The sequence below is a fragment of the Pelodiscus sinensis genome, chromosome 4, assembly GCF_049634645.1.
Source record: "Pelodiscus sinensis isolate JC-2024 chromosome 4, ASM4963464v1, whole genome shotgun sequence".
In the NCBI taxonomy this organism is placed as follows: domain Eukaryota; kingdom Metazoa; phylum Chordata; order Testudines; family Trionychidae; genus Pelodiscus; species Pelodiscus sinensis.
In genome coordinates, this window is record NC_134714.1 from 124,383,467 (window position 1) to 124,454,018 (window position 70,552).

Below are 70,552 nucleotides of genomic sequence, written 5' to 3' on the forward strand. Positions count from 1 at the left end.
GAGGCATAAATGTCAGAATTGGTTAAAAAAAAAGGTAAATAGAACTCATGCTAAACTTAATAAACTAAATTAATTCAAAGCAAAGGCTCACTCCTCATATGTTTCAACAGTCTTATTGGTTGAATTTCTTTGTCAGATTGCTTACCCAGTCTAATGCTGCTTCCTTTGTTTTTCATGTGTTGTTGTTGCCATGAGTAGAGAGAAAGGGTGGAATAGAAAGGGGTGTTTGTTCTCCCTTCCTATAGTTCTTTCTATTCTTGGCGAACCATCACCAGCTGAGGTTCAGGAACTAGAAAGTCTGTGTAGACAGGAACACCAACATCCTTGTTTGTCAAGATGTACATTTTCACCCACATCCTCTTTCCTGCTGAAGAGTGGCCATTTAACGAGGTGATGATACATTTGATTTCATTGGCATCTGACTGAAGCATCAGCTTCCTTTGGTCTTCAAGGAACTTGTTTGTGGTTCTTTCTAGGTCTTGGAACTGACGTTAGTAATACCCTACAAAGGAATTTTATAACTTTATATGATATGTTGCCACACATATTATATCAGGACAAATTGTGAGTTTTCAAATTATATCGCACAAGGCATACTTTGTACAAAATGTATCATATTTCAGCAAAGGAGTGAATACAAGGATACAGACTGTCACAGACTCTCAGTGTCTGAGAGGAAAAAGAGCCCTGAATTTGTACAAGAGAGAGGATGGCTCACTTCTTAGGGAGGTTCTGTAAGAGAATCTGAGATATTTTGGAGTCTCCGGTATTTTTGTAAATGGGTGAACATCAGGGTAACAGAAGGCTATGTCTACACTGGCATGATTTTCCGGAAATGCTTAAAATGGAACAGTTTTCCGTTATAAGTATTTCCGGAAAAGCACTTTTTCCGGAAAAGCGTCCGTGCCAATGTCGACGTGCTTTTCCGCAATAAAGCCCCGATCGTCATTTTCGCGATCGGGGCTTTTTTGCGGAAAAGAAATCTGTGCTGTCTACACTGGCCCTTTTCCGGAACAGTTTTCCGGAAAAGGACTTTTGCCTGAATGGGAGCAGCATAGTTTTTCCGGAAAATCACTGATGATTTTACAGTAGATCGTCAGTGCTTTTCCGGAAATTTAAGGGGCCAGTGTAGACAGCTGGCAAGTTATTCCGGAAAAGCGGCTGATTTTCCAGAATAAGTGGCCAGTGTAGACACAGCCTATGAGTCTAAGAAAGTAACACTTAAAAAGTTAATTAAGAAAGCTTAGACATTGTAGAATCTAAGTATTTGATGCAGCAACAGAAATACATCATATGGGCCAGATGTTTGACACCGTGCTTTAAAGGAAAATCAATACACACTTAACTCCTCTTACACTATTAAGGCTCCTTTCAGAGTGTCAAAAACTGCTTCTAGATCAGTTAATCTCCCATAAGCCTTGCATTTCAGGCTCTTAAATATTTTATATATCTGAATAGAGAATATGTAGCAATGCTTAATGGCAGAATGAGTCCAACCTCCCAGTGTACCACAAAAACATACCACGTACATTCTGAAATCCCAGTCCATACTCTGGAGATGAGTTTATGGCACTGAGATACAAGCAATGCAATGCAATGATAAATCTAGACTGGCTGGACATGCATTGACAACTCAGGAGGAAGAATCCCCTCTCCCAGAGACTCCTCAGAGAGGCATGTACCCCATGGGAGCTGTGTAACCCCTGCCTCACACATCAAAGATCTTCCCAACATCTGGAGAGAAAGTATAAATGTAGGTCAATGACGTCACCTCTTGGTGACCACAGGACCTGGAGGGGTTTGCGGCTTATTGCTAGCACAGCATTATAAGAGATAGAGCAGGCTGAAGAGTTTAAGGGGACTCAGTGATCCTACAGTTCCAGACTGTGCCCCAGGGATGTTACACTCCCATCTATAGGATCCTGCTTCCGCCTCTCTTCCCCATTCCATCCACGATAACGATCAGCAGTGCAATAGTTCTAAATCCCAGGGGTGACACTTCAATGTTAACATGAACTAACCCAACCCCCGAGAGATTAATGTAGGGGCAGCATTAGCAGAAGTGTCACTCTTCCCAGAGTCTTCATCCAGATAGCACTGGAGAAGTGATGCTCATTTCACAGACATGAAAGCCTTGATCTCATAGGTATAAAGAAAAGGCTACTTTTAAAAGTCAATAAAGAAAAACTGAATTTGAGTATGTGATGCAGCAACAAAAAGTGCATCATACACAGGATCAGGTGTTTGAAACCCCAGCTTAGGAAATCAATTCCCCCTTAAATACCTCTTACACCAACAAATTCCTTTAAGAGAGTCAGAAATTGCCACAAGATTTATTGATACCTCATACAGCTTTTCATTTCAGACACAAATATATAATAGCCAGTGAAGGCAATAAGTAGCAATGCTTAACATCAGCACAAGTCCGATGCCCCAATAGTGCATCACAAAAATGTTCCACATCATGTCTGTACTTCGAGTTGTTAGTCTGCAGATGGATGCATGGCACTGAGACAGAAGACATGCCATCCTCCTTGTTTCTGTACCTGGGTTCTGAGAGATGGATCCTGGATAATGCACAATCAACAAGCCAGGTTTTATTTTCTGCACTGTGTCCAGCTCTGTGGCTGTTCTTTCGTCAATGTGGCTTTCAGATAAGCTGTAAAAACAAAAATGAACCATGACAAAAACCAATGAACCTAGTGCCAAATTTGTAAATATTTATCAGTGACTTTGTGGAAATGAAGCTTAAGACAGAATTGCAATTTTAAAACCACAGATGACAGGAAAGTCAATGTTACAAGAAGAAAATTACACTGAGTACATTTACAGTGCATAACTATTTTGGGATACCAGAGGTATCCCAAAATAGCTACCTTATGTCTACACAAGCCACCCGTTATTTCAAAATATTTTTCGAAATGATGCATCCCAGTCTCTTCCTGTTACTGAGCTCTGCAGTGCAGGCCCATCTTGGAAGGTATATACTGGGTCACTGCTGACCCACAACGGGGAGGAAGAGGGACCCAAACTACCATTCCCATGAGCCACTGTGGCAGTTCAAGCAGACAGAATGATTGATGTTGACCTACCCTAAAATTAAATATTGTCATTTGATTTCCCTAATTTCCCCCCCCCCCCAAATTGAAAAAATTGATAGAGCTTTGGGAAAAAATGCCACTTCCCCATACAAAATATAAATTCTAAAGAAATCATAATTTTCTATTGAAAATATATATCAGTGGGAAATTCTAGACCAGCTCCACAAACTTCTAGACAAACACTTGGGAAGTCCCAGTTCCTGCCCTGAAAATCTTGCATCTCATGAAAAACACACACGGGGGGGGGGGGGGGGGGGAGGGACGGACAATGTTTCCTCTAATTTATTACATCCATGCACAGAATAAATTGTAGGTGCACATAGGAACATGCAGATGTGCACCACCAATAGAAACCCATGCTGCTGGCTGTGGGTGCTCTGCTAAACAGCTGGATGGCATCTGAATCTACCCTGGGTGGCTGCCCAAATGCTCAGCTTACAGGGAACAGTGATGGGGGACAATTCTCCTTCCTTCTGTAGCCCTTGTACACTGATGCTCCTGCATACAGGGCAGTAACAGCCCCTAGCTGATGGGAGAGGAGGGAATTCCTTCAGTGCATGGGTGTCTGGTAGCTCAAATAGGGGGAGGCTTTGCCTTCCCAAACTGCCAGGCATGGCCCCGCCCACACTCTGCTCTTGGAACTCCTGTTTTAGGAGTTCTGGGGGCAAAGTATTGATGCCCCCACCCCCATTCCCTATTCTCCTGGAGCTAGGAAGGCTGGGACATGCTCTTGCTCCCTTCCATCTCTTCCCCTCCCTGTGGTGGTGGTGAGGGGGCACACATACTTGATACACTGCCCACCTCCACCCTCCCCAGAGTGGTAGCAGGGCCTCAGAAGGGGCAGGGGCTGGGGTCCTGTAGGTGGGGCTGGGGTCTTGCCTCCCCTATCCCCAGCCGTACCAACTGCCCAAGCCTCAGTGCTAGCATTGTTCCAGATGGTCACAGGCTGCTTTGTGCAGTCTGTGGTGTAGGAGTTCGGGAGGAGGCAGGGTACCTAAATGACATGGTTTCAGGTCCTTTCCAACCTGAAGTTAGAATTATGCAAAGGTGACTTAAAGCTGCTTTCACCCTCTCCCCTGGGTTGCCCTTGTGTGTGCAAAGCAGCTGGTTTTCAAACTATGGGTTGTGACCCAATACTGGGTCATGGAATGTCAGGGTCTGGGTCTCATTGCTGCAGGGGAATTAGTGGGAGTACTAAGGCAGCACCTTTCAGGCTGAGCTGTGCCCTAGAAGCAGCTAGTAACAGGCCCAGCTCCTAGGTGAGGGTGAAGGGCAGAAGAGTGCACAGGGCTTTACAATCTGCCCCTGCCCTGAGCACTAGCTCTGCACTTCCATTGGCTGAGAACCTGCTGCTGGCTGCTACTGGGGCTCAGCACAGTCTGTGGTGCCAGGACAGGCAGGAAGCTGCCTTATTATCCTTGTTGCACTGCTGACTGGGAGCTGCTCAAAGTAAGCCCCCTCCTTCTCCAGCCCTGACCCACTCTCAAAGCTGAAGCTCTCATCCTCAACTCCACTCCTGAACTCACACTTTAGTAGAAATATGTTGGGTCGTGGGCACCAACAATTTTCTTCAGCTGGGTCACGAGAACAAAAGTTTAAAAACCCCTGTCCTAGATACATGGAATGAACAGCCGCCCTCAACGTATACATCTCAGCCCAACTCCCATCATTGGTTCATGCAGCCCAGACACAGCCCGGTGGCCGGAAGCCTGGCACACACTGCGACGGATTCCTTGGATACAGAAAAGCAACAGTCACTTACTCCAGCTTCTCTAACTTGCAGTTTTGGTGTCTGAGTCCTTCACACAGAAGCGTCACTCCTGAGCCAGTCAGGTTATTACTGCTCAGGTTCAGCTCTCTCAGGGATGGGTTGGTGCTGAGCAGACAGGAGAGATCTCCGCAGCAAGCATCAGTGAGACGGCAATCCCAAACCCTGCAGAGACGGAGATGGGCAGAGTGAACAGAGAGCAGAGTAAGTAAAGGTCCTGATTTTCTAGGGACAGTCCCGCAGAAAATGGTTTTTCATGCGGCTATTCTGAACTTATGTACAACCATAAGACCGAACGTACAAAACCCACATTTACCTGCCCAAATGTCTGCACTTACAAATCAATAACTGTAGATCCATTTGCTCCTGCAAATGTAGGTGATTTCGTAAGTGAAAATAGGACTTCAAAATATTGCCAATGCAAAATCAGAGAGCACCTTTGAAAAGGCTAGTTTAATAAGGAAAGTCTCGAGGAACCCAGCAATGACTTACACTAGTTTCTGCAGTTTACATGTGGCATGTTTCAGTCCTTCACACAGAAGTTTGATTCCTGAATCTCCCAGTTTATTCCCACTCAGCTCCAGCTCCATCAGGGACTGGTTTGTCTCAAGGGCAGTGGAGAGATCCCCACAACAAGCAGCTGTGAGACTGCACTGCCACAATCTGCAAAGGGAACAGAGAGAAGAATAACCATCTCCTTCCAGAAAGGTGTCAGTATTCACTTCACTTAGTGGTTCAGTGTCTCTAAAATCTCTATGCCTGTCAACCAATGCATTTTAATTATTATAATTAATCATAGCGGTGCCAATTTAGCCAGAATTATAGACAAGCTCAAAACCTCCTTTGAAAAAGCAGTCTCAAGTTATTCAACCTCTGCCATGAGAAAAAATATAGAAAATAGGGAAACAGACCCTTTAATGCTTATCTTGGTGCACTGGAAAGAATTAACAGGGAGCATCGGATAGGTCAACCTGTAACTGAATTTTAAACATCTGTCTATAACTGGGGTGGGGAACATTTTTCAGGATTGGGGGCCACTAACCTCCAGGTAAGAAAATGTTGTGGGGTTCAACCCCACGGTGGGAGAGCAGGGGGGCTGGAAGAACAGCTCCCCAATACCAGCACTGGATCCAGGCAAGTCAGGGACTGCAGGTTCCCCACCCCTGGTCTATAATGTTACACCATGTTCCACACAGCAGAGACCACGGACAGAGAAGATGCACATTACAGTGTACAGTGGCATGGTTAACACGCTGAATTCTCCAAGAGCTTTGGTCATTTATTAGACTAGTGTAATGCTCTACCAGTTCCCCTGCGGGTTTTTTGCCGACACCCATGATTCCTGATTCACTCTTATTTTTAAATGAAGGCACATTAACTGATATTTTTAAAAAACTGACACGCACAAAGCCATTGCCTTTTGGAAATAAATGAAGTTTAAATGATTCAAAAAATGCACCATGTTTCTTTCAGGTGTTTCAACAAGTTTCACTACTTGTTCTGCCCCACCCCCGCCCCCGCACCTGCACCCGCACAACCTGGGTCAAAGGGGGAAGTGGGCTTTACCCTGCTTAGCTGCATCAGTGGCTACCCTGACTCAGCTGAGAGCTGTGGCAAGTGCATGAAAGCTATAAGTATCAAACTGAGACCTAAAACACCTCAGCTGGGCCAGTTACTAGAGATTGTGAGTAAACAGAAAAGAGCAGAGAATAAGAACCTGCCAGTCTTCTTCCTTCTGTGCTCACAAACCTCATTGTCATATAGAATCCCTCACATAATGGGTCATTTTCACTCCATACAAACCTGAATGTGAATTTTTAGTAGCCTTTTCCCCAAAATGGTATCTCCCTCCCAACCAGAATTAGCTGGGATCAGGGGCTGCTAACTAGGAAGTTACTTTGTTCACACACCTGGGTTTCTTTAGATAGAAGAGCAGAGCCCAACAGTTTTGGGAGGGAAAGAATCCTGGTGGTGGGAAATGGGGTAGATCAGTGGTTCCCATCCCTTTCGAGCAATTATTTAATGGACTCAAATCAGATATTTGAAAAGGCAATACACAAAAACCTGTTGGAGAACACTTTAATCTTCTTGGACACTCATTAATGGATCTCCAACTCACCGTTTTGTTTCAGGCCAATTCCACAAGCCAAATACAGAGAGAAGGGTTGGAACTTAACTTCATTCGCAATTTTAATTCTTATGCAAGTGGTATGAACTGAGATATGTGCTGTCTCACACACTATCTTCCATATCCTAATGACTTAACCAACCAACCTAACAATGGGGGTGCTAATTGTTCTTATCAGCCTCTTGTAACTATTTGAACTGTTTCTCACTATCTCCTTTGTCCTCCCCTCCTTTTTTCTAGTTTTTTCTCCTTTTTACTTCTCCTCCCCTTCCCTTATTTATTCTTGGGTCTGGACTTCTAATACTCCAATCATCTGAAGAAGTGGGCTGTGCCCACGAAAGCTCACGATACCATCTGCATGTTTTGCTAGTCTTTAAGGTGCTGCTAGACTAGTGGCGTGGGCTGGGACACCACTTCCCACAGTTCCCCTTGGCTGCAAAGGATGAAACAGAGCCAGTGGGAGCTGCGAGGCTCCATGGCCGCGGCGCCAGTAAATAAACAAACTGGGGCAGCCAGTTAATGTGTTTCTGAAAATCATTCCGCAGAGCACTTTCATGAACACTGTACTAGACTATTTGTTAGTTTTAAAGTTTTTCCTGTTACAGACTAGCTTGGCTACTCCTCTGATGCGTCTTTACATTTAAATCTTTCCACTGACCCCCTGCAGTACCACCGCAGACCACTGGGGGTCCGCTGACCGCAGGTTGGGAACCACTAGGGTAGACTGAAGGGATGGAGGAGAACAGCAAAGCAGATCTCAGGCTTGGTCTATATACAGTTTTTATCCTGATGTCACTATATCATTGAGAGGGTGTATTAAGTTTATTCTGGTACAATGTCTATCCTGAAATAAAGGTGCCTTATAGTCATGTAGCTGACTGACTTCCCATACAGGAATAAGCTATATTGCTATCAAACACATTGACACCTGTATGGCTTCTTGGTAGAATGGGGAGTGACTGGGGACTGAAAAGGAGAGAGAAGAGGCAGGTCAGACTGGGTTTTAAGAAAGGGTTACAAGATGTCTAAATTGTGGTTATGGGATTCAGTGAGAGCGGGGAGCTGCAGCTGCTTGGCTAATACACTGGCCCTTTTCCGGAACAGTTTTCCGGAAAAAGACTTTTGCCTGAATGGGAGCAGCATAGTTTTTCAGGAAAAGCATTGATGATTTTACATTAGATCGTCAGTGCTTTTCCGGAAATTCAAGCGGCCAGTGTAGACAGCTGGCAAGTTTTTCCGGAAAAGCGGCTGATTTTCTGGAATAACTTGCCAGTGTAGACACAGCCATACAGAATGAGGAATGACTGTCGAGGAAGGAGTACCACAGACAGGAATCTAGAAGTCATAGTGGACCACAAGCTAAATAGGAGTCAACAGTGACACACAGCTGGGGGAAAAAAAAAAAGCAAACATGATTCTGGGATGCATTAACAGGAGTGTTGTGAGCAAGACACGAGAAGTCATCCTTCAGCTCTACTCTGCATTGATTAGGCCTCAGTTGGAGTATTGTGTCCAGTTCTGGGCACCACATTTCAAGAAAGATGTGGAGAAATTGGAGAAGATCCAGACCAGACCAAGAAAAATGATTAAAGGTCTAGAAAACATGAGCTATGAGGGAAGACTGAAAGAATTGGTCTTGTTTAGTTTAGAAAAGAGAAGACTGTGAGGGGACATGATAGCAGTTTTCAGGGATATAAAAGGGTGTTACAACGAGGAGGGAGAAAAATTGTTCTCCTTTGCCTCTGACGATAGGACAAGAAGCAATGGGCTTAAATTGCAGCAAGGGGAGTTACAGTTAGACATTAGGAAAAAACTTCCTAACTATTAGGGGGGTTAAATGCTGGAATAAATTGCCTAGGGAGGTTGTAGAATCTCCATCACTGGAGATACGTCAGATCAGGTTGGATAGACATCTATCAGGGATAGATGGTGCTTGGTCCTGCTGTGAGGGCAGGGGACTGGACTTGATGAACTCTTGAGGTCCCTTCCAGTTCTAGTTCTCTGTTGGCTGTGTCTAAACTACATTCCTTTCTCAAAAAAGGGATGTAAATTAGACACTTCGAAATGGCAAATGAAGCCGGGATTTAAATTTCCCACGCTTCATTTACATAATGGCAGCCGCCTTTTTTTTTAAACAGGGCTTTTCAAAAGAAAAACAGCCATTTAGATGGGGATCAATCGAAAATAAAACCCTCGTTTCTTGAGAAGCACAGGATCTTTCAAAAAATGGTTTTATTTTCAATCGATCCCCATCAAAACAGCTGCTTTTCTTTCGAAAAGCCCCATTTTGAAAAAAAATGTGGCCGCCATTATGAAACGAAGCACAGGAAATTTAAATCCCCGCTTCATTTGCAATTTCAAAGTGTCTAATTTACATCCCTATTTCGAGAAAGGGATGTAGTTTAGACACAGCCTATGATTCTATGTGACATCTTCCTTTACATTATGCATTAATCTATTATCAAGTAGATGCCCCATTCACCATTCTCCCATTCACAGTCAGCGATCCCATACACAAGATAGAGAGAAGCTTTCCCCAGTCTGGGAAACTCTTGATAAAGCTAAGCCTGTGTGGAAAGCATTTATAGAATGTGGCTGGGAGGAGGCAGTGATACGGCTGTAATCTGCATTCTGGGAAGTAGATGGGGAACCCTGTATTAAAGGTATGAAATAGGAAGGCTTAAAGAGTTTGATCACTTTTAATTTCAGGGGACACAAAGATATCTCCAGGAAATAAGTAGCAGACCATTGTATGGGGGTAACTCCCATGTAGCTATTACATACCTTTTGCAGATAATGCCAATGTTTTTTCATGTGGATGAAAATCTGAAAGGAAAGTTACATTTAAATAACATTGACATAAATTAATGCATTTCAATGCAAGTTCATTTCTATTCTGTGTAGAACCATCTCGCGATGAAATGTTGCATTTTCATCCTACACTAAACTAATCCCTGAAGAAAATATTCCTACCAGCTGCCATTTTTATGAGTGCCATTTGTGAAATACCATAATGATAGTTGTGTTTGTTTGACCTCTCTCTGTTTCTGTTCATGATTCACCTGTGCTTCTATGCATTTTACATGATAACCAGGCTAGATCATTAGACAAACACAGACCAACATGCACTGGGGCAGAGTTAATTTGGGAGCTCTTGTAAGGAGAGGTGTTCCAGAGCAAAGCTGATTAAACAGTGAAAAGGTTTATAAAGAAGACAGCCCTGCCCTAGTGCAAGGGATGGCCTAGATAGCCCAGGAGTTCTTAGGGATCTAAGATAAACACTGATGAGTGACAGAGGGAAATTTGTATTTGGAACAATTATAACCAAGGAGGCAGCACTGGGGGTGGATTAAGGAGGCCTTTCCCTAATTCTGAACTTGTTACTATATTCAATATTTCCTTACTTTTGCCAATCATCTCTTAATGATTCAGTTAGGGGATCTAAGTACCCTCTGCCCACATCTCAAAGATCAAGACCTACAAGTTTCATTGTCTGTGTGTTGGGAAGAGCAAAAGTCCCCTTGTGCACAACAAAAAGACTCTTCCTGCCTGAAAGATCTCACAGCCTAAACAAAGGCTCCTTGCTTTGCGCTCTGGATGCTGCTAAACACACGCGCTAGTGCAGGGCTCCCCAACTGGGGGCTGCAGCCCAAAGCTGGGTTGTGACACAATCCCGGATGATGCACTGGCTGTGACAGAGATTGACCCAAACTGATTGTGGAGGAGCAAGCTGGCAGATTGGTGTCTGACAATGGCTCCCACCCAGGTCTGGAGGAGCCCAGCGCTCCTGCAAGCAGAGCTGGAGAGCAAGGAGAAGGGACCAACCCCAAGAAGCAGCAGTGCCTAAGGCCCCAGATTATGATTCAGTGTTCCTCACAAGAGTGGTGGGTGCAGGAGGCTGGAGGACTGACTGGCTTTATGGCCCAACTGCCTAGGGTGCAACATCGCAGCAGTGGTGGCTTCTTTGGCTCCCCAGGGTGCAATGCAGCTGATGGGGTCCAAAGTGAGGAGTGGCAGATGTGGGCTGCATTGACGGGCCTGGCTGCAGGGGCTTCAGGAGGTGCATTGCTGAGAAGCTGCTGAGAGGCTCCGTGTTTCAGCTGCTCCTTCTGCCGTCACAACTGCTGCCACGTGCTCACTCTGTCCGCAAGAACCTGCAGGTGGCTGCACATCCCTGCTCCCTCCTCAGGACTTGCTGCCTCCCTCACCCCGACCGTGGGCAGGAGCCACAAAACCCAGAGCCCAAAGCAGCAGGCATCCCCTGCCCTGCCCCACTGCTCCAACCCATCTGAGAGCTGAGTCAAGACCTGGGCTCCCAGGAGATCTTCTGCTGTGACTTCCCCCAGAGAATTGGTCCCAGGCTTGTTCCTGTGCCTGCTGACCTACAGGATGGTTAGGGTAGGGGTAGGACAGAGCAGGAGCATGGGAGGGAAGGAGGAAGGAGAGAACCCCATTAAGGAGCTAGCTCTGTCCCAAACTTGAGTAAAGTGGCCCTACAAACTGTTAAGGTCTTCCCCCATGGGGAAGCTGAAACTGCCCACCTGCCTCTTCTGTGGGATGGAGGTAGGGGCTGCTGGGACGATGGAGACTGGGAAAACCTTGGCAGGTGAAGCTGGCAGAAGAACACCCAAATACAAGTTCTCCCAGGGAAACATTTTCCTTTTCTGGCCCCAGTTCCTTGCTGAGATGAGGGACTGTATATGCCCCACAACATCCTTCTCCTTTATGGGCCCCTGTCAACAGTGGGCCACATTGCTTACTGCATCTGCACAGGAGGGTCTCTGGGGGAAAACGTTTGTATGGACTCATAGAATCATAGGGCTAGAAGAGACCTCAGGAGGCCATCAAGTTCAACCCCCTTCCCAAAGCATGACAAACCCCAACTAAACCATCCCAACCAGGACTTTGTCAAGCTGGGAGTTATAAACCTCTAGGGATAGAGAGTCTACCACCCCTGCCATGGAATAAGGGCTCTGGCACAAAAGGTTTTTTTCCAGCAAATGGCCCCATCTACACGGGGCTTTTTATCGCAAAAACCTCTTCCGCAAAAATAATTGAAAGAAGATATGCAAATGAGAGTGTGAAATTTGCAAATGAGCACCCATTTGCATTTTCTCTTCCACAAAATACCCACAGTGTAGACGTAGCCTCAGTTGGAATAAAGTGCCCTCTCTCCCATCTCAAATATAAAGACAGGAAAATTGTTGCTTTTTTGTACAGCACTGAATGTGTTTTGTTTATGAAATCAGCCTCAATGAACAAATTCTTGCCTGGAAACCCAGAAAGATCTCATTGGGCCAGACAGCTGTCTATTGGTAATCTACTGCATCAGACTCTCTGCTGTAATCAGCTTCTAGTTATAGATCCTTGGGTCTCTGTCCCAGCCCTAGCGGCCTGGGGGCTGTTTTAACTTGTTCCGGCTGCTACTTGTTCCCATCAAACTGTGCTGCAGCTGGGAATGCACCCCAGTTACTTCTCCACCGCTGCTCTCTGAGACACTTGCTCTGCACTGCTGTGTTGGCTCTACAGCACTGAGGACTCCCTCACACTGGGAATGATGGAGAGTTACTGGCTGTCTTTTCTGCCCTTGTGCCAGCTGAGTGGTTGAAACAGGAGTGGAACATTTCAGAGACTCTGGCCTACTCTGGGCATCTCTACTTTGTGTCCCCTGGCTTCCTGATGGAACTCAGAACTTGTCATTCCTACCATCAGCCTTTTTCTCCTTCTGCTCCTCCCAGCTTCTCTAGCAACTTTATGTTTCTTACCTTTCTCTCGCTCTTTTCTGAGTTTTGCGGCAGAATCTGCGAGATTGATCTGAGTGAAAGCATCTATGGCTACATCTACTGCAGCTCCACTGTAGAATTCCATCATGATGTTCTTAGTTTGTATCTTGTCGGCGTTCTCCAGCCGACCGATGGGGATGGAACCCTTCCCCTTAAAGGCACAGTGTGATAGTTTGTCTTTAAACTTTTTGAATTCTTCCTCATGAAGGTTGTCAAGGGCCCTAAAAAGCTGATCGCTGATTCTGCTTCGGGTTTCCATCACCAGGTATCAGAAAGCAAAACTAAAACATAATGTAAATTGCTGTAAATAATAATTAATATGGAATAATCACAATATTTCACATGTAGAGGAAAGAAATATTACACTGGGGGTTCATAACACCACAGTGCTTTGCCTCACAAAGGACTCACAGGAGTGAATGTCTGCAAAGGCTGTTGAGGATCTATTCCAGGAGGAATGGGAATATGACAGGGCATCTGCACTGCACTGGCCCCTTAAGGGCAAAACCCCCACTCTGAGTGAGGGCTGGGTGAAGCCGCACCTGAGACAGGCATTGATAATTAGGGCCCAGCAAGGGGCTATATAAAGAAGCCTGGCAGGAGATGGGAGAACTTATTCTTGCTCTGGCTGGAAAGCAGAAGCAACCAGGCTGCTTGGGAAGCAGGAGGCTTCTTGGAGGAAGAGCAGTGCTGGGAAAGGCAGGCAGATCTGGGGAAGCTTTGGCCAGGCAGGTTCCCAGGCTGCAACAAGCAAAGCAAGGCCTGAGGCTAGTAGGGCTGCAGAGAGGCAACCAGGATAGGCAAAGGCAGCAGGTCCACATCCCCTTGCCAATGATGAGTGGCCATTTCAGACGGCAGTTTGCCCCTGAGGCAGGGGCTAGATGAAGACTGGCAGTAGGTCACTTTATCAATGAAAAAGAGAATATAGCCACTAATTGCTTCCCTGAGATAACAATTATTTATACTGGGCTTGCTGGTAAACAAAAGAGAGTTTATTAAGTACAAACAGCAGGATTTAAGTGGTTGCAAGTGGAAACAGACAGATCAAAGTAAATTACAAAATTAAAAGAAAAAGAAAATGCATAGCCAGCTCTACTACACTAAAACTATTGTAGGCAGATTCTAAACTATGGCTAGGACAAGAATAGCTCCTTAATCTTCAGATTAGAGAGTCTTTTTGTGACCTGGCCAGCCAAAGACAAAGAATCTGATAGCTTCCCATTGTTTTTTGATAAATTCCACTTTGGGTGGGAAAATTTGTTTTTCTCCATCCCACCTTCCGTGGAAAATTACCTGATCAAACTGGTATTCCCCTAACAGCTGTCTTCCTAAGACCAACTACTGCTTAGACTTAAAGGGCAAACAAGGTTGTTCTCAAGTTAAGTTGATCACCTGGTGAGTAAGGCTTGGGGGGGTGGGGAACACCACTGAGGGCTTACTTTTGCACATTTAAACCCCATAAATCATTTCATTCCTCATTTCTAACTTTACATACACATAAAACATCAACGAGTAGTCCTGTAGCGTCTTAGAAACCAGTATGTATGCAAAACCCACTTCTTCAGCTGAGCAGAGTGGAGAAAAAATGGGGAACCTCAATTTATAACAGAAAAAAAGGCAGAGGGGGAAAGTGCCTATTGGTGCTAATGAGCCAACACACAACTCATACGTCCCTTCGCACTTTCCCATACCCCCTTTGGAATGTCTGCCCCATAATTCAAGAACCACTGCACAAGAGAGCTGCACCTTCCCCACATTCTTCACTCCTCACAGGAGACAGGAGAGTCCTTTAAAAAAGCAAAACCCAAATCTGACCTGCCAGTAGCCAAGTAAAACATTCTCTGTTAAAGTTACCATGCAGCACTGAAGGGAGTTCATTTAATCTGAATCATGATACATTTCTCTTCATCTCAGAATGAGTGAACATGCACAAGGGTGGCAAAATTCACTTTCTAAAAGCTTATCAGTTCCTGTATATCTTTCAGTACTGAATTCACCTAGTTTCTCCTCCCATTTTCTGAGTAAAGAAAATACCGTGTTCCCATTCCACTCATCACACAGCACAGTACAATAAAAGACATAGCAGCCATAAAACAGATAAAGGAATGCCTAGTATATGCCCAAGAATATATGACTTCAGTAGCAATATTGATGGACACATTTTAAGGAGATCAACTAGTTCTGCAGTGATTAATAAAATGCTCTAATCTGCTCCAGTCACATTTATCATCCTCATGTACTTCAACCTAAGTGTTCAAAGTTGGATGCTAGAGTTTGTCTAGAAGGTAAGCTAGTATGGGGTGTAAATCTACCTGGTGCTAGCCTGCCATGCACTAACCATCCATTGGGACCTTGCCACTGCGTACTGAAAGACAAGCACAGGCTGGTGGGACAGCATGTTAGGCAGCTAAGACAAAAAACAGGACTATGTAGCACTTTAAAGACTAACAAGATGGTTTATTAGGTGATGAGCTTTCGTGGGCCAGACCCACTTCCTCAGATCAAATAGTGGAAGAAAATTGTCACAACCATATATACCAAAGGATACCATTAAAAAAAATTAACACATATGAAAAGGACAAATCAAATTTCAGAACAGAAGGGGAATGGGGGGGGGGAGGTAAATGTCTGTGACCTAATGATATTAGAGGTGATAATTGGGGAAGCTATCTTTGTAATGGGTAAGGTAATTAGATTCTTTATTCAAACTCAGGCATAAAGTTTCGAATTTAAGCATGAATGACAGTTCAGAGGATTCTCTTTCAAGTGCAGTCTTAAAAGGCCTTTGAAGCAGGTAATCAAGTCGTTGATACAATGTCCCAACCATCCCTCTTCTGTTCCGAAATTTGATTTGTCCTTTTCATATGTGTCCATTTTTTTAATTGTATCCTTTGGTATATATGGTTGTGTCTATTTTCTTCCACTATTTGATCTGAGGAAGTGGGTCTGGCCCACGAAAGCTCATCATCTAATAAACCATCTTGTTAGTCTTTAAAGTGCTACATAGTCCTGTTTTTTGATTCAGCTACACCAGACTAACACGGCTACATTTCTATCAGGTAGCTATGAGACATTTAGCAGTAGCTGCAAAACTTTTCCATGTGTAAGGTCACTTTCATGAAAGTTTGCAAATTGCTTTTCCCTACCCTGAAGCTCAGCAATGCCAGAATGAGACCCAATCTGACCATTGAGAAGGAAGTGGCAATAGCCCGGTGGAAGCTTGTAATCTCAGACAGCTACCCATGAGTTGGGAATCAGTTTGGGTGGCGAAATCTACAGTGGGGACTACTGTGATCCAACAGACAAAGGTAATTGTGATGGACAGGAGGAATGCTGGCCTTTTCTGAACATCCCAGCATTCGGTAACCAAATGGTTAAACTCGGGAAGCAAGAAAGTGTTGGCAGGAAGCCAGGAGAACCAATAAGAAGAAAATATGAGATTTGAATTTAAGGGATACCTGTCTGCTGTTTTTCTTGGTTGTGTCTACACTGGGCCACTTATTCCAGAAAAGCAGCCGCTTTTTGGGAAAACTTGCCACCTGTCTACACTGGCCGCTTACTTTTCCAGAAAAGCAATGACGATCTACTGTAAAATTGTCAGTATTTTTCCAGAAAAACTATGCTGCTTCCGTTCGGGCAAAAGTCCTTTTCCGGAAAAAGTATTCCGGAAAAGGGCCAGTGTAGACAGCACAGTAGCCTTTTCCGCAAAAATGCCCCGATCGCGAAAATGACAATCGGGGCTTTTTTCTGGAAAAGCGTCCGTGGCCAATGTAGATGCGCTTTTTCCGGAAATACTTATAACGGACCCCTCCTCTGCATGACACCTCGGGGCAACTGTCCACTCTCGCTATTCCACTGGTGAAACATGCCTGAGAACTCCCCTAGCTCTGGAAATTGGGAGAATTCTTGTGCCTTACCACAAACTCTAAAGTGCAGCATTATGTCTTGATACATGATGCTGACACAAATGTAACCCCCTCTTTCCTCCCTGGGTTACTCAGGAGCAGGCCATACACAACAGTGTGCTTGGATGCCTGATGGTTTTATCGTGAATAATTAAAGGTTGGAGAGGGATACAGAAAAAACAGTCTTTGTAGCTGTGGAATTGTGTAACATGACCAGAAACCCAAATTCAAAAACATGTAAACAATGAGAAAACATATAACAGACAGTGACGGAGCGATTGGAACAGAATGGCAATTCCCCACTAGATGCCTGAGTGCCTTGAATGGACCCCCTTTTCCCCCCTCCTGCCCTATGAAACTGAAAATCAAAGTTACAAGACCACTGCATTCCATAATCCCATCACTCTCCCTTTCCTGGGCCATGACCCCCTCTCCACCCCTGCCACACACAAAAAAAGACTCCAACAATTCCCCCACCTCCATGTTCAGACCAAGCACAGTGCAAACCTGTCTCTTACTCTTGGCTCTCTCCCACTCAAGATGGTCCCCGTCCAAGAGCTCACAATCCCAGCTGCCTGCCAGAGTCCATGGGATCTGTCTTACTGTCACTGCCCTTCCTGCTAATCCCACGGCCAGTAAATACAAACCCCTGGAAGAGAGCAAGCATTTTCCCCTCCTTTTTCCCAAAAGATCATGGGAGTTATAGTCTCTAGGGCTATATTGCAGCATAAAGGACCCTCCCAGTAAAAGTCAGAGGCTTAATATACTAAGGGGAGCCTACATAAATGTCCATTTTGGATAATCAAAGGTCCAAGAGGGATATAGAAAAAATTGACATTGTAGCTGTGCAAAATCACTTCCTACTATGTTACATTATTGTTCTGCCAGTGACTCATGAATTGTATTGCTCAGTGACACCAGCAAATTCCCAGTCCCTCAGCAATGTGTGGCTTGTACTGCTCAGCACTCTACTGGACAACACAAGCTCATAGAAAGTCCAGCATTTCATCAAAGGAAAATGATATGCACAGACCCTGTTATTTCAAGTGGTGATTCTCCAAAATTTCAACTCAAACACTAGTTTAGATAAAACTATAAAATTAGTTTATTAATCACAGAAAGATTGATTTTCAATGATTACAGGTAATGAGGCATAAATGTCAAAATTACTTACAAAAAATAAAAGTAAAATATAACTTATGCCTAACTTAACAAGCAAAGTGAATTCAAAGCAAAGTCTTGCCCATCATGTTTCAACAGTTTTATTGGCTGAATTTCTTTAAATCAGAATCCCCCACTCACTCCTTCCTTTGTTCTTCAAGCGTAGTTGATGGGGTGAGCAAAGAGAAGAGGAGAAATAGTACGGTGTGAATGTTCTCCCTTCCTATATTCTTTCTATTCTTCGAGACTCATCACCAGCTGAGGTTCAGGAACTAGAAAGTCTGTGTAGACAGGAACCCCAACTCCTTCTTTGTCAAGATGTACATTTTTCAAGCACATCCTTTTTCCTGCTGAAGAGTGGCCATTTAACGAGGTGATGATGCATTTGATTTCATTCACACCTGGCTGAAGCATCAGCTTCCTTTGGTATCCCAGGAACTGGTTTGTGGCTTTTCCTCAGACTTGGAATTTAGCTTAGTAATACCATACAAAGGAATTTTATAACTTTACATACAATATTGCTGCACATATTTTACCAAGGAAAATGAGTTTTCAAGTGAACATAGGGATACGGACTGTGGCAGATTGCCAGTGTCTGTGAGGAAAAAGAGCCCTAAATTTGTACAAGAGGGCCAATGTTTCCTCTAAGCTGCAAAGTAGCAGGGCCCCGCAACTGCTTTATGAACTCCACCCAGCCAGTGTCTCAAGGTCCTGTGTATGGAGAGAATCGCTGCTCTGTCCTCAGAAGGGAGCTGCTGTTGTTACTGAGGGAGAAATGCCTCTCCTGCAGCCGCACAGCTAGGTGAGGAGAGCTGTGAGCCCCTGGCTGGAGGGAGCTCATTAAGAAGCTGTGGGGCCATGTTACCGCGCAGCTTAGAGGGAACCTTGCAGAGGACGACCCTCTCCTTGGCAGCCTCTAGGTTCTGTAAGAGAACCTAGGATATTTTGGAGTCCCCATTGATTTTGTAAACAGGTGAACATCAGGGTAACAGAATGTTAAAGTATGAGTCTAAAAGATAACTTTGAAAAAGTTAATTTAATAAGTTTAGGCTCTGTAGAATCTGAGCATATGATGCAGCAAAAGAAATACATCATATGGGCCTGATGTCTGACACTGTGCTTTAAAGGGAAATCGATTCCCACTTAATACCTCTTAAATCATTAGGGGTTTTTTAAGAGAGTCAAAAACTGTCTCAAGATTAGTTAATCCTCCATAAGCCTTGCATTTCAGATCCTTAAATATTTATCAGTGAGAGAAGAGATAATACATAGCAATGCTTAGCAGAATGAGTCCAACCTCCCAGTGCATCACAAAAATATACCACATAAATTTTGCAATCCCAGTCCGTACTTTACAGTTGATTGTATGGCGCTGCGACAGAAGCAATGCAATGATGCTTTGTCTGACTGGCCTCTGAGGGCTGAATGCAATTGACAAACCAGGTTTTGTCTTCTGCAAAAATTTCAACTCTTTGGCTGTTTTTTCATCTATGTGGCTTTCAGACAAGCTGTGAAAACAAAAATGAACTATGAACAAAAAACTGGAAGTCAAATTTGTGAATACTGTATTTATTTGACAATATAATTTAATGAATCTTAATAAATAGGGTGACCATAGTTCCCAAAGGGAAACAGGACCCTGCAAGGGGCTGGAGTGGCCTCAGTCCACCCGAGAGCTTCCCCACTGTCTCCATGGGGCTGGCATCCCTGCTTGCCGAAGCCCCCACTCCCATCTACACGATATTCATGGCTGGGGCTGGTGGTGCTGCTCACCCAAGCCCCACTTGCCTCCCCTGCATGGGCCTGGCATTGCTGCTCACCCCTCCGCCCATTGCTCTGCACTGATCAAACTGGCAAGCGCAAATGGGGAAAAAGTTGGGGCTTTAAAAAGGAACTGTCCCAGCCAAACAGGATATAGGGTCACCCTGTTAAGAGCACTTGTAATTTTAAAACCACAGACACCAGGGAAATCAGTGCTAACGTTACAGCAAGAAAAGACAATGTTGGAAAGTATAAAAAGGCAGAATTAAGGTCCCCCCAAAATGACTCTGCCATCCTGTGCACCCTCCATGTCAAGTAGATGTGTGTGTGTGCAACAAGCATCAGCGAGTGACATGGTGAATATTAGACAACTTGGGAGCTCAATCAGGAATATCTCAAACCCCATTTACTGTGGCATTTTATCTGCAGACATCTTAAACCCCGTCCAACACCCTCTCTCAGCTGTATGTACCTAACTGACCAGCTAACGAACAGACGTCAGATGTTCACTGCAGAGGGAAGCTGGATCACTGTGGAGAGTGAATGGTCAAAATGGTTGTCGAATATCCAGGGGCTGACAGGAGGAATGTCTGTCAAGGAGTGGGAGGGACATAAAGAGCTCTTTTTTGTTTTATATAGGAGGAATCAAACCACTGCTTTTCTTTTCTTGTAAGGTTTAGACTTACTGTACAAACATAAATTAATTTATCCTCATAACACACCTATGAGATAGTGTAATGCTGAGAGTCAGAACCAAACCTAGGATTTTTGGAGCTTAGTGCATGAGCCCCTATAGCGGGGTGGCCAACCAGTTAGAGACTAAGTGTCAAAATAGCTGTGGACAGAGTGCAAAGAGGCACGTATCATATATTTATTTTTATCTAGATAGATAGATAGATTACACAAAATGTAATGATAAAAATAACATTACAGGACATTTCGGACAAAAACCGAAATGTCTCTAGTCATTTAAAAAATTCACAGCTAGTCCATAGATCTTCAGAGAACTTGACAAGGAACAAATATCAAATTAAAAAAACATTAAAAAATACAGTAATATTCTCACACTAAAAATATCCCCACCATGTGTTTTAAATGTAATACTACGGCCGTATTACATCCTGTGAGTTTTTTAATATTGAACTGAACTAATATGTTAATTAGCATAATTTGAAGTGCCTGTTTCACCTCAGCTTGTTGATCTCTGGTTTGGTTTCCTCATTTTTTTTACTTTTGAAGATTATGGCTTTTTTATAGTTCTAAAAATTCAGGTCTGTCCCAGACTGCAAATATGAGAGGTTCAAAAACAATAAGGGAGAGACTCATATCTCAGAAAAATTGCTTCCACCTGTCAGACAAGAGCTTTGAATTTTCTTTAAAGAAACACAGTGTAAACCAGTTATATTGCTGATTCTTTTTTTTTTTTTTTTTTTTGCCCTGGAATTTAAATATGACATCTGTGTTGGCTGCCTTATTCTTCGTCCATGAAGACTTTGAGTATAAGGTGCTTCAGTCCCCCCCTCATCTCCCCTGCTCTAACCCAATGCACCCACCTCTCCTCCAGAGCCAGGCACCCCCAGCCTCCTCCCCTCTCCAACCCAATCCACCTCTACTCCCCCGGAGCAAGGCATTCCCAGCCTCCCTGCTCTAACCCAATGCACCCAGCCCTCCCCCAGAGCCAGGCACCTCCTGCCTCTAACCCAATGCCTGGGTCTCACCAGAGCCACAGCTGCAGTCACGCGCTTCTCCCTCAAGGTGCTGGGACCCATGAGCAGAGCAGCTGTGACCAGTCCAGGTGAGTGGCTCCAAACTAGCAAGAGCCACATTTCTTTGAGCAAAGAGCCACATGCAGTTCGATAGTCATGAGTTGGCCACTCTTGCCCCAAAGTTTGAGCTAGAAGCCAGCTGGCTCTTGGCTAAAGCTGTAGAGAAAACTAATTCTTTATCTCTGTAAATCAGGGGTGGGGAACCTTTTTGGATCAGGGGCCACTACCCCACAGAGATATCAGTCAGGGGCCACACAAAAGTGAGAAGCAACACGCACACAGTTTGAGGAAACTGCAAAAGATCTCATGCCATCCTACTACAATGAGACCACACAATGCCAACGACTGAGAAAGCAATTTTTTGATAAAGTTGTATGGATAATACTGTCTTAGATTTGAGTGCCAGGGACAAATTTTGCTCCTATCCTACCATGGATAAACTTATAGTTGAGATGGTCATTCAACAAGCAGAAAATGCCACATTGAATGAAAGGTTCAGTTTTCTTGTGAATAAATCAATGTCGGTGCTGGAGTTGCCTCTAGAGCAGTGGTAGGGAACCTCAGACCCGGGGGCCAGATGCAGCCCTCGGCTTACCTTGATCCAGCCCCAAGACTCATGGCCCCGCAGCCTTGAGGAAGCTGCTCTGGCTTCAGTCCTTCTACTGGCCCACCATGGAGCGGGAGCACACAAGATTTATTGTGTGCTAGGCTCTGATGTGTGAGGAGAATGTGGGGAGTGTCTTTGTCCTTCTCAGTCAGGGGCCACATAAGTGAAGGGTTTTGAGGGTCTTTGGGGGTTTTGGTTTTTGCTTCTCACTTTTATGTGGGCCTCAATTGATTTTTCAGTGGGTCAATGGCTCCCGACTCAAAAAAGTTTCCACACCCAACCTCTAGAGCAGTGTTTCTTAAACTGTGTTCCATGGCACACGAGTGTGCCGCGAGGCAGTCGGAGGTGTGCTGCGGAGAACAACAGAGTTCAAAATGTCCACCCTTAAAGGGACAGGTGATGTTTTCCCCCTTCAATAACTTTCCCCCTGACCCTTTCTTTTTTGTATTGTTTGGTGTTCCTCTGTCTTAAAAAGTTTAAGCAACACTGCTCTAGAGCAAGTAGGTATCTTAGCCTTCAGATCTTGAACATGCATTTTTACAGATGAATTTCTATTGTTCTCACATATGTATGAAGAGAAGAAATCTGTGGCAGCAATAATCAGTGCACAGATAGCTGATACGCTGGTGACAAGTTTTCCAAATGTCAACATTGCTTTCCTAATGTATCCTCTCATCTAGGGAACAAATGGTGAAAGGGAGCTCTCTTTTTCAAAATTAAAATGTATAAAGAATTGTCTTCAGACTACCATGGGACAGAAAAGACTATTTTCCCTTGCACTGCTTTCAATTGAGAGTGAGCTTTTGAGAAAAAAATGTCATTTGATGATATAATCTGTGATTTTGCTAACAAAAAGAGTTGCAAAGTAAATATTTAATTGTATGTTATACCTATATGTTGTCTGTTGACTACAGGTTTAATACACCTGCATTTAATTGATCTTCATTATTTGCATATGAATTCTAATAAAAATAGCAAATTATTAAGGGTGAGCTAGCAGTTTTCTTTTTTTATTTTTTAATTAATTATGAATTTTTTTTAGGCCCTAAATTTTTCATAGGCCCTAGACACTGTGCCTAATAAATAATCTGGCTCTGCTGCTGAGTAGTCAGTACTAAATGTAATTATATGTGCCACACAGAAAGCCATGGGCACAAGCCAAAGACTTCCAATGGCAGCTAGGGTTTCTGAGCCAAAACCCAGAAAGGGCAAAAGGAATGATCAAATAAATGTTCTGACGACTCCTTTAAACAGAATCCTACCTTATGTGACATTAATATTGACATCTTTGAAGACATAGCCAAGGACAAATCTATGAAGAGATCTGCTATCAATAATGATTGTAAATACTTTGAGGAAGACAAATGAGAAAAATGTATTGAAAAAACTGACCAAGTGTCATGCAAAATCTTCCTGGGCACCTGCACATTCCTGTCTGACATTTGTTTGTGATCTTGCTCCTCACAGATCAGGTAAACATAAGAATGCTTAATGCTGAGACATCATCAGGTATAGATAAATAGATAATACTGCTAACGATTTGCAATAGACAATGGAAGAGGTTAACCTAATTGAACCTTGCATTATTTGATGAATGTTTTGACAAACAAATTTGTTTTTTTAATTGTTTTGTAAAGGTTTCATGAGTCAAGACAAAATTATACGAGTTGGCCGGAAACATTTCAACTAGAGCTGTTTAGAAAAAGTTTCCCACTTCCCATTCTCAAAATAAAAAAACTCTCACAGGGTGCTAGAAAACATTAATAAAAAGCAAAAAATATTTTGGTTTTCAACTAAAAGTGTTTTTGTTTTTTGAGTGTTCTATCCTCTGAAGAAAGAGTGAGAATTTGAGGGGAAAATATTTTATTTGCACATTTTCACTTAGCTCTAAATTCTATTTTCTCTCTTTGGGAAATGCCACTAGTTTGATATTTTTATATATCTCAAATTGCAGAGGACAAAATAGTAAAGCTTTTCACATACAAAATATTCAGTAAAATTTGATCTGAGAATGTAGAAAAGCTTTGGTCCTACATTTTTCATATAAATGAAAGGTTAACATTACTGTTTCTTTTAGAGCTGCTGTTGTGTCTCTTAGAATCCCTCCTACCTCTCTCAGGCTAAGTCTACACTGCAGGGTTTTTTTTTCCGAATTTGCGTACCTTCTTCCGATTATTTTTTCGGAAGACGCTTTTCCAGCATTTGGCTTATCTCCATGGGGCCAAATGTGGGAAAAACCTCCTCTTTCAGAAGATCCCTTATTCCTCATAAAATGAGGAATACAGGGATTCCGAAAGAGCACGCCCGCTTTTTCGGAAACTGTAAACTCTGTAGTTTAGACATAGTCTCAGTGCCACTAGCACGAGCACCATGGCATGACTGTCCCCCAGGATGCACCACTGGCTATTCCTGTGCCTGAGCTCTGCAGTGAGGGCCCATCATGGAGGATGAACCGTGGAAGTGGAATGCAGCCCATAAATGAGACCGGGGGAAATAAGGGAGCCAAACAACAATTCCCATAGGGCACTGCAGCCGTTCAGACAAACACAATGATTGACATTGACCTGACCTGAATTAAAATGTTTTCATTTGATTTTCCTGATGACAACAATACAGTCAAAAGAGCTTTGCAAAAATTAACATTGTCACATGGAAAGTTTCAATTTGGAGGAAACCAGATTTTCCTATCAAAAATATATCAGTGGGAAAATCCAGATCAGCTCGTTAATGGGTGAAAGTAACTTAAATTTCTTACAGGTACTGTCCCATCACAACCCAGGCCACCTTGAAGGTGCCTTTGAGTGGGTGGGAGGGGGTAGTTGGCAATATAACAATATCTGTAAGACATGTAGGTGTGAGGTGGAGTGCAGGGGACTCAGGGTTGAAGGCGGAGGTGTGTGTGTGGGCGGGGGGAGGTGCTGGAGTTCAGACAGGAGGATGGGGATGGGAATGCAGGAATCAGAGTTGGGGTGTATGAGAGACTCAGGAAAGGTGGTATGAGGCGGGGCTCAGGACAAAGGACTGGGGGGCTCAGGGAAGCGGGAATATGGGAGGTGCAGGATTCAGGAGAGGGGGCTCAGGGCAGGAGGGTGGGAGTGTAGGGGCAAGTGTGGGAGGAGCAAGGGCATTTGGGGAGCTAAGGGGGCTGCAGTCGCATTTGACTGGTCAGTTTCTGTGATTAGGGGGGTGGAGGCAAAGTGCAAAACCTGCTGCATTCCTCTGCCCCTCCCCAGGCAGCTGGGAGTGAGAGGAATGCCGCAGGCTCTACATTTTGCCCTCAACCCCTAGTCATATTAACCAGGAAAAAAACCACAAAGCAACAGGTTAAGTGCAGTGGCAGCCCCTCTAACCCTCCCCCTCCCCCCAATAGCATCAGGGAAGAAGAGCTTGGGGTTAGGGGAGTCCCAGACAGGGAGGGAGGGGGCACCCCAGGCAGCTCCTTTAACATGCTTGGCTTCTAGCATAGCAGCCTGCAGGAAGCCTGGAGTGGAGCTGGGATCACTCTGCCCCCTTCTGCCCCTCACCCTTCAGGTGCCCCAGCTAGTGAGCTTCTTCCCGGAGCGCCGCAACAGGGCACACTGGCTTACTTTCGCCTCTGAACTCTGTTAACTGTTGTTAAAAACATGTGGGGGAAACGCTGCCTCAGCCCAGAAAATCTTTCTCTTTATGAGAAACAAGCACACTGGGGAGGATTCTCCCTCCATTTACAGCCCCTTTGCTACATACATGGCAGCAATAAATATGGCAGCAACACCCCCTTAGCTGGCAGAGGGAAATCCCCCTGCTGCTAGCATTGTGCCAGACACTCCCAGGCTCCTTAGTGCAAAACCCTGGAGTAGGATTTGGAGGAGGAAGGTTGCCTTACCCAGAGGTGTGGAACCTAAGGTCTGGATGTGGCCCTTGGCTTGCCTAGATCCTACCCCCAAAGCTTGGGGCTCCCTCCAGTATTGGGGAGACCAAATTGGTGCTCCAGCTCCACGGGGTTGGCGCACACAAAATCGACTAGCCTGGGTCCCCCTAGGCTCTGAACGTGGGGAGTGTCTTTCACCTTCTCAGTCAGGTTAAACTAAACAGGTTAGTTTATCTGTTTGTTTTGCTTCTAACTTGTGTGCGGTCCCCACCCCTGCCTTTTACTGTCACTTCTTTCAGGCCCTAACCAGTCTGGGTTCAGAATGGCGGCTTAAAGCCTCTTTGGCCCCCTCCCTTGGGTTGCCCTTGTGTGTGCAGTGCCTCCTATAGCTATGGAACACACTCCCGCCCTCAGCCCAACTCCCATCATTGGTTCATGCAGCCCAGACACAGCCAGGTGGCCGGAAGCCCGGCACACGCTGCGACGGATTCCTTGGATACAGAAAAGCAGCAGTCACTTACTCCAGCTTCTCTAACTTGCACTTTGGGTGCCTGAGTCCTTCACACAGAAACTTCACTCCTGAGCCAGTCAGGTTATTACCGCTCAGGTTCAGCTCTCGCAGGGACTGGTTGGTGCTGAGCAGAGAGGAGAGATCTCCGCAGCAAGCATCAGTGAGACGGCAATCCCAAACCCTGCAGAGACGGAGATGGGCAGAGTGAACACGCAGCAGGGTGACCACATGTATGGATTTGATAAGGACAGTCCTGATTTCTGAGGCTTTGTCTTCCAGAGAATGGATTTTCATCTGGCTGTTACCATAAGATTGAACGTACAAAACCCATATTTGCCTGCCCTAAAGCCTGTGCATACAAATTAGTAACTGTACATCCACTTGCTCCTGCAAACCTAGGTGATTTCACAAAAATAGGACCTCTATTATCAGTGTGAAATTAGCGGGCCCCTTTGAAAATGCTGGTTTAACAAGGAAATTCTCAAGGAACCCAGCAATGACTTACACTAGTTTCCGCAGTTTACATGTGGCATGTTTCAGTCCTTCACACAGAAGTTTGATTCCTGAATCTCCCAGTTTATTCCCGCTCAGCTCCAGCTCCGTCAGGGACTGGTTTGTCCTGAGGGCGGCAGAAAGATCCTTGCAGCAAGCAGCTGTGAGACTGCACTGCCACAACCTGCAAAGGGAACAGAGAGAAGAATAACCATCTCCTTCCAGAAAGGTGTCAGTATTCACTTCACTTCACGCCATGACACTTCCTAAGTTCTGATAAACTTGGCAGTATCAGTGTCTATAAAGCCTCTATGCCTGTCATCAAATTAATTTTAATTATTACAATTAACTATGTAATCAGTTCCTGATTCAGATTTTATTTGAACATAATTCAAGAAAAATTTCAGAAAATATCCTACAAAAATACAGAAATTGGATAATCATCTGATAATCTGACATTCACATTCTGAGCATGTCCTCTCACCTGCCCAGCGGTGACTGGCTGCTCTGGTCATTGAATGTCGAATTAGGCATGGCTTGTGGAGAGCTCTCTCTCTTTTGACCTTGCTCAGGACAGAAGAATGTGAGGAAGAGCAGAAGGACTATGGGCAGATTTAGACTATGGGAGAATCATAGAATCCTAGGGCTGGAAGAGACCTCAGGAGGTCATCGAGTCCAGCCCTCTGCCCAAATCAGGACCAACCCTCCCAAATAAATCATCCCAGCCAAGGCTTTGTAAAGCCGGGACTTAAAAACCTCTAGGGATGGAGATTCCACCACCTCTCTAGGCAACCCGTCTCCACCCTCCTAGGGTGTGACGGATTGGGCCGGGTCTGGGCACTGCTGAGGGCGTTTGCTCAGGGCGAATTGCTCAAAACAAGGGCTCTTTACAGCCCCAGACTGGAGACCTTCGCAAACAGGTCACAGATCAGTCACACCAAGCAAAACCCCTCAGACAGGCCAGCTCCCCCTGTGCCTCAATCAGTCCCGGGCCTAACACACAGGTGAGGGGTTATAAAACCTAATCTCAGCTACCCCGAGCGGGTTCCTCCAGTCCCAAGAAACCAGTCACAGTTCCCAGTCAATTGACACTTTGGATCTTACCCACAGGATCATGCTGAGCCATGCTGTCCCTCGCAAGGCTGCATCTGGGATCAGAAGCAGAATTGCAGACAAAATGGAGATCGCCACATGGCATTTATATACCTCTCCTGGCATCTTCCTGGCCAGAGCAGGTTGCATGACCCAGTGACCTATCCCTGTGCCATATATCAGCAGTCATCAGATACTGGCTGGTTTGCAGGTATCCAGATTTCCAGACACATTCCTCAGGTGTGTAATGGCACCTAGAGAGCCTTGTCCCTGGAGCCTTGCTAATTAGCATAGTCACTGGCTGAACATTCTTTGCCCATTGCTCTGTTTCAGACAGAGACTTTTCTAGCATAAGCACAGAATACATATTTATAACTCCACATACAGATATCACAGAAGTACCGTAAAATCGCGAGTATAATGCGCACTTTTTTCCCATTTTTTTTCACATCAAAGTCGGGGTGCACATTATCCATAGGAGTTTTTTTTTTAAGTTTTCATTTGGCAGCTCTGCAGCAGTTAATTAATCGCTGGACACCAGAGGTTAAGTTGATTTTTATTAGTATTGACAAGCAACTATATACACAGTTTCAAAAAGGTAAGTTAAACAAATTAAATCAACACTGCAGTGCAAACAAGCAAATATGTTAATTGATCTTCTACTCATCTTCGAAGCCCTAGAATTCACTTTTGTTAGAATTTTCCTCGAACAGACGAGCAATATCTTCCAGGGTATAGCCCTCGATATCCTCATCCAGGTAGTACAAATCATTGTCATCCTCACATACCAGTAATTTGCCCTCGGCTGATTCATCGTTGCTCGGATCCATCCACAGGGCATCATCCTCACTGCCATCCATAGCATTAGAGATGCTACATTTCAGAAACCCCTTCCTTATCATAGCGGGATCAAGTTCAAGCCAGACATCCGCTATCATCTTGCAGCATTGGTGTTTGCATACATCCACCTGCAGTAAATGTATGTTCACCTTCCAACAACCAGGTGTTCCATTTCCTGCGTAGTGCATCTTTCATTGGCTTGTTAACTGTCATGTCAAGCGGCTGCAACATTTTGGTCATTCCACCAGGAATAATTGCCAAATCTGTTTTGTACTGCTGAAGCCTTTTCTTGACAGATGGCATACGATAACACCAAAATGCATCCAAAATGATTAGAGATCACTTTCTCATAAGTCCACCCAGCCGCTTCGCCCAAACCATCTGTAGCCAATCAAGCATTAAAGTTTCGTCAATCCAGCCTTTAGGGTGAACATGCACAAGAACGGTGTTCGGGAATATAACATTCTTTGGCATTGTCTTGCACTTGAACGCAATATGAGGAGGCAGCTTCGTTCCATCGGCCATGCAAGCAAGCATTAAGGTAAACCTAGACTTTTCATGGCCTATGGTAGCAATGGAGATGGTCTTGGCACTTTTCACTTCAAGCGTTCTGTCGTTGGGATTATCGAAATTTAATGGTGTTTGATCCACGTTACCAATTAATGAAAGGTTGTAGCAGTGCTGCTTGCGTAGTTTTATGATAAACTTTTGGAACTATAGTAACTTGGTGTCTGAGTCCATAGGTAGCTTCTGTGTGATTGGTGTTCGGCATTGGACCAATAAGCCATGGAGATTCATGAACCGTTCCCCCCAGCCATATGAAGCTTTAAACCTGGCTGTGTTAGTGCACGTTTTGGTAATGGTCAAAGCCTTCATTCTAACCTCCACAATGCTAACACCACTGCCTTGCTGTCTACACTCAGCAATTCATTCAACCAGCATGGCCTCCAACTCAGGATATGCAGCGCTTTTACCTCGCTCAGCCATCTTCATCCGAGGCAGCGCTTGCAGGCGCTCTTTCTGCCATCTCCAAAGCCAAATGTTAGACTCTGCTATGTTATCAAATTCATGGCTGGCAGCTCTGTTGCCATGAGCCTCAGCATAGCTAACAACTTTAACTTTTTCAGTGGTCGTGTAAGATTGCCGACAACTCATGGTATCCCAAAGAGAGTATGGAATCGCCATGCACTTGATACTCGTGTGCTCATGCGTGATTACCCGGAAATACAAAAAGGCAAGACAAAATACAGCAAAGTCGGGGAGCGCATTATAGATAAGAGTTCAGTTTATTCCGGGAGTCTGACGTTTAAAAGGAAGGTGCACATTATGCATAGGTGTGCATTATACTTGCGATTTTATGGTACATGAATATCACATACAGAATCAGTTGAACATAAGCTTTCACTTGTCACCTCACATGGCCCCCTTTGTACAGACTTTTGGGGCAACCCCCGCATGGGTGCAGCAATGATCTTTAAAATCAGGAGGTCATTGAGTGTAGCCCCCTGCCCAAGTCAGGACCAATTTGAAATAAATCAGTCCAGCCAGGTATTTGTTAAGCTGGGACTTAAAAACCTCTAGGGATGGAGATTCCACCACCTCTCTAGGCAACCCATTCCAATGCTTTCCCTCTCTCCTAGAGAAATACTTTTTCCTAATATCCAACTTAGATCTCTCTCACTGTAACTTGAGACCATTGCTCCTTGTTCTGCCATCTGTCACTACTGAGAACAGCCTCTCTCCATCTTCTTTGGAACCTCCCTTCAGGTAATTGAGGGCTACTATCAAATCCCCCCTCACTCTTCTCTTCTGAAGATTAAATAAGCCCAAATCCCACAGCCTCTCCTCATAAGTCATTTGCTCCAACCCCCTAATCATTTTGGTTGCCCTTCACTGGACCCTCTCCTATGCATTCACATTAGGGATATAATATTGTACTCAACTAACCGATTAACTGATAAGCCAAAGCATATAGGTTAATGCTATAGACTACACTCATTTCTCTCGCTTCTCCTACCAGTAAATTTTTTGGAATTCTGGCCAGCAGCCCAGCTCAGTTCTGGCTTGTTTTGAGTCCGGGATCTATCCCCACTGCAGCTCTGCATTTAAAATGTATTAGGAGCCAGGCAGGCAGGCAGCCCGGCTCAGTTCTGGTTCATGCTGGGTCTGGAAGCTCAACCCCCTCCCTACCGCAGACAGGGACTAGTTTTTAAACTGGCTCCCTTTGTGGACCAGTTCCCGCCTGGCACCCTGCACTGCTGTCTCTAATATGGAGGCAGCAGCAGTCAGGATATGTAGGGAGCAGCACAGAGTGGCAGGGGGTTCCTTGGCAGTGGGGCTGGAGTGCACTGGCTGCTTGGCCTCACCCCCGGGGACTATAGAATGGTCAACTAACAGATAAGAATTCATGAGGTTAATAAACTATTGAATTAACCAATATTTAACATCCCTAGTCTACATCCTTTCTATAGTGTGGGGTCCAGAACTGGATGCAATACCCCAGATGTGGTCTCACCAGAGCCAAATAAAGGGGAATAATCACATCTCTGGATCTGCTGGCAATGCTCCTCCTAATGCACCCTAATATGCTATTAGCCTTCTTGGCTACAAGGGCCCACTGTTGACTCATATCCAGCTTCTCATCCACTGTAATCCCCAGGTCCTTTTCTGCTGAATTACTACTTAGCCAGTCGGTCCCCAGCCTGTAACAGTGCGTGGGATTGTTCCGTCTTTGTTGAACCTCATCAGATTTCTTTTGGCCCACTCCTCCGATTTGTCTAGGTCACTCTGGAGCCTATTCTTGCCCTAAAATGTATCTACCTCTCCCCCTACTTTAGTATCATCTGCAAAGTTGCTGAGGGTGCAATCCATTCCCTCATCCAGGTAATTTATAAAGATATTGAACAAAACTGGCTCTAGAACTGATCCTTGGGGCACTCCGCTTAAAACTGACCACCAACCAGACATCGAGCCATTAATCACTACCCATTGAACCTGATGATTTAGCCAGCCTTTTAGCCATGTTGCAGTCCATTTATCCAATCCATACTTCCTTCACTTGATGGCAAGGATACTGTGGGAGACTGTATGCTGAAGTCAAGGTATATCACATCCACTGACTTCCCCATTTTCACAGAGCCAGTTACCTCATCATAGAAGATAATCAGGTTGGTCAGGCATGACTTGCCCTTTGTGAGTCCATGTTGACTATTCCTGATCACTTTCCCCTCTTCCAAGTGCTTCAAAATGGATTCCTTGAGGATCCCTTCCATGATTTTTCTGGGCACTGAGGTAAAGGTGACTGGTCTGTAATTCTCTGCATTGTCCTTCTTCCCCTTCTTAAAGATGGGCAATACATTTGCCTTTTCCCAGTCATCTGGGAACTCTCCCGATCTCCATGAGTTTTCAAAGATAATGGCCAAAGGCTCTGCAATGACAACAGCCAACTCCCTCAGCACCCTTGGATGCATTAAATCCGGACCCATGGATTTGGATATGTCCAGCTTTTCTAAACAGTTCATAACCTGTTCTTTCTGCACCAAAGGCTGCCCACCTCCTTTCCAGGTGTTGCCCAGTGCAGCAGTCTGTGGGCTTACCTTGTCTGTGAAGACAGAGGCAAAAAAGTATTGAGTACTTTAGCTTTTCCCACATCATCTGTCACCCGGTTACCTTCCTCTTTCAGTAAGGGTATGTCTACACTACCACCCTAGTTCAAACTAGGGTGGTTAATGTAGTCATACAAACTTGCAAATGAAGCCTGGGATTTGAATTTCCCAGGCTGCATTTGCATGTTGCCGGGCGCCGCCATTTTTAAATGTCTGCTAGTGCGGACTCCGTGCCCACGGCTACACGCGGCACGAACTAGGTAGTTCAGAATAGGCTTCCTATTCCGAACTACCTGTACACCTCGTGGAACAGCAGCACACTTCTCGAGATTCCTGGTCTGAATGGCAGATGGATGACTCTGTCCCTCTTAGGAGACAGTCCCCAACCACCACCACCCGTCTTCTTATTTTGGGAGTGGTGGTCATGGAACCCACATCTCTAGGACTACGCAACCAATGTCTACTGGTCAATGGGGGTCTTCTTCTGATCCCATTTCTGAGACGCCTCTGTCAAAGTGCAGAGAGCCTGAAAGCTGTTATTTACCTCTACTGGGATCGGGGATAATCGGGGTTGTCTTTCTTCTCCTGGAGGTTACATGCTGCCAGTTTTCTTCCTTGTTCTATACTGTCCTCACTGGTTCTCTCGCCTGCTGTACCTGCAGTATTAAATGCTGCCTTCTATCGAGGACGTCTTAATCTTCTCCGATGGAACGAAGGATTGATATGTGGGCCTCTAGTCCTCTAATCTTTTCTTCCAATATGGCGACCAACTTGCACTTAGTACAGATAAAATCCCTTCTATCTTACAGGAGGAAGACAAACACAGCACAAACTATGCAGGACACAACAGCTGACCTTTTATTATCCATTATCTTCAGAGAGATTTTTCAGATGTATTTATGGGTACATCTAAACTACATGGCTCCGTCGACGGAGCCATGTAGATTTGTTGTTTTGGCAAAGGCAAATGAAGCCGCGATTTAAATGATCGCGGCTTCATTTACATTTACATGGCTGCCGCGCTGAGCCGACAAACAGCTGATCAGCTGTTTGTCCGCTCAGCGCGCTAGTCTGGACGCTCCCCTGCTGACATCAAAGCCCCTTGTCGGCAGCCCTGGTAAACCTCATCCCACGAGGAATAATGGGGCTGCCAACAAAGAGCTTTGATGTCGGCAGGGGAGCGTCCAGACTAGCGTGCTGAGCGGACAAACAGCTGATCAGCTGTTTGTCGGCTCAGCGTGGCAGCCATGTAAATTTAAATGAAGCCGCAATCATTTAAATCGCGGCTTCATTTGTTTTTGCCTATGTGTCTAATCTACATGCCTCTGACGACAGAGGCATGTAGTCTAGACACAGCCTATGACTGCATCCACATGAGGGGAATGTGTCTGTCTTGGTAAAGTGGAGAGTGAGCTGGGGACTTGCAAGGAAAGAGAAGAGGCAGGTCACATTAGGTTTTAAGGCAGGGTTAAAAGATGCCTAAGTTTGTGGTTATGGGATTCAATGAGAATGGGAAAGTCGAGCTGCTTGGCTAACATGGTGGCAGAACTAAAGGAAGTCAAAACTGACAGAACTCCCAATACCGATGCTCAGTGAATCCATCAACACTACCTCCTGCATTGTGTAGGTTGACACTGCCTACTCCTGCTTCATTTACCAGACTGGATGGATCTCAGCACATGGTGGTATTTATTGCTATTAATAAATATTTGCATTGCAGTGACACTTAGAGTCTTCCCCAGGTACTTCAGTGTCCCAGGAGCTCTATAAAAATATGACAGTCTCTGCCTCAAAGAGCTAGCAGGATGAAAGATGGGACATAGCAGGTGGGTGAGAACATACACAAAGATTAGTAAAAAGTCACATAGTAACAAATACTTACAGCAGTGCCTGCAGCTTACAGCCTGGTTGTTTCAGTCCTTCACACAGATGTGTCAGTCCCAAGTCTCCCAGTGCATTAGCGCTCAGGTCCAGCTTTTCCAGGGCCTGGTTTGTAAACAGCATTTTAAGGGAGGGGTCCTTAGGGAAAGCAGATGAGAGTTTGCAGCTGGACAACCTGAAAGGAAGAAGTGGACAGATCAAAGTTAGCTCTGTACTGCATGAAATGGCTACTAACCATGGGTGTTGGGTGACGCCCCCCCCATTCCCTGAGACTAGCCCCCAGCCCCTCCCATGGCCTGATCCTACCCCCACCCCTGCTGGAGTCACAGTAGCCTCATGTTCCCCATTGCAGCTTGAGCACCCTAAGTCCTCTACTGCAGCCCAAGCCCCCTGCCTGGGTCCTGAGTCACCAGCCAACCCGGGCCCTACGCTCCATACCACCAGCCTGAGCTAAGTCCCACTGGCTTTGGGGGAGAGGTGGAATGAGGACAGGGCCTCTAGGCAGAGTGTAGTTGGGGCCATGTCCTGAGTTTGGGGAGGCTTAGCCTCCCCTGGCCTGTTATACCTGCTGTCCATGTTACTAACTGTCCTGTAACTGATGCTTCGGGGGTAGCTGAGTCTGTGCAGGATAAACTTAAAGAACAACACATGGTCTGGTAGCACTTTATAGACTAACAAAACATGTAGCTGGTATCATGGGCTTTTGTGGGCACAGCCCACTTCTTCAGATGACTGGAGTTTTGAGTTTAGGATGTGTAGACCCAAAATAAATAGGGGAGAGGGGAGGGGAGGGGAGAGGAAACAAGGAGCAGAGGGTATGGAAATAGCAAAGGGAAAACCAGGAAGGCAGAACTGGGAATCAGTAAGGACCTGAAGATTTGGTAGTTAAACTTAAGTTTTAACTACACAATCTTCAGGTGCTTACCAATTCCCAGTTCTGCCTTCCTGGTTTTCCCTTTGCTATTTCCATACCCTCTGCTCCTTGTTTCCCACCCCCTTTTCCCCTCCTTCCCCTCCTACTGGTTTCTCAGTCCTTGGGATTTCCAAACATCCCTGCTGCACCAGATAGGGTTGGCAGATGGTTTCACCAAAAATACTGGACCCCTCCCAAAAAAACAGTTGTGGCCTCTTTAAGGGCCACTCACTCCCCCTACCCTCACCGCGTGTTCGTTGGGCGCTGAGCTGGAAAAAGCAGAAAATACCGGACATTTTATATGTCTGGTATTTTCTCAATTTCTTTACTGGACAGAAGGCGCAACTACCGGACTGTCCAGTTCAATACGACACCTGGCAACAGTAGCACCAGAGTTTTCAAACTGTGCGGCATGCCCCACTGGGGAGGCATGACAGGGTTGGTTACTGGGGGGTCTTTAGGTCCTGGCTTGACAAAGCCCTGGCTGGGATGATTTAGTTGGGGGTTGGACTCGATGAGTTGCTGAGGTCTCTCCCGACCCTATGGGTCTCCCATTAGAAAGACAGTTTTAAATAAACAACATGATGCTCTTGAGTGGGAGGAACAAAGTGCGCTACAGAACTTTAGTGAGTGGCAGCAGGGCCCCCCAGTCAGTGCATGGATCCCCAGTCGGTGCACATTAACTCAGCATAGCAAAGCCCTACATAGGAACTGTAGCATCTGCACTAGTTGTGTGGTGTCATAGTTTGATTATCGCCTCCCTGGTGGCCTATGTGAGAAGCATAAAAGCTGTCAGCTAGCAGGAAATGAAGGTCCTTTGGTCACTTACCCTAGTGTCCCAAGTCTCTGTGCATTCAACAATCACCCCACTGTCCCCATGAGACAGCTTAAGGAAGAGAATAAACATTTGTTCACTTAGGGGCAAATCCAACACCTTTCTAAGTGGCCACAAAACAATAATTTATTCCAGTGTGCCAGGAGTAGGGGTGTGTGTATGTAGATGCTGAGTCTCTGTCACCATGAGTATTAGGCTACATTATTTTTATGAAGAAAGTCCACAACCACTCAGTGCCCTGATTAAGGAGGTTGCCTACACCTTGTGCATCATCCCAGCACCTGGACTACTTACTCGATGGGGGCAGAGAACAGGGTTTGTCACACAGTCAGTTTAGCAGAACCACAGAGTTTGATTCGTTAGGTGTTTGTTATGATTTGCAGCTCAAAGAGAGATTTCAAATGGAGTCTAGAGGTAATCCCAGGCAATGAACAGAAATGCATTGCTGCCAGCCACCTGGCATAGCACATGAACAAAAGGGCTGTCAGAGAGGGGTTTGCTTACGATATTGTCCTCAGTTTACAGTTGGGATCCTTCAGTCCTTGCAACAATGAGTATGCAGTTGACAGTCTCGGATCTTTGATCAGTGGGCTCCTAGAAAAAAAATGCACGCTTTACATATTTCCTGCAAGCAGATTTTCCATCCCCTTTCCTGAAGATGGTGGGGGTAGGTTTTAATCCACCACAGACATTTGTTATAAACAATGAGAAGCATCTAAAGATGCTACAGTCCATTGTTCTGGAGCCATGATAGCTATTCATTCCTGACAGTAGTGTAACCCTCATAGCATTTATTTCTCTGTAGTGGCTGGGCCATGGGTGAGCTGCTGCTTTCAGTGAAAATCCTGCTTCACTTTTTCAGTTTGGTATGAGAGAAGGACTAGATCCCACTGAATGGAAAAGAGGGTTCTGAATTAAACTCCTCCAAAAAGAGGATTTAAATGACTTCAACAAATAGCACAAGATCACACTTCTTTCACTCTCAGGGAATGTTTTCTTTATGATCATCCTAAATCAGAATTAACAAAGTGCAATTTTGAAGTGGATAAGTTGAAGTCCATTAAATCTCTGGGTGGATACTGTTATTCAGAATGAAAATGGTCTTTGAAATGAATAAACTAAACCTAATTAAAGCCAATTTTATTCTGTGTAACAGTGTACATGCTGGGATTTAATCTAATTTATCTAATCCACTTCAAATTTGTTAATTCAGATTAATGTTCCTGGATGTCCTCATGTAGACAAGCCATAGATAGCAGATTTAGAGAACAGCAAGCTATTATTTGGCCAGGTAGAACTTCTGTAGACCATAAAACAAAACAATAGTCTTTGAATGTGGTATGTTTCTAAAAGGTGATAGAGAATGATGGTGGTAGAAAAAATCATTTAAATTATAATAAATGTGTGTCAGAATGCTCCATGAGAAATATGGATAAACCAAGAGTATGTCTACACTACAAAGTTAGTTCGAACTAACGGACGTTAGTTCGAACTAACTTTCATAGGCGCTACACTAGCGCTCCGCTAGTTCGAATTTAATTCAAACTAACGGAGCGCTTAGTTCGAACTAGGTAATCCTCATTCCACGAGGATTAAGCCTAGTTCGAATTTACTAGTTCGAATTAAGGGCTGTGTAGACCCTTAATTCGAACTAGTGGGAGGCTAGCCCTCCCCAGGTTTCCCTGGTGGCCACTCTGGCCAACACCAGGGAAACTCTTGTGCCCCCCTCCCGGCCCCGGATCCCTTAAAGGGGCACGGGCTGGCTACGGTGCCCGTGCCAGGTGCAAGCCTGCCAGCACCCAGCTAGCAGACCCTGCACCTGGCACAGATCAAGCCACCCACCCGATGCCCCCCAGCCCTCCCCCTCTTCCCGGGACCAGGCTGGCGGCTCCCGGGAGCTTGCCCGGGACTGCAAGAGGTGGGCACCTGCCTGGGCTAGTGCAGACATCGTGGACCTCGTCCACGACCTCCACACTAGGCACAGGAAAGTGGCCGGCTAGGGCAGGAGAGCTGCCAGCCTGGCCACCCAGGAGCAGGTGTGCAAGAGAATCAAGGGGGTCCACTGAGACCCCCGACCCTGAGCCCTGAGCTTACAATGGCCGTCCTGGGTCAGACCAAAGGTCCATCTAGCCCAGTAGCCTGTCTTCCAACAGCGGCCAACCCTAGGGACTCTGGAGGGGATGGACCGAAGACAGTGACCAAGTCATTTGTCTCGTGCCATCCCTCTCCAGCCTTCCACAAACCTTGGGCAGGGACACCACTCCTACCCCCTGGCTAATACCACTCCATGGCCCCAGCCTCCATGACTTGATCTCACTTCCCTTTAAACTCTGTTCTAGTTGTAGCCTTCACAGCCTCCTGCAGCAAAGAGTTCCACAGGTTGACTCTTTGCTTTGTGAAGAACAACTTTCTGTTACTACTTTGAAGCCTGCTACCCATTCCTTTCCTTTGGTGTCCTCTAGTCCTTCTTTATGGGAACTTTTCTGTATGCACCCTCTCCACCCAACTCCTGCTTTTAGAGACCTCTATCCTGTCCCCCCTCCGTCTCCTCTTTTCTAAGCTGAAAAGTCCCAGTCTCTTTAGCCTCTCTTCATATGGGACCTGTTCCCAACCCCTGATCATTTTAGTTGCCCTCCCCTCTCCCAGCCTCTCTCTTCCCCTCTCCCACCTCCTTTTCCCAGTCTCCCCCAGTTTTGTTCAATAAAGACAGATTCCATTTTGGAAGACACATTATCTTTATTTTGTACCTCAAGAAGAGGGGCTAGGGAAGGGTAAGTGGAAGGAGGTGAGGGAGGAATGGGGCACGAGCCCCCGATGGGGAGGACTGGGCTGGCTCTGCGTGCTTCTGGGGGTGGAAGCTCTCCTGCAGCCCTCCAATTGCCCCCTCTCCCCAGATGGCAGCCTGCGGCAAGTGCAGCCGGGCTGATGGCCGAGTGCTGTGATGTGCCCAGTGTGGGTAGTCCGGGCAATCCAAGCCAGGATTTGAGAACTGTCTGTCCGGGGTGGGGGTCGGGACCCTTTAAGCACAGCCCTCGGCTAGCCTGAGACAGCATCTCCACGCTCTAAGTCCTCCTCTGATGCCCTGCCGGCACTGCTTCCGGCCATCCTTAAGCCCAGTTCAGGGTCCACTTAATGTGGACATGCTAGTTCGAATTAGCAAAATGCTAATTCGAACTAGTTTTTTAGTCTGGATACGTTAGCTCAAATTAGCTTAGTTCGAATTAACGTTGTAGTGTAGACATACCCCAAGAGAGTCTTCAGACAAGTTTAATGTTAATGCTGGTGTCAGGCAAGGTTGTGCCTCATATTGTTTGGAATTGATAGATTGTCAGTATGAAAATGAACATTGTGTCCATTGGGAAACATGAGGAGCGTGGAGACCTAGACTTTGCACATGACGCTTTCCATATAAATAAATGATTTGAAGATTAGAGAAAAATGGTCTGCAGGGACAGATAACCATTTTGCAGGGCACAGGGCAGCCCAATTTCGCAGGGCCCCCCTTTGCCACGGCGCATGTGCGGTGGCGCCACGGTGCATGTGCGGGGCTTCTTGAAGCGTGGGGCCCGGGGTGGCTGCCCTGCTCGCTCTGCCCTATATCCGCCCCTGGCTGCCCGTGACTCAGGTCCTGGTTCTAGGCAGGAGGAGACTATCCCTAAAATGCCTCCTTTACATTATCCCATAACTGATCCGAGGGAAGGGATGAACAGGAGCCATCCGGCATTTGGGTATGTCACACATTACCACCCAGAAGAGAAGAAACTAAGGATAGTGCCCATATGCAGACAATCTCTTTTCTCTCTGGGAAGGACAATGCAGGGCTTTCATTGGCAGCAAGTTGGTGCTTCATTGTAAGATGTTGACTACTGGCTGGGGAATACCTGTGACATGGCCTGCAAGAGCATGTCTGCACTGGGAAATGATTTCAAAATAACTAAATTGGAAATAACTCTGGGAATAACACAATTGAAATAGCGTGTCCCCCCTACAGGGGAGCCTCAAAATTAGTCCAAGGCAGGCTCTGTTAATGTGAATGTGCTACCTTGACTTAGAACCCCAGGAAGAACTGGGGAGTAATTATTTTGAATTACTCTGGGTGTAGTTATTTCAAAATTGCAGCACTGGATCATCCATGCTACCACTATTTCAAAATATCTATTTCAAAATGAGCATTATTCCCCAAGGAAAGCAGGAGCACAGATTTTGAAATAATGGGCTTAGTAGTGTGGACACGCCACGTATTATTTAAAAAGGAGGCGGCTTATTTCCAAATAACTTCCAGGGCCAACTGGGTAGTGCAGGAAACAGCATGGCTTGGACTGCAGCTTAGGATGGCTTAGGGAGCTGCGAAGGCTGATGGAGAGGGAATAAGGGGCGATTGCTGGAGGGCTTCAGGTAGCTGGCTGAGCACCAGAGCAGATTGCAGGAGCTGAGCTACAATCAGCTTCCTTTTGAGAGTCCTCTGAATTCTTTATTGCTAATCTTACTGTGAGGGACTGGGGCGAGGCTGGTTGGGCTTCACAGTCACAGCTGGGTTGAGATCTGCTCACTAGGGACAGTAATTGCCAGGCAGGTGCTAGAAGAATCACAAGAGCCCAGTTCACTAGATCAGGCTCAGGGTCAGGCTGGAGTCAGAAATCAGGAGACCAAGCAAAATCTAGCACTGCAGCAGGCCAGAGACTGTGTTGCTCCCCAGACAACTTCTTAGAGCAACCCAGGGGTTAAATAGAGTGCTTGACTTGGCCAATCAGAGGGCCACAGGTCTCTTGAGCAGTAAGTACTTCCCACAACACTTGCTTTTTACAGTGCTCCCTGACTGAGCGTTCTCATGGCCTCCTGATGGTACTGTCAAGATTCTGATCCTTACATTTTTTTCTTTTGTTGTTCAGCTGCTCAAGGGTCTGGGCAGGTGTCTACCTCATTTGCTCCTGTGACTAGGCAGTAGGAAAGTACACAGAGCACTGTGAATCTCTATGTAAACTGATTCACACACCCTTTTGATAAGGCCAGATGCAAACATCAAAGAACATAGGTCATACATAATATGGGCCTGTATTTTGCAAATCAGGAGCTCTGAAAAGGACTTGGAGTTAAGATGCAGAACCAATTGCCCATGATTTCACAGTTGCAATGCTGTGGCTGAAAGGACTAACAAGATTGTGGGATGTATAAACCAGAGTGTATTGACTACTAAAAGGAAGGTTACATTTTTCCGCTATACACCATTAGTGAAACATAAAATTACATTGTTTGCTGCAATTTTGGTGTCTAGCTTCTTCCATGCACACAGTTACTTATTATGCAACCCCCATCCATAGCAGCTTGCATACTTCTATCTGATCAGAGAACCCAACACTTCACCAGGCATCTGAGCAAAGTGTGTCTGGGTTCCCAAATCCAAGATCTCAGAAGGAGCAAGGTGCAAGACGGCAGCCAGCCCTCAGTACCACCTGTGTCCTGTCCGCGGCCCTCATAGCCCAAAGCAAGTTATATGAGCTTCAGTGGCTTTTTAAAGGGCCGGGGGCTCTGGGTACCTTTTGAATTGCCAGAACCAGGATAATTGTCCCCTTTACTGCTGGGCTTATCACTGATCCAAGATAGTTTCCTTGAAAGCTAATGTGCTTAGCTGTTTCTGGGTCCTTCTGACTAACTGTCACTTCCCTATTCCTGCCACCCTGGGGTAATGAGTTTTTCTGACCCAACCACTTCGATCCAACCAAGTCTAGAGGAAGCGTGTAACTTCACCTTACTGGGAAACACCAAGACAAATCTGCAAATAGCTTATAAGCCTCTAAAACTGGTGGCTTTTAATAGTGAAATGATGCAATGCCACTCTATGGATTTACAGATTTATATCAAATCAACTGTGTTACTTACAGTGGAAATAAGCGTTTCCGTAGCTTTGCTTTCCATCCTTCTTCTCGTTCTTCAATCCCAAGGGTACAATTACATAGGTAGAGTGACTGTTTACTACAACAGTTCTTTACACAGAATGAAAGAGCAATTTCATCCATTGTTGTGAGTCTGAGGTGTTCCAGCCTAATTTCTTGGAAATTATCCATTGCACTTTTCGCAAACTCTTCCTCCTGCTTCTCATACAAACAGTGAAACAATTCTAGCTGGTCACGCTGTTCCTCATTGGTCTTATAATACAAAGAGGAGATTTTTTTAGCTTCTGCTTCAAACCACTTCAATAAATCCTGCTCTATTCCAGATGATGTTTTACAGTGTAACTTTTCCTCTATGTCATTCAGTCTCTCTTTATTTAAAAGACCAAACAAGAAACGTACTGTTAGCATCAAATAATTATTTTTTGATGCTCCGTAAATCTTTAGCAAACGAGTCATATCTTTCGTAGAAGATTTTTTCTTTGCCTCTTCATCTTCCTCTAGCACATAGTACATTGCTGCAAAAAATTCTTGGAAACTCAAGTGAATGAAGCTGTAGAAATTTTCACATTCTGTATCTTTTTGAAAAATGCTTGTATTCAGAAAGAGAGAGTGAATATTAGACTCGGATAAGTTGTGTTTCTTCAGGTCTTCTTCTTCAAACAGTATTTTCCGCTCTAAAATTCCATCTGCAGCCAATGAGCAAAGCTTCCACAGGATAGTGTTAGATTGCTGTATTCGAATTTGAGAATCAGGCAAATGATCAGTTAGTAGGTTGGACAGAAAGAGCAAATATACTGATGTAGTTGTTTTTGAAGTTTGTGTGAGATCTTCCTTTTTTTCCATCTGTTGTTTCATAACCGTGCAGATGATCCAACACACAATGGGGACAAAGCACATGGTGAAGAGCATTTCATTTTCTTTGACAAAGTTAAAGGCTTGTGTTGCTTTCTTTTCATCACAAAAGAATTTATGAAAATATTCTTTCCTCTCTGCTGCAGAAAATCCCATGATCTCTGCGTAACGTGGAAACTCCAGTTTCTGCTGTAGTTTCTCCAGGGCAGTTGGTCTCGTCGTGATCAGCAAGAAGGATTTTTGAAGAACTTTCTTTCTCAATAAACTGCACAGGGTGGTATCCACTGTCCTCTTCTCAAATGGGTCAGTGCACAACATATTATCACCAATATCTAGCAAGGAATTTAATTCATCAAAACCATCTATTATAAACAGGAGTTTTTCTGGCTTCTCAAAGATTTCTTTAATTGGTCTTATTTCATTAGGAAAATTCTTTTCAGCCAAATCAGCAACACTTTGATTCTGAACACTTTGATTTTTAATATCACGATTTATTTCTCTGCAATTTATGTAGAAAACATAATCGAACTTTTTCCAAAAGAGTTTTCCAGATGCCCAGTCCAACATGATCTTTCTCGCTGTCATTGTTTTCCCAATCCCAGCAGCTCCCTGCAGCACAACAGTTCTTGGGTTTTGTTGATTTCCATCAGGATCAAATAAAAGACTAATCTGAGTGACACTGTTTTGTTGAGCCATCAGTTCTGCGTGTCTCCTTCCTCTGGTGATGATTTCATGCTCTTTCTCCTCCTGCCCCCGATGTTTCTGCACAATAAGGAGTTCCGTGTATCTTTTGTCTAGACTCACATTTTCACCCAGGCGAGCATTCTTTTCTTTTATTAATTCATATTTTTCTTGTACATGCTCTCTATATTTCTTCTGGTAATCTAATTCAATGACAATAACATGAAGCATTAAACATACTGTGTACATTTGTTCAAATAAAGGTCATGGTAACTGCCACTCATTGGTTATATCCAGAAGTTGGACAGGACAAATTTTGCTGACAATCTACTCTCTCTTCTCACTCTCTTTCACCCAGCAATCCTAGCAACATATGACATGGCATTCTCCACTTTCAGGGCCCCACTCTGCTGAGTAATCACCATCCACTGGCCGTGCCCAGGGCTCCACTCCCAGTGTTCTGGATTGGGCCCCGAACTCCCTTTGTCCGGGCCTGTTTAATTATATTGCCCTTGATTTTCCTGGGAGTTCATAGTATTAAGAATTCTAATGTTTGTCTATTATTGTGCAAAATGGTCTGTTCTTCTTTATGGCTAATATATACCCTGGGAACTGTTATGATCTTCAAAGTATGGGCTTTTAAACAATGTGCTAGACAAAGCTGAGAAGGATTTTTTGGAAATACTTGTATGACAAAGCTACTTCTGTACCTGAATGGGTCCAGTGCTTTCTAGCAGATTGCTTGCCTTGGAGGCTTTCACAGTAACCTTCAATTTAGACACCAGCTTGCTGATTGTTGAGCTACTCTCTTCATTGGCCAGCATGGGGAAAAACTTCATAAACTCTGTGGCCCCTTCAAGCGGTACAGGGGAGAACAAACCTTTGTACCAAACACAGTCTCTTTCTAGTATTGAAATGGAAATGGGGAGTTGTTGTGAGGGTGGGGCAGGCGAACCTGGGGGCCTGCCCTCTACTCTGGTTTCCAGCCCAGGGACCCTGTGATAGCTGCTGTTTATAATGTTTCTGGTAACAGCTGTATGACAGCTACAAATCCCTGGGCCACTTCCCCATGGCCTTCCTAGCACCTTTCTTAGCACAGGCTCTTCCCTGAGGGTATGTCTACACTACAAAGTTAGTTCGAACTAACGGACGTTAGTTCGAACTAACTTTGATAGGCGCTACACTAGCGCTCCGTTAGTTCAAACTTAATTCGAACTAACAGAGCGCTTAGTTCGAACTAGGTAAACCTCATTCCACGAGGATTAAGCCTAGTTCAAATTTACTAGTTCGAATTAAGGGCTGTGTAGCCCCTTAATTTGAACTAGTGGGAGGCTAGCCCTCCCCAGGTTTCCCTGGTGGCCACTCTGGCCAACACCAGGGAAACTCTTGTGCCCCCCTTCCGGCCCCGGACCCCTTAAAGGGGCACGGGCTGGCTACGGTGCCCGTGCCAGGTGCAAGCCTGCCAGCACCCAGCTAGCAGACCCTGCACCTGGCACGAATCGAGCCACCCATCCGATGCCCCCCAGCCCTCCCGCTTTTCCCGGGACCAGGCTGGCGGCACCTGGGAGCTTGCCCGGGACCGCAAGAGGCGGGCACCCGCCTGGTCCAGTGCAGACATCGTGGACCTCGTCCACGATCTCCGCACTAGGCACAGGACAGTGGCCGGCTTGGGCAGGAGAGCTGCCAGCCTGGCCACCCAGGAGCAGGTGTGCAAGAGAATCAAGCGGGTCCACTGAGACCCCCGACCCTGAGCCCTGAGCTTACAATGGCCATCCTGGGTCAGACCAAAGGTCCATCTAGCCCAGTAGTCTGTCTGCCGACAGCGGCCAACCCTAGGAACCCTGGAGGGGATGGACCGAAGACAGTGACCAAGACATTTGTCTCATGCCATCCCTCTCCAGCCTTCCACAAACCTTGGGCAGGGACACCACTCCTACCCCCTGGCTAATAGCACTCCATGGAACCAACCTCCATGACTTGATCTCACGTCCCTTTAAACTCTGTTCTAGTTGTAGCCTTCACAGCCTCCTGCAGCAAGGAGTTCCACAGGTTGACTCTTTGCTTTGTGAAGAACAACTTTCTGTTACTACTTTGAAGCCTGCTACCCATTCCTTTCCTTTGGTGTCCTCTAGTCCTTCTTTATGGGAACTTTTCTGTATGCACCCTCTCCACCCAACTCCTGCTTTTAGAGACCTCTATCCTGACCCCCCTCTGTCTCCTCTTTTCTAAGCTGAAAAGTCCCAGTCTCTTTAGCCTCTCTTCATAGGGGACCTGTTCCCAACCCCTGATCATTTTAGTTGCCCTCCCCTCTCCCAGCCTCTCTCTTCCCCTCTCCCACCTCCTTTTCCCAGTCTCCCCCAATTTTGTTCAATAAAGACAGATTCCATTATTGAACACAATTGCCCTTTGTTTTGTACATCAAGAAGAGGGGCTAGGGAAGGGTAAGTGGAAGGAGGTGAGGGAGGAATGGGGTACTCACCCCCGATGGGGAGGACTGGGCTGGCTCTACGGGCTTCTGGGGGTGGAAGCTCTCCTAGGAAGTAGATGGGGAGCCCTGTATGAATGGTATGAAATAGGAAGGATTAAAGAATTTGTTCACTTTTAACTTCAGGTGACATGAAGATAGCTCCAGGAAATAAGTAGCAGACCATTGTATGGGGGTAACTCCCATGTAGCTATAACATACCTTTTGAAGATAATGCTGATGATTTTTCATTTGAATGAAAATCTGAAAGGAAAGTTAAATTTAAATAACATTGACATAAATTAATGCATTTCAATGCAAGTTCATTTCTATTCTGTGTAGAACCATCTAGTGATGAAATGTTGCATTTTCATCCTACACTAAACTAATCCCTGAAGAAAATATTCATACCAGCTGTCATTTTTATGAGTGCCATTTGTGAAATACAGGCAGTCCCCGACTTACGTGGATCCGACTTACGTCGGATCCCTAGATACGAACGGGGTGAGGCAACCCCGCACATGCGCAGCAGCATTCCCGGGGCTCGCTCACCTGGGTCCTAGGATCCTCCTCCTCCTCGGGCCGGCTCCGACTGGGGTCCCGCAGAGCTGCCGGGCAGAGGAAAAGTGCCTCCCCATGCCGGCTGCCCCCTCCCCTGAGCAACAGGCTGCCGAACAGCGCTCCGGGAGCGCAGCAGCGTCCCCGGGGCTCGCTCACCTGGGTCCTAGAATCCACCTCCTCCTCCTCTTCGGCCGGCTCCAACTGGCCTCTGCCTGCAGCAGCTGGCCACAGGGACAGGGATCCCGCAGAGCTGCCGGGCAGAGGAAAAGTGCCTCCCCACGCCCGCTGCCCTCCCCCCCCCGCGGCCTCGCATCCTGCACGCCTCCCCCCTCCCCCCCTGCCAGCAACAGGCTGCCCCCTCCCCTGAGCAACAGGCTGCCGAACAGCAGACAAAAGCAGCCTCTCCGCCCCTCCTCCCCCTATACATGCTGGGCTCCCTGGGCAAACAAAGACTCCACCAAAACAAACAAAGTGCTGGCCTCATTGTGTTAGCAAAAAAAGGACCCTCCTCCTAGAACCCTGGGTGGTGTGTGGAAATAAAGCTATTAGCTCAAAGCATGGTGCAGAGCTGTTTGGTATTTGAGGAGTTACTCCTTTAGTCCTGAGTTTGTCACAGGGACAGAAATAGATGGGAAATCTTCTGAACAGGGGAACAGACAGCAAAACAAACATTAGAGGGGAGTTAACCTTTCCCTATGCTATCCAAAACTAAAAAAAATGTTTGGCTAGAGTTTCCCCTACAATATGTACCAGTTCCGACTTACATACAAATTCAACTTAAGAACAAACCTACAGTCCCTATCTTGTACGTAACCCGGGGACTGCCTGTACCATAATGAGAGTTGTGTTTGTTTGACCTCTCTCTGTTTGTGTTCATGATTCACCTGTGCTTATATGCACTTTACATGATAACCAGGCTAGATGATTAGAAAAATACAGAACAACATGCACTGGGACAGAGTTAATTTGGGAGCTCTTGTAAGGAGAAGTGTTCCAAAGCAAAGCAGATTAAACAATTAAAAGGTTCATAAAGACGACAACCCTGCCCTAGTGCAAGGTATGGACTAGATGGCCCAGGAGGTCTTAGGGATCTAAGCCAAACACTGATAACTGGCAGAGGGAAATTTGTATTTTGAACAAATATAACCAAGGATGTGGCACTCGAGTGGATTAAGAAGGCCTTTCCCTAATCCCAAACTTCTTACTATATTCAATGGCTGTGTCTAGACTGGCCGCTTGATTTTGCACAAGAGCGCTGTCTTTGTAATGTACAAAATCAGTGCTTCTTGCGCAAATACTTTAACGCTCCCGTTCGGACAAAAGCCCTTTTCCGGAAATGCTTTTGTGCAAAAGGGCCAGTGTAAACAGCTAAAAACTGTTTTGCGCAAAAAAGCCCCGATGGCGAAAATGGCGATTGGGGCTTTCTTGCACAAATCCATGTCTAGATTGACACGGATGCTTTTCCGCAAAAAGTGCTTTTTGCGGAAAAGCGTCCATGCCAATCTAGATGCTCTTTTCTGCAAATGCTTTTAGCGGAAAAACTTTTCCGTTAAAAGCATTTGCAGAAAATTATGCCAGTCTAGATGTAGCCAATATGTATAATATTCTCAGTGCCCAGTTCAATGATATGCTGCTTTGCAATAAAAAAACACAAACTGTATGCACAAAAGAAAAAACAGTATAGGCAACCAGAATAGTCTGGATGCTGTTTTCCTTACTTTTGCCAAGCATCTTTTAATAATTCAGATAGGGGATCAAAGTACCCTCTGCCCACATCTCAAAGATCAAGACCTACATGGTTCATTGTCTGTGTGCTGGGAAGAGCAAAAGCCCCCCTGTGCACAACAGAAAGACTCTTCCTGCCTGAAAGATCTCACGGCCTAAAACAAAGGCTCCTTGCTTTGCGCTCTGGCTGCCGCTAAACACACGCGCTAGTGCAGGGTTCCCAAACTGGGGGCTGTGGCCCAAAGCTGGGTTGATGGTGCAATGGCCAGGAGGGGGATTGCCCCAGCTTGTGGAGGGGCAATCAGGCAGATTGGTGTCTGGCAATGGCTCCCACCCAGGTCTGGAGGAGCCCAGCGCTCCTGCAAGCAGAGGTGGAAAGGAAGGAGAAGGGACCAGCCCCAAGGAGCAGCAGTGCCTAAGGCCCCAGATTACTATTCAGTGTCCCCCACAAGAGTGGTGGGTGCAGGAGGCTGGAGGACTGATTGGCCTTATGGGTGGGCAACTGCCTAAGGTGCAGTGATCACAGCAGCGATGGCTCTTTTGGCTCCCCAGGGCGCAATGCAGCTGATGGGGTCCAAAGTGAGGAGTGGCAGATGGGAGCTGCCTTGCCCGGCCTGGCTGCAGGGCCTTCAGGAGGTGCAGGGCTTAGAAGCTGCTGTGAGGTTCTGTGTTCCAATTGCTCCTTCTGCCATTATCACCGCTGCCATGTGCTCACTCTATCTGCCAGGAGCTGCAGGTGGCTGCACATCCCTGCTCCCTCCTCAGGACTTGCTGCCTCCTCAGCCTGGCCATGAGCAGGTGCCACAAAACCCGGAGCCTGAAGCAGCAGGTATCGCCTGCCCTGCCCCGCTCATCTCTCACCTGCTCCAGCCCGGATGGGAGCAGGGAAGCTGCCTCTGTCTGAGTCGAGAGCTGGGCTCCCAGGAGATCTTCTGCTGTGACTTCCCCCAGAGGATTGGTCCCAGGCTTGTTCCTGTGCCTGCTGACCTACAGGATGGTTAGGATTAGGGGTAGAGTTAGGGTTGGGGTAGGATTAGGGCAGAGCAGGAACAGAGGAGGGAAGGAGGAAGGAGAGAGCCTCATTAGAGAGCTAGCTCTGTCCCAGACTTGTGTAGAGTGCCCCTGAAAACTGTTACAGTCTGCCCCCATGGGAAGCTGAAACTGCCCACCTGCCTCTTCTGTGGGATGGAGGACGGGGCTGCTGGGAGGATGGGGATTGGGGAGCCCTTGGCAGGTGCAGCTGGCAGAAGGACACCCAAATACAAGTTCTCCCAGGGCAACATTTTCCTTTTCTGGCCCTGGTCCCTGCTGAGGTGAGGGGCTGCACATGCCCCACAACAGCCCTCTCCCTTATGGACCCCTATCAACAGTGGGCCACATTGCTTACAGCAGCTGCACAGGAGGGCCTCAGGGATAAAAAAATGTGTATAGACTCATAGAATCATAGGGCTAGAAGAGATCTCAGGAGGCCATGAAGTTCAACCCCCTACCCAAAGCAGGACCAACCCCAACTAAACTGTCCCAGCCAGGACTTTGTCAAGCTGGGACCTATAAATCTCTAGGGATGGAGAGTCTACTACCCCTGCCATGGGGAACAGTCTAGGGAAGTAAATTCCAAAGGCCTCTGGGACAGCCCCTCTGCCAGCCCTGGAGCGTTCCATCCCCAGACCCCCTGACAGAATCAACCCCGCAGAGCTCCACAGGGACAGTGGGGTAGATGGGAAAGGAACAGGAATGAATAACTTGGGTTTGGACTTAGCACCATCACAGAGCAGATGCTCTGACACTGTCTAACTTGAGAGGCTCCTCATAAGCACCGGCTCTGACGCTTGGGTTAAGACACTGAAAAGCAGCTTGGGACCAGCAGCTTTCCAGGTCTGTGGGATACTTAATCATTCAGGGAATAAAGTGCCCTCTCTCCCATCTCAAATACAAAGACAGGAAATTGTTGGCTGTTTGTACTGCACTGAATGTGTTTTGTTTATGAAAATAGCCTTGATGAACAAATTCTTGCCTGGAACCCCAGAAAGGTCTCATGGCACCAGGCAACTGTCTGTGGGTAATCTATTGCACCAGACTGTCTGCTGTAATGAGCTTCTAGTTACAGATCCTTGGTCTCTGTCTCAGCCCTAGAATAGGTTACAGCAGCCTAGGGGCTGTTCTAACTTGTGCTGTCTGCTACTGGTTCCCATTACACTGTGCTGCAGCTGGGGATCCACCCCAGTTACCCCTGCCCCCCACACTCTGGGTCACTTGGCTCTGCTCTGCTCTGCTCTCTACAGCCACTGAGGACTCCCCCACACTGGGGATTTCTGCAGATGGAGAGTAACAGGCTGTCTCCTCCCCTTATGCCAGCTAAGTGGTTAAAATGGGAGTGGAACATCTCAGAGACTCTAGCCCACTTTGGGCATCTCTTCTCTGGTTTCCTGCTAGGACTCAGAACTTGTCATTCCTACCATCAATCTGTTTCTCCTTCTGCTCCTCCCAGCTTCTCTATCAACTTCAGGTTTCTTACCTTTCTCTCGCTCTTCTCTGAGTTTTGCGGCAGAATCTGCGAGATTGATCTGAGTGAAAGCATCTATGGCTACATCTACTGCAGCTCCACTGTAGACTTCCATCAGGAGGTTCTTAGTGTCTATTGTGTCGGCCTTCTCCAGCCGACCTCGGGGGATGGGACCCTTCCCCTCAAAGGCAGAGTGTGACAGTTTGTCTTTAACCCTTTTGAAGTCATCCTGAGGCAGGTTGTCAAGGGCCCTAACAAGCTGGTCGCTGATTCCACTTCGGGTTTCCATCACCAGCTATCAGCAAGCAAAACTAAAACACAATGAAAATTGCTGTAAATAGTAATTAATATGGAAGAGTCACGATATTTCACATGTAGAGGAAAGAAATGTAACATTGGGGGGGTCATAACACCACAGTGCTTTGCCTCACAAAGGACTCACAGGAGTGCATGTCTGCAAAGGCTGTTGAGGATCTAGGAGGAAAAGGGATATGACAGGGCATCTGCCCTGCACTGGTCCTTTAAGGGCAAAACCCCACACCTGAGTGAGGGCTGGGTGAAGCCCCAGATGAGACAGGTATTGCTAATTAGGGCCCAGCTAGGGGCGATATAAAGAAGCCTGGCAGGCAAAAGAAGAACTGCTTCTTGCTCTGGCTAGAGAGCAGGAGCAACCAGTCTGCCTGGGAAGTAGGAGGCTTCCTGGAGGAAGAGGCGTTCTGGGGAAGGAAGACAGATCTAGGAAAGCTCCCAGTCTGCAGTGCCCAAAGCAAGGCCTGAGGCTAATAGGGCTGCAGAGAGGCAGCCAGGATAGGCAAAGGCAGCAGATCCACATCCCCTTGCCAGTGATGAGCGGCTATTTCAGAAGGCAGTTTGCCCATGAGGCAGGGGCTAGATAAAGATTGGCAGTAGGTCACTGAGGTGAGGAGGATACAGGGGAATTGGGTGATCCCTGGGAAGGAAGGACACTGGAGTGAAAAGACTGATTCTCAACCCCCCTCCAGCAGGGGGGGGGGGGGTGAGTCTGGAGTGACACTGCCAGATGGAAGTGTCCTGAAGAGGACACCACAGCCTGGCAGTGATACGGGTCTGGAAGTGCAGCATGGAGCGAGGACATGGGGAGACACCAGCCAGAGGGAGGCATCCAACGAGCAGACTAGAGCTAATTACCAGTGCTACGGGAAGGAGGCGCTACAGTTGTGAGTCCCCCCCCCCCCGTGATAGGTGATATGATAATACTATTTATCATCCCAATGGATTTGAGAACACAAAGGTGGGCCACCCCCAATTTAAAATTTGACAACCAAATGCAGACCAGAATCTGTACATCACTGTCTTAGAGCATGAGGATTTGTGTGCTGAGACCCATTGTTAGCTTTGCACATTCTCAAAGGCTGTGTCTACATTGGTGCGATCTTATGCCAAAGTGGCTGCTTTCGCGCAAAAACATGCTGCCTGTCTACTCTGGCGGGGAGTTCTTGCGCAAGAACACTGACATTCTAATGTATGAAATCAGTGCTTCTTGCACAAGAACTATGATGCTCCCGCTCAGGAAAAAGCCCTCTTGCGCAACTGTTCTTGGGCAAGAGGCCAGTGTAGACAGGCAACATGAATTTCTTGCACAAGAAAGCCCGATAGCTAAAATGGCCATCAGAACTTTCTTGAGCAAGAGAGCGTCTACACTGGCACGAATGCTTTTGAGCAAAAGCACATCTCTTGCGCAAAGGCATATGCCAGTTTAGATGCTCTCTGGTGCAAATACTTTTAACGCAAGAACTCTTGCGTTAAAAGTATTTGTGCAAAATCATGCCAGTGTAGATGTAGCCCTAGAGTTTGGGCTTCTCCACCATCTGGAAAAGCGTTCCACAAATTGACTGTGAAAAAATAATTTATTTTGTTTCTTTTAAATCTGCTGCCTATAAATTTAATTGAGTCATCTTCTTGTGGTATTAGTGAAGCAATAATAACATTTACTTATACTATTTTCCCACACTGATCGTGATTTTCTAAACCTCTAACATGTCACCCCACCATTTAGTATTTTATTTTCCAAGCTGAAAGGTTCCAGTCTTGTTAATCTCTCCTCATATGGAAGCTGTTCCTTACCCCTAATCATTTCTGTTGCCCTTTGTGTACCTTTTCCAAATTATATATTTAGGTGGGTTGACCAGATTTACATACAGTATTCAAGAAGTGGGCATACAATCTGTTTATGTAGAGACAAAATAGTCCATTAGCATTTTAGTTTTTAGACTGCCACCGCACATTGAGCAGATGTTTTTAGGAAACTATCCACAAGGTTTCCAAGAACTTTCTTGAATGGTAACAGCTGTTTTATATCTATAGTTAGGGTTATATTTTCCCATGTACATTACTTTGCACTTATCAATACTGACTTGCTATTGTGTGACATCCTTTTGTAGCTCTTTGCAGTCAGCTTTGGATTAGTCCCTGTTCATCCCTTTTTCAAGAACATTTATAAGTTTAACAGCAATCCAAATGCAGATCCCAGCAGCACAACACTCATTCCTACTTTCTTCCACCTTATCTTTTAAGTGGCATACCCAGCAATGTTTTCATAATGATGCTGGGAGGGATTGTTTGGGGGAAGTGGCCCAGGGAAAAGCTGCCAGATTGAGAGTGGCAGATTAACTTTGCCTGTGGCCACTGCCTTAGAGATCCGGGGCCAGAACTAGCCTGTGCTGAGTGTGGCTCTGTAGATTGTGACACCTGCCTCTAGTAAAGAGAAAGAGGCCGTGTGGAGGGCCATAGCGAGCCTCTGAGGCCTACACTTTCTGACAGTAGCACAAGATCCACAGGGAATAGCCAGAGCTTTGCCACAATGACTCACACATGCAGGGGTGTAATCAGGGAGGCCAAAGCATAATTGGCATTGCAGCTAACTAAGGATATAAAAGATAACAAAGGTTTCTACAGGCATGTTAGCAATACAAGGGTGATCAGGGAGGGTGTGAGACCCTTACTGGATGAGGGAGGTAACCTAGTGATAGATGATGTGGGAAAAGCTGAAATGCTCAATGCTTTTTTTGCCTCCGTCTTCACAGACAAAGTAAGCCCACAGACTGCTGCACTAGGCAACGCAGTATGGGAAGGAGGTGGGCAGCCCTCAGTGGAGAAAGAACAGGTTAAGAACTATTTAGAAAAGCTGAACATACTCAGATCCATGGGGTCGGATCTAATGCATCCAAAGGTGCTGAGGGAGTAGGGTGATGTAATTGCAGAACTTTCGTCATTATCTTTGAAAACTCGTGGAGATCAGTAGAGGTCCCAGATGATTGTAAAAAGGCAACTATAGTGCCCATCTTTTTAAAAAGGAATGAAGGAGAATCTAGGGAACTACAGACTGGTCAGCCCCCCTTCAGTCCCTGGAGAAATGACAGAGGGGAGCCTCAAGGAATCCATTTTGAATCATTTGGAAGAGAGGAAAGTGATCAGGAATAGTCAACGTGGATTCATTTAGGGAAAGTCATGCCTGACAAACCTCCTGACTGCCTTCTGAGACAAGGTAACTGGCTCTATGGGGAAGATGGTAGACAGGATATACGTTAAGTATCAGAGGGGTAGCTGTGTTAGTCTGGATCTGCAAAAGTGACAAGGAGTCCTCTGGCACATTATAGACTAACAGATGTATTGGAGCTTTTGTGGGCAAAAACCCACTTTGTCAGATGTATGTAGAGGAAATCTCCAGAGGCAGGTATAAATTCTGGCCTGAATTTTATACCTGCCTCTGGAAATTTCCACTACATGCATCAGATGAAGTGGGTCTTTGCCTATGAAAGCTTATGCTCCAATACATCTGTTAGTCTATAAGGGTACGTCTAGACTACCGGGTTTTGTTGACGGAAGTTTTGTCGACAGATACTGTCGTCAAAACTTCTGTCGACATAGAGCGTCTAGACACATTCAGTTCTGTCAACAAAGCAAGCTGCTTTGTCGACAAAAACCTGTAGTCTAGACGCAACCCTACAGGCAATAACACCTTCTGTCAACAGAACTCTGTCGACAGAGGGTGTTATGCCTCGTAAAATGAGGTTTACCAGCGTCGACAAAACTGCTGAGTTCTGTCGACGTTATGTCGACAGAACTCAGCAGTAGTGTAGACGCAGGTATAGTTTTGTCGACAAAAGTCCACTTTTGTCAACAAAACTCAGTAGTCTAGACACACCCTAAGGTGCCACAGGACTCCTTGTCGATGATATACATTGAGGTTAGCAAAACTTGATATAGTCTCCTACAGTATTCTTGCCAGCAAGTTAAAGTATGAATTGGATAAATAGACTATAAGGTGGATGGAAAGTTGGCTAGATCCTCAGGCTCAATTGGTAATGATCAATGGCTCGATGTCTGGTTGGTGGTCCATATTAAGTGGAGTAACGGTAGTTCGAATTAGGATCTTTAATTTGTACTACCTACTCCGTGCCGTGTGTGGTCACGCACACGGAGTTCCGACTAAGGGGGATTTTAAAATGGCGGTGACCAGGAACATGCAAATGAAGCCCGGGATATTTAAATCCCGGGCTTCATTTGTAACTCCACTTGCCCTCATTACCCTACCTAGCTCGAACTAACGAGCTAGTGTAGACATACCCTTTCTTATTTATTACAAGCTTTAAGCAGTTAATACGGTTGTTTAAGTTTTACAAGCCTTAAAAACAATTACTATACAATTTAAACCTTAAATACTATAAATTCTAAAGAAATTAATACAGCACAAAGCAATGCAAAAGCAATTAATAGAATCTCTACTTTAATACAATAATGAAGCCTAATTCACTTACTCTTCACCCATATGCTACTTTAAGTACCATGCAGGAGGTCGTAGATCCTTTTCTTCCCATGCAATGGAACGTCCTACACTGGGTCACCAGTGTGAAGGGCCAATTTACTTCTAGGTACAACAAGCAGAACATGGAGATCAATCCTGTCCATTCCCTCCCATTGATTCTTCTTACTAAGCCCAATTTATAACAAAATGAGACTTAGTCATTCTAATAATATTTACCAACTGATTACATATTGTGTAGGATTCGTAAAATGCCAAATGCCCCTATTTGGAATACATCCTGTCACTCAGGATGTTGCAGCTATGTGCATAGTTGACCGTTTCATGGCTGCATCTGTAATTTTTATAATTTTCCCTCTTTATAAATGAAAGAGAATATAGCCACTGATTGCTTCCCCCAGATAACAATTATTTATACTGGGCTTGCTGGTAAACAAAAGCGTTTATTAAGTACAAACATCAGGATTTAAGTGGTTGCAAGTGGAAACAGACGGAGCAGAGTAAATTAAAAAATTAAAAGAAAGAAAATGCAGAGCCAGTTCTACTACACTACAACAGTTACAGGCAGATTCTGAACTAAGGAGATATTCTTATCCTAGCCATACTCTTCAGATCAGAGATTCCTTTCGTAACCCTGCCAGCCAAAGAGAAAGGGCCAGACAGCTTCCCATTGCTTTTATAGATTCCACGTTGGGTGGGGAAATCTGTTGTTCACTATCCCACCTTCCATGGAAAATTACTTTATCAAATTGGTATTCCCCTATCAGCTGGTGTGGTTACATGCCTTCCTAAGACCAACTACTGCTTAGGTTGTCCTCAAGTTAAGTTGATCATCTGGTCAGAAAGGCTTGGGGAATGGGGAGAACCACTGAGGGCTTATATTTGCACATTTAAAACCAAAACCCATAAATCGTTTCATACCTCATATTTCTAACTTTACATACACATACAAAATCAACAAGTAGTCCTGTAGCACCTTAGAGACCAGTATGTAGGAAAAAACCACTTCTTCAGTTGAGCAGAATGGAGAAAAAAGGGGAAACCTCACAATTTATAAAAGAAAAAAATGGAGGGCTAATGAACCGGCACACAATTCACGCTTGCCTTTGCACTTTCCTGTATCCCCTTTGGAAGACCTGCCCCATAATGCAAGAACCACTGCAAAAGAGAGCTGCACCTTCCCCACATCCATCACTCCTCACAGGAGACAGGAGTGTCCTTTAAAAAAGCAAAACCCAAATCTGACCTGCCAGTAGCCAAGTAAAACATTCCCTGTTTAACTTACCATACAGCATTGAAGAGAGTTCATTCAATTTGAATCATGATACGTTTCTCTTCATCTCAGAATGAGTGAACGTGCAAAAGGTGGCAACGATTAGTTTCACTTTCTAAAAGTTTATCAGTTCCTGTATATCTCTTGGTACCGAATTCACCTAGTTTCTCCCCCCGTTCTCTGAGTTAAGAAAATACTGTGTTTCCGTCCTATTCCTCACACAGCACAGTACAATAAGAGAGAGCAGCCATAAAACAGATGTAAAAAAATGAATGCCTAGTAAATGCCCAGGAATACATGGCTTCAGTAGCAATATTAATGGACACATTTTAAAGAGATCAATTAGTTCTGCAGTGATGAATAAAATATTCTGATCTGTTCCAGTCACATTTATTATCCTCATGTACTTCAACCTGAGCGTTCAAACTTGGATGCTAGAGTTTGTCTAGAAGGTAAGCTAGTATGGGGTGTAAATCTACCTGCTGCTAGCCTGCCATGCACTAACCGTCCATGGGGACCTTGCCACTGCATACTAAAAGACAAGCATAGGCTGGTGGGACAGCATGTTAGGCAGCTATGAGACATTCAGCAGTGGCTACAAAACTTTTGTATGTGCAAGGTCACTTGCATGGAATTTGCAAATTGCTTTTCCCCACTCTGAAGCCCAGCAATGAGACCCACTCTGACCATTGAGAAGGAAGTGGCAATAGCCTGGTGGAAGCTTGTAATTTCAGACAGCTACCCATCAGTTGGGGATCAGTTTGGGTGGGGAAATCTACAGTGGGGACTGCTGTGATCCAACAGACAAAGATAATTGTGATGGACTGGAGGAATGCTGGCCTTTTCTGAACATCCCAGCATTTAGTAACCAAATGGTTAAACTCAGGAAGCTAGAAAGTGTTGGTGGGAAGCCAGGAGAACCAATAGGAAGAAAGTATGAGGTTTGAATTGAAAGGGATAACTGCCTGCTATTCTTCTTGTGTGTGAGTTTTAATCCAGGAGCTGGGGAAAGGAGATGAATTGAATCAAGCAGGACTACCATGCCTACAAAGAATACTGGGCATGGAAGTGGACTGAACTTTAAAGCACAGATCTGTGAGTAGATAGGAAATGTCCATTTAGACTCAATCAGGTTATTTTCTTTGTTTTGTTGTATGGTTAAACCTCTCTGTGCTAAGTCCGTGTGTCCTCCCTCCCCCCATACACTGTACTGTAAGCTGTATCCCAGGGATGGTATTTTCTCTGTGGGAGCATCTAAACTGGCATGATTTTGTGCAAAAGCAAGTGCTTTTGCGCAAAATCTTGCCGCCTGTCTACACTGGCCACGAATATTTGCACAAGAACACTGACTTTGTAATGTACAAAATCAGTGGTTCTTGCGCAAATACTCTGATGCTCCCGCTCAGGGATAAGCCCTCTTGTGCAAGTATTCTTGCGCAAGAGGGCCAGTGTAGACAGCAACATTAATTTCTTGTGCAAGAAAGCCCGGTGGCTAAAATGGCCATCGGCGCTTTCTTGCGCAAGAGAGCGTGTACACTGGCACGGATTCTTTTGTGCAAAAGCAAATCTTTTGCGCAAAGGCACATGCCAGTATAAACACTCTCTTGCGCAAATACTTTTAACAGAAAAACTTTTCCGTTAAAAGTATTTGCGCAAAATCATGCCAGTCTAGACGCAGCCTGTGTGTTTAAATTGTTCTTTTCTCAGTTGCTTTTAAACACCTAGCAACCAAGTATGGTTTATCAAATATATATTTTTGTTTTGTTAGTAAAAACACCTTTATTAAGGGGATTATTTAATTCCTATATCCTGGAAGGTAATAGGAGGTCTGAGTATGCATGCCTAAGACTGAGAAGTCAGCTATCAAAGACTGCAGTTTGTTTTCTCTTCTCTTTTTCTAGCTCTTTTGTGGTAAAAGAGGTTGTGGTACCCCTTTGAAAGAAGTTCCCAAGTTCCTTCTTCCTGGGTTCAAGAAGAAGAAAAGGGATTTTCTCACTTGGGTGGTGCTAACTACCTCCCAAGACCAGGGGATCTTTGATCTTAGGAAATATTGAGGGTCGACAAGACTGAGAAAAAATGACCCCAGTGAAGCTTAGAGACTCAGAAAACAGAAAGGAAATAAACATTGTTATAAATAGGGTTTCCTCCTTATTAACATTTCATAATTTTTAAACCAATTTCATGATTTTACAGGAGCCTGGCTCATGATTTCCGAATATCTGGAGCTGGCAATGCTGGAGAACCACTTGAAAATCAGCTCACTTTTAACTAACATCTCAATGAGATTGGTCTGAAAAGCCATCAGTTCTGCATGTCTTCTTCAAATGTTCTTTCTCTTCCCATTCCCAGGTTTCTTTGACAATAAGCAATTATGTGCATCTTCTGCCAAGGCTCACATGTTCACCCAGGTGACAGCATTCTTGTCTCCTCTTACTTGGTATTCTTCTTGTGCATGTTCTCTATACTCCTTCCAATAATTTCATTAAGTTACAGTGTCATCAAACATTAAACACCCTGGCTACATCTACACAGCTCATTGTTGCACAATAAGATATGCAAATGAGGCACAGGGATGAATATTGCCGCGCCTCATTTGTATACCTGATGAGCCGCCATTTTTGTGTGTGGTGTATGAAGGCACGGACTCCGGCCGGTGCAAGCACGAAATCATTTTATTGCAAGATCACAACTACCTTTATACTCTTAAAAGTTTACAAACTGCTTTTTCCCAGTCCCAAACACAGCACTCTCGAAGGTCATTGACTCAGGCAGATGTTGTTATTGTTGGCTCAGGACTCTTGCTTGGTTTCGTCCTTGGGACGCTCTGTCATGCGGCCAAAGCACTATGCTTGCTGATTCTCTACATCTCCCCCTCTTTTATACAAAGCAATACCATTAATAAGTAACATTGTCATTACACGAGCCTCAACTTTCTGAGCAGAACGAATACAAGAAAAAAGTAAAGAAAGAATTATAAAAAGCACAATAAGAAGCCCACTAGCAAGTCCAATAAACACCCACATGCGCAAATTTAATCCAGAAAACCACGTAGTAGGATTAAGCCAAGATAAGTCAGATTGCAAAGTAGCAAAAGCCTTTTGTGTGGTTAATTCTTGCAATTGCTGAATTTGGTTCTTTAATTGAACATGCAAAGAATTAACATGAGAATGTAAAGAAACATCAAAAGCACCCTGTAAATGGTGTTTAACAAGGTTCCAATCATGAACTGATGAATTCCAGGGGAGGGATGTCACACACAGACCTCCAGCAGTGTGCTCCCAATCACAATGCAGAGACAACCTAGTCTTTAAGACTGCGTGCCTATCACCAAGCCAAATGACTGCGGCTTCTAGGGCCTCAAGCCGCGCCAATATCTCTTCATCAATGGTCTTCTGTGTTTGGAACTCCCGTGTAACGTTTATTAGAGTTTCCCCTACCATTTTTGCAGTCTTAACCGACTGAGTTAAAGAGGCAATAGCAGCAGTGGCAGAAGCAAGAATAATAATTGCCGACAAGAGCAAAAATCAGCCACCCCAAAAATCACTTCGTACGTCTACGAGTGTTAGTAATCTCCTCCTGCAGCAACCTTGTAAGAGGGCCAAAACCACTATCTCCTTCCCAGTCTCGTGTGAGATTAGCAGGAATCCATAACTCAGAGCGTCGTCGAAGAGGGAACACAAAGGTTACATTATCACTCATGGAAATTCAGGTCTTATATCGCACCTCAGACAACATAACAGAATAACAAGAATGGGAAAATTTACATCTCTTAAAACTTGCATTTTGTGCCAAGGCAAAAACATATGGATGCGAAGTACAAACCATAACACTATTATATTGTTGCTTAATATAGTTAGATGTATAATTCTCTAAAATCAAACTCCCTAAACTATAACCCATAAATGCTAACCCTATCCGCCACACCCCCTTATGTAACATGGAGGCCGTGGCATTATCCCCATTAGTAATAAATTGTAACACAGGACCGGCAGAGCCTCCCCCATGCCATGAAAGGCTATGATTATACCGGCCGAAGGGGACAGTGCGATTGTCCACTTTATCCCACAGCACACCGTGAGGGCCCCAATCCACAACCGTGCAGAATTCGCCCCGGAGTACCAGGGGGCTGCGTCCACGACATGCCTACCAAACTGGTGCCGCGTCCGCTGATATCCTCTTTATCATGCAGCGGGGCAAATCAGGGGCGTACGGCTCCCAAGAGTCATTGCCGCTTCCGTACATCCCGGGAATGCTCAGTAAGGTATAGTTAACCCTTCCGTCGTGCTCCCACGCCACTAGGTGCAACTGTGGCTGCACGGGCATGCAACTTGAGTCATGAAGGGTAGAAAAGCAAAGCGGTGGGAGGTCAGTGACAAAGGTGACATTGGTAACATTAACGACCTCGGTTTCTTGCTCCGCTGTAGGGGGTATCCACACCCCTCCCACCCAGTCGGTACCATTGTTACTGATGGGCGGTGAGGGATCCCACCACGTCACAGGCCTGAATACGGGGGGATCAATGATGTGCGTCCAATACAAATGTGCTGTCGCAGTATGCACACAGAAACCGCTCCACAGGAACCACAAAAATGCAGTGGTGACCGTCATGGATTTGTCGCTATGGATCGGCAGCAGTCCCTTCATTCTTGAGTTGAATCTCTTGTGCTGATGGCTTACCAATCCTGGCTGGCTTAACAAATCGCACAGGAAGCCAATAGGGACCTGAGGGAAGAGAAACACATGCATACCCACGTCCCCACGTGATTAATGGTACGGGACCTTGCCACTGTCCGGATTCCAGGTGTCTGTAGTAAACTTGTGGCCGCTCCGGCCATGCAGAGTCTTGCCCAAAGTGGTGCTGTGCTGCCGTGAAAGACAAATCAGAAAGATTTAAAAAGTTTAACACATACATAGCTTTGTCCAAACGCTCCTGTGGGGTCATTCCCACTGGACTCCCCCTTTTTTGTTTATCAAGAAGGGTCTTGAGAGTGCGGTGCGTGCGTTCAATAATCGCCTGGCCCGTGGGGGAGTGTGGAATGCCTGTGGTGTGGCTTACACCCCAATCCTGCAAAAAGGACTGAACTTTGTGGGAGATGTAAGCGGGACCATTATCAGTTTTAACAGAAACTGGAACACCCATAACAGCAAAACAATGTAACCAATGCCGAACAACATCACGAGCCTTTTCTCCTGCATGGGCAGTAGCAACAATAAGGTGGGAAAAGGTATCAACAGTAACATGTACATAGTGCAATCTGCCAAATTCGGAAAAATGGATCACATCAGACTGCCAAAGTTCATTGGCCCGTAGGCCTCGCGGGTTAACACCGCTAGGTACCAGAATGGCGGATAGACGCTGGCAATCCGGACAGGCGCGAACTATATCTTGCGCCTGCTGTTTAGTAAGGGAAAATTGCTGAGCTAATGATCTAGCATTCTGGTGAAAAAAATCATGTGAAAGTCGTGCTTATCGTAACACATTTGAACCATATAGGTTATAACTGCTAGATATTAAAAACAAGATTAAGCATAAGCGCAACATGAATTGTTTGTCTAGCCTCATGCTGGCTGTTCTTCAGGACTTCATAGTTTGCTTCACCTATCGCTGGCAGGTTTTTCTGGGCTGCAGCTGATACCTTGGCCTTGGTCTCTCAGGTTTGTCTGCTTTTGGGCCTGGGTTGCCGGTACCAAGCCTGCGTTGATCTCTGTCTACTTCTGGACCTGGGTCTCCGGTACCAGGTCTGCAGTGATCCTTGTTGGGGCTAACCTCTGTAGGCGCTGGAACCAGTTGGCAGTGAGAGGCATGAATCCAAGTGGGCAATCCCTTGCACTTTACAGCAGTATGTGTGGTCAGAAGGAAGTGGTAGGGACCCTTTCACCTGGGTTCCAGGGCAGTCTTTCATTGGTGAACTTTCACGCAAACCCAATCTCCTGGTTGTAGTTTTTGGCGTGGCTCAGTCGGGTCCTCCTGGAAGGCGTCCTTAACCTGTGAATGATAAGACTATACACACCTCATAAGTTCCTGACAATACTTGACTAGGCTTCTTTTAACAAGTGTGGCATCAGCCAGGTTAATTTTGGGTTGCTTAACAATTTCATAGGTCGGCCACATGCAATTTCATGTGGACTGAGTCCAGTTTTCCGATTAGGAGTGGCTCTCATGCTCATTAGGGCAATCGGGAGTGCTTCTACCCATGTGTCAGCTGACGGTCAGGGCAGTGTGTGTGTGTGTGCTGAGAAAAGGTTTAACATCCGTGACTTTACTGGTAGGACCGGGGTCCCATCGCAGAGGGCAGCCAGAGTGCACACAGGCCAGAGTTCTGACATATTTTAGCAAGTTTGTTCTCTAAAATCCTGTTTCATCTTTTTACTGCTTCTGCGCTCTCCAGGTGTCGCGCACAGTGCAGTGCTTGTCTGGTAGAGTAGTGCTTTGCCAGTTTTTGAACAATTTGTCCCGTAAAGTGGGTACCTTTATCACTGGAGATCACAAGGCGTATTCCCCATGATGGGATGTAATGATTTAGAAGTTTCTTTGCCACTGTGATGGCATCAGTTTTCCTGCAGGGATAAGCTTCTACTCATCTCAAAAACAAGCAATCACCAACACATTATTCAAAAAAATTGACATTTAGGTAATTGAATAAAGTCCATTTGTAAATTCAGAAATGGTCCCAAAGGCAGAGGTCTGGTTGCCGGGACTGTCTTTACAGGTTTACCCACGTTGTAGGCTTGGCAGACAGGGCAAGCCAAACAGTAATCTTTGACTGCTTGGGAGAATTTGGGAGCAAACCAATTTTGTTTTATGTTTGCCAACGTGCGACAATCCAGGGAGCACGGAGGCAAGGTGAGGTAGCAAGACCACTGGGGCAACAATGTGGCCAACAGAGCTGCACCAGTAGTGCTCTGGGTGCAAAGTGCACCCTGCCAGTCTCCACTCCTGCTTTCCTGATTCTGGGGCTTGGTCTGCAGGAGGGCCAGTTCCGAAAGAGATGGCAAAGGAGCTGGCGATCGTAGGAGAGAAGGGAAAAACAGCAGGTAGAGGAGCAGATTTCACTACATTCCAGAGAGTACAAACTGCATAGCCTGCTATTAAAACTCCACTAGAATTATAAAAGCAAAAAAACCATCTGTGTAAAGCACAAAGTTAAGATTATTCAAGGGACTTAAATTATTCTTTCATTAAAACAACAATATTGTACACACAACGTTTGAAATACATATATCACAAACAAGACACACAAGACAAATCTGGACAGAACACAGAACACAAACTTATTATGTCATGACACAGAACCATGGTTTTTTGTTGTTGTTGTTTTTCTTCAGCTGGCACCAGCGCTTTCTGATGATCTGAAAGACAAGAAAACATTTCTACCCACATTGGGGTGGTGCATTATATTTTCGAACACTTTTTCTTTACAGATTTTTGCTACTTTTTGATCAGCCTGCTGTTACCCAATGGTATGCTTTTATTTTGAACACCAGCTTGAGAGGGTTTGAATAAATTACTTTATTGTTTAATTATTAAGTTAAAGGTGGCATGCCTCAGTTTCCCTCTTGTACTGCAGACCAGGCTTTTTTTACTGCCACAGAAACTCTCTTAGAACAAGGTGCTTGCTAATTACTATTCCAGCAAGCAAAAAGGTTTTCTTTTCCTGAAAAGAATCACATGCAATGTCACAGGCTTACTTATGGGGGACAGTGCCTCCCCCCTTCCAGAACAGACAGGCAGTTTGCAGACACACACAACCTTGGGTCTGAAAGCAAGCCAAGAGTGCTATCAACTCAGCCTTGAAAAGAAACACAGTGAAGTTTCAGAGTTTGGATTCTTAAAACAATAATTAGTTTCCTTGGAAGACACATTTAACCCTTAGGGTTCAGGTTTTACAAATTTATCAATTCTGAAAGAGTTTTCGCCTTGTTACGCAGGGGGTCCAAAGCCTTCCTGCAGTCTATATTAGCGTTTTCAATAGCCAATTGAAACAGCAACAGGTGCTGAACCTCCTCTGAGTCTACTTATCGTTGTATGGCGGTTTGGAGCCTATCCAAAAATTACACATACGGTTACTGGGGGCCCTGGCGGACCGTAGCAAAAGATGTGTCCCTTTGGCCCGCATCAGGGACCTGTCATAAGGCTCGAAGGGTCAGCGATGTGGCTTGCGTAAATACCAAGCGATTCATCTGAGCCTGAGCATGGGGAGTAGCATATTGGCCCTGCCCTATGCGTTCATCTATGCCAACGTTTACCCCATTGGTAATATTATCCATAACTTGCGACATAACACCGTCACAATACTCGGTGTCCCAAACTGCATACTGCGCCGGGCTAAGTAGCAGGCGTAATAGCGTGCGACAATCATGCAGGGCCATAACACATGACTCCGAAATAGCCACAACCAAATTCATCGTATAAGAAGACTGTAATCCATAATCCTTCACAGATTTGCGCAACTCTTTTACAAGTTCATATGGCAAAGCCTCATGTCGGGCGGGCCGTTGGGGCGCATATACAATTGGAAAAGCCTGTAGAAGCTGCACATCTTCTCGCCGAAGAGCCTCACGTCGGCATTCAGATAAAACCCTTGCCTGTTCATTATGCGAGGGTGCCACCAAGGGGGACCCATATGGAGTGACCGTGTGGCTTGCGGACCTGTATGAAGAAGCGGGAGCTAATGCTGGGGCAAAAGGCGGCAGGGCTACAATCAAGGGCTGAGAAACAGCTTGTAGCCTCTGAGTCTGTAAAATTTGCTCCGCCATCGGCGCAGATGCCGCCAGGGCCTTGACGGGCTCGAGCGACGGGTACGAGTCAGGCCCTACGCCGACCGCCGCCGTCCCTGTGTCAAAGGGGTCCTCGGGCCCGCTGTCCTCAGATTCACTGTCCTCAGGGCTGAGGCACAAGTCTTCAGGCTCCGGGGAGACCGGGACCGTGGTGTACACTGGCTCACAATCCTCCCTGGGGGGTTTTGGGGGAGGGGACGAGGGATCCTCTGGGTCCTGATATGGCCTGGGATCAAATGTTGCTGACGCTTCCTTCAGGACCCGCTCGGTGGGATGCAATGCCCGTATGGCTGTATAAACAGTTCGCCACGTTACTATGATCCCTTTTGGGAGGGATAATGCAAGATGTTCAGAGGTTCTCAATTCCTTGCCCACCTTCTCCCAGAAGGTCAAATCATAAGAACCCCCTTCTGGGAACCACGGGCAATGATCTCGTATCCAAACCAACAGCTGAACCAGCTGTACAGGGGGAACCTTAAACCCCTGTTCCTTCAGAATGTGCTGCAAGATCTCAAGCTGCAGTTTTTGCTCTTTCGTGGCAGACTGCCCCATTCTGTTACTCTGTCCGCGGCTGCTCACCTGTTCGTCCTGCGAATGGTGATGTCAGTAATTTTGGGAGCTCCTCTCAACAACTTATCCTCCGTCCAGCCGCGGGTACACCACCGGTTTGAATCACTCATTCAGTTCAAGCCCTGTATCGGGCGCCATTTGTGGTGTATGAAGGCACGGACTCCGGCCGGTGCAAGCACGAAATCATTTTATTGCAAGATCACAACTACCTTTATACTCTTAAAAGTTTACAAACTGCTTTTTCCCAGTCCCAAACACAGCACTCTCGAAGGTCATTGACTCAGGCAGATGTTGTTATTGTTGGCTCAGGACTCTTGCTTGGTTTCGTCCTTGGGACGCTCTGTCATGCGGCCAAAGCACTATGCTTGCTGATTCTCTACATTTGTGGCACAGTCTTTTGTGGAAGAAGGAGCTGTCTACACTGCTCCTTCTTGTGCAAAAAAACCCCTCTTGTGCAGAGGCATTCTACTGCTTATTTTCAGGAAGAACAGCTCTGTGCAACAGGGGTTTTTTTGTGCAAGAAGGAGAAGTGTAGACAGCTCCTTCTTGCACAAAAGCTCATGCTGCAAAAATGGTGGCTCATTAGGTTTGTGAATAAAGTGTGGTGATTTTCATCCTTACACCTCATTTGCATATCTTATTGCACAACACTGCACAGTGTAGACTAGCCCTTGAGTACAGTTGTTCAAACAAAGGTCACATGAACTTTCATTTACTGGTTATGTCCTGAAATTGGACTGGAGAAAATGTTGGTGGCATTCTATTCTTTCCGTTCTGCACCACCTCCTTCCTTTTTCACCCAGCACTGCCACCATCATATGATTTGACATTTTGCTAGAATTTTACATGTTAAAAACAGTCTCTTGTCTTTTATGGTTTAATTATTTTGTCCATGATAACTGTGGGGATATGTAAAAATTAACAGAAGTCTGAAATGGCTCGACATAAGCGGTTCAGGGGGTCAGCCACAGCATTACCCTTTAAACATGCTTTTTCCTTTTTTTTTTAAGTTTGGAAAGATAGAGTCTGGACAAAACCGATATTATCCTCTCTCAGGCCGTGTCCAGACTCAGGGGTTCTTTCGAAAAAAGTAGCCTTTTTTCGAAAGAACTTCCCCTGAGTCCAGACTCAAGCCGCGTTCTTTCGAAATTATTTCGAAAGAACGCGGCTTTTCTTTCGATGGCGGTAAACCTCAATTTACGAGGAAGAACGCCTTCTTTCGAAAGTTCCTCTTTCGAAAGAAGGCGTTCTTCAATGTAAAGAGGCCGTCTTCGAAAGAGAGCATCCAGACTCGCTGGGTGCTCTCTTTCGAAAAAGCGGATTTCTCTTTCGAAAGATCCGCCTGCAGTCTAGACGCGATCTTTTGAAAGAGCCTCTTTCGAAAGAAGCCTGCAGTCTAGACATAGCCTCAGGTATAAACATGCTCTTTCTCTTCATTCTTGTAGCCTACAAAACCAGATAAATATGGAGTTGCTTTATTTTGTCTCCTGCTCATCCTCATTGGCTCTGTATCACATCTTCAGGGTCAAATTCCTTGTAACCTCTGTATCCTGTTGATTTAGAAAGTTTGTAGTATAGAAAAGTGATTTAATTAGAAATTATATAAATAGTAATTAGGGTTGGGTGTAATTATATTCATTATTTGTTTATTAATATTCATTTTATGGGAGTATAGACTGGCCAAATTTTGGAAAAGTGTCTTCTGGGGGGAAAAAAACCCAGAAAAAGGTATGCAAATTGCAGAGTGCTTTTTGTGTACCTTTTTCTGAAAAAAAAAAGTTGGAGTCTAGACAAAGCCTTTTTGGCAAAAGGAGAACAGGATGCAGGTGTGGGGCTGAGGGGCCCATGGTGGCCAAGGGAAATGTGGGGGTCATACTTGGAGAGGGGGTCAGGGCATCAAAATTCAAGCTCGGCAGGATGCCATTTTCCCAAAGACTGGTCCTGTATTAAATTCTGTCTGAAGAAGGTATTCAGACAAAGTGCACAGAAGAGGGGCTAAAGTCCTCATTTAAGTGATTTTTCTTAATGTCAACGTCCTCCATATGTTTACTTTAGGATGGCAACTTGTTTTTATTCTCTTTCCCACACACAGACCTGTGACTAAGGGTGTGTCTAGAACAGTGTTTCTGAAAGTGTTCCACGAAAGTACTTTGAGAAACATGTTAACTGGCCACCCCAGTTTGTTTATGCACCAGCTCCACAGCCACAGAGTCTCGTGTCTCCCATTGGCTCCGTTTCATTCTCTGCAGCCAAGGAAAGCCGTGGGAAGAGGCATGGGCCGGGCTATCACGTCTCACTGCTTTGCTTGGCTGCAAAGAGTGAAACAAAGCCAATGGGAGCCGCAAGGCTCCATGGCTGTGGCTCCAGTAAATAAACAAACCAGGGCGGCCAATTAATTTGTTTCTCAAAGTGCTTTTGCAAAGCCCTTTCAGAAACACTGGTCTAGACCACAGAAATTTTCCGGGGTACCAAAAGTATCCCGGAAAAGCTCTGCTGCGTCCAAGGAATGCTTCTGCTTTTCTGAAAAAAAATTGGGAAAAGTAGAGGCTTTTTTTTTTTTGGCATCCCTGTAAAACTCATTTTATGAGGAAGAAGGGATGTTCCAAAAGAGGGTTTATTTCCCAACATTTGACCCTGCGTAGATAGACCATATGTTGGAAAAGTCTTTCAGAAGAAAAGCGAAAAAGATATGCAAATTGTGGTTTGCAAATTGCATCTTTTTCTGACTTTTCTTTGTAGTGTAGACACAGCCTAAATGTTGCAAACAAAAGCAACATTTTTCTTCCTTCGTGTTTAAATGCAACACCTTTTTGAAGCTTTTCCTAAAGCTACAGATAATACTTTACAGTTCAATTGAAATACAATGCACTGCAGTCTCTGCTTACCTTGCATCTCTGAAGAGGTGGTTGAGGTTAAACTGGTCTTTCAAAATTCACCCTGAGAAGGAAACTTGTGGCTCACAAGTGTTGCAATAGAAAACACGTTCACATGTACGAGCATCTTACTGTTCCCTGTCTGCTTCCTCAGTTTGAAATAAACTTTGTTCTTATTGATAACCGTGAAAGAGAAGCAGCGTTTACAGGACTCTGTTTCTTTTCTGGGTTTTCTACATGGTGTACCTTCTGCAGAGCAATGGGATGAATTTCACAGACAAGAGCCTTTTGTACTTTATACATTCGTTTAAACCTGCAAGTGATCTGAAGCTGCCATGAGTGTTACAAGGCCATCAGCATGATGCACTGCAGTGTTTGTGTGAGTAATGGGGGAAGTAAAAACATGTTTGAAAAATAATAGAAGATGGCAGCTTGTTGTACTTTGCCATAGACACAAAGTAGTGACACTGGCCCTCATTCTGCAAAATCCTTCTTATATTTTAAACACAAGCATCAGGTTGTAACTGAGAACAAAACCTATCATAGGCATTACTGGTGGAATAATTGTTATTTATGCAGGGTATTACCACAACATTATTCAACCATAAATTCCTTTACTAAATTCAAAGGCTCAATAGTATTTATACAGTTACCCTCCTCATGTATCAAAACCCTAAAAAATAAGCAATTTGCTACATCCAAATAGTAAACAAACAATTTATAAGCATTCTTATATTCTTGCCTGAAAGTTAAGGGACTATGGATTGGATAAATGGACGGTAAGATGGATAGAAAGCTGGCTAGACTGTCAGGCCCAACGAGTAGTGATCAATGGCTCGATGTCAGGTTGACAGTTGGTTTCTAGCGGAGTGCCCCAAGGATCTGTTCTAGGACCAGTTTTATTCAACATCATTATTAATGACCTGGATGAGGGGATGGATTGCACCCTCAGCAAGTTTGCAGATGACACTAAGCTAGGGGGAGAGGTAGTACGCTGGAGGGCAGGGATAGAGTCCAGAGTGACCTGGACAGATTAGAGGATTGGGCCAAAAGAAATCTGATGAGGTTCAACAAGGACAAGTGGGCTGTGTCTAGACTGGCATGATTTTTCAGAAATGCTTTTAACGGAAAAGATCGTCTAGATTGGCACGGAGTTCACGTTATAACGATGCACTTTTGCAGAAAAGCGTGTCTACATTGGTAGCGCTTCTTTTCTGCAAAAGAAGCCCGGAAGCATTTTGCGTAGGGCACAAGGGCACCAGCCCTTTCCGGGGGTGGGGGCTGGAGCTCCTTTCAAACATGTGCTTAAAGGAGTCTCGCCGGACAGCTGTTTGTCTCTGCTCCAAGCTATAGGACCTCTTGCAGGGACTGACAGCCATAGCAGGTTTGGTGGTTGCCCTCTGACTTTTGGCCACCTGCTTTTGCCAGGTTTTTTTTTTTCCTTACCTTGTTTCTTGTGCCATGGAACCAGGGGTGGCCATGTGCCTGCTCTGGCCCCTGTTGGACATTTTCGAGTGCCTGCAGCTGCTGCTCCAGGTTGGTGCCCTCCTCTTCCAGGACCAGGAGGGACAGATCGCTTTG

The 70,552-nt window shown here is 45.5% G+C and overlaps 1 protein-coding gene across 1 annotated transcript; it reads right to left on the bottom strand.

Moving 5' to 3' along the window:
• Positions 1-2,361: 2,361 nt before the first annotated feature.
• LOC102456154 (NACHT, LRR and PYD domains-containing protein 3-like) lies at positions 2,362-56,853 on the bottom strand. The gene is made up of 11 exons (XM_075928801.1): positions 56,763-56,853; positions 55,473-55,582; positions 50,617-50,987; positions 41,877-43,626; positions 36,504-36,593; positions 34,253-34,426; positions 26,847-27,017; positions 26,352-26,522; positions 5,362-5,532; positions 4,864-5,034; positions 2,362-2,659 (listed from the first exon to the last, which is right to left on the bottom strand). Exons 3-11 carry the CDS (start codon positions 50,963-50,965, stop codon positions 2,362-2,364), a joined length of 3,345 nt encoding a protein of 1,114 aa, XP_075784916.1. The 5' UTR covers positions 50,966-50,987; positions 55,473-55,582; positions 56,763-56,853.
• Between the last annotated feature and the right edge of the window lie 13,699 nt (positions 56,854-70,552).

Bases quoted from the DNA above. Each gene is read 5' to 3' on its own strand.
- LOC102456154 (XM_075928801.1), bottom strand. From the start codon at position 50,965: ATGGAAACCCGAAGTGGAATCAGCGACCAGCTTGTTAGGGCCCTTGAC. The intron at 36,594-41,876 runs GTAAGTAACACA...TTTTTTTTCTAG, and splicing joins CGGAAACGCTTATTTCCACT to GAGCCCACTGATCAAAGATC. The intron at 34,427-36,503 runs GTAAGCAAACCC...TCTTCCTTTCAG, and splicing joins TGTAAACTGAGGACAATATC to GTTGTCCAGCTGCAAACTCT.